The 60,948-nt window shown below is 46.9% G+C and overlaps 2 protein-coding genes and 1 long non-coding RNA gene across 8 annotated transcripts in view; 2 read left to right on the top strand and 1 right to left on the bottom strand.

Annotated features, from left to right (window-relative positions):
* Nucleotides 1-4,841: 4,841 nt before the first annotated feature.
* On the bottom strand, nt 4,842-23,908 carry PATZ1 (POZ/BTB and AT hook containing zinc finger 1). 6 transcript variants are annotated; one of them, XM_086682035.1, is made up of 5 exons: nt 21,691-23,907; nt 20,230-20,293; nt 13,734-13,905; nt 7,816-7,953; nt 4,842-6,341 (listed from the first exon to the last, which is right to left on the bottom strand). In XM_086682035.1, exons 1-5 carry the CDS (start codon nt 22,959-22,961, stop codon nt 5,923-5,925), a joined length of 2,064 nt encoding a protein of 687 aa, XP_086538161.1. In that variant the 5' UTR covers nt 22,962-23,907; the 3' UTR covers nt 4,842-5,922. The 6 variants fall into 6 exon arrangements, with proteins under 6 accessions (XP_086538161.1, XP_086538162.1, XP_086538164.1 ...); XM_086682036.1 differs by having other exon boundaries at nt 4,842-6,338; XM_086682039.1 differs by having other exon boundaries at nt 6,168-6,341; nt 7,816-7,888.
* On the top strand, nt 5,912-15,467 carry LOC147575400 (uncharacterized). The gene is made up of 2 exons (XR_015242353.1): nt 5,912-6,050; nt 15,078-15,467. It is a non-coding gene; the product is annotated as an uncharacterized LOC147575400 (long non-coding RNA).
* A 32,747-nt stretch (nt 23,909-56,655) lies between the features above and the next one.
* The window catches only part of DRG1 (developmentally regulated GTP binding protein 1), a 24,070-nt gene continuing 19,777 nt past the window's right edge, over nt 56,656-60,948 (top strand). Inside the window, exons 1-3 of the mRNA XM_025933235.2 lie at nt 56,656-56,812; nt 57,667-57,790; nt 59,916-60,091. Coding sequence (XP_025789020.1) covers nt 56,771-56,812; nt 57,667-57,790; nt 59,916-60,091 — 342 coding nt within the window. The 5' untranslated portion in view covers nt 56,656-56,770. The remainder of the gene's footprint in view (nt 56,813-57,666; nt 57,791-59,915; nt 60,092-60,948) is intronic.

Below are 60,948 nucleotides of genomic sequence, written 5' to 3'. Positions count from 1 at the left end.
CTGCTGCCAGGTACCCAGTGGCTAGGGATGATTATGTAAATTAGAGGAAGTCCCACCAGCCCACTTTCTCCAGGGCCCAGGATAGATTTTAGAGATGCTGCTGATAACATTAGGGTCAGTTTCAGGGTAACTTTAGGGTGAGTGCTGACTATTGTCACTCAAATGTAAGGGAGGGCACGACTGTGGAATTTCCTCTTGCAAGGGGCCCTCAAGAGAACTGGGAAATTCTGAATTCACTGCCCAGGCTGGCAGCCATGACTTCATCCCTGGTGCTTCAGAGTCCAGACCTTTCAGAAAAGCCAGAAAGCAGATAGATAAGCCCCCAGAAGAACTGGGGCAGATGGTAATGGGATTCATTCACCACTCCCTCCAACTCCTTCCTTTTGCCAGCTCCCTGCCCACTCTCTTCCCTTTTTCCTTCCCCTCCTACTTCTACCCCCAAAAGCAGACCTAAAGGAACACAAAAGGACCAGGAAACAGGACAGGTGACCCCGGCAGACAGTTCTTGTTCTGAGCACATTAGGCCCTTCTTTGCATGGGCTCTGAAGTTCTCGGAATGACCTTGGTTTGGCAATGTGGCATTGCACTCTGCATGGATCGATGGATTGATCCGAAGACCAAGAAATCACAAGCTCTGCGGGTCAGATAAGCTTAACTCACACAAACAAGGAGCCCGTGGTGGGCTGGGACCCCAGTCTGGGTGAAATCCAAGATTTGAAACCAGGGGAGGACCTGGAGAAACAGGCTTGGGCAGTGGTCAGCAAACTCTAACCTCAGGGACAAGTCCAGCCTGCCACCTGTTTTTGTGCAGCTCGTGAGTTATGAATGGTTTGTACCTTTTTTAATGGTTGGAGACAAATCAAAAGCAGCAGAATATTTTGTAACATGTAAAGATTGTATGAAATTCAAATTTCAGTGTCCATCAGTGAAGTTCTGTTGGAGCCCAGCCATGACCATCCATTTATGTATTGTCTGTGCCTGGCTGCTCTTACACAATGGCAGAGTTGAGTAGCTGTGACAGAAACCATATGGCCCACAAAGATGAAAATGTTTACCCTCTGGCTCTTTACAGAAAAAGTTTGCCTGTGTTCATTATTTTGAGAGCGTAGCCTGGAGAAGGAGATAGTGCAGGTAAACTAAAAGGGAGCTTTGTGTTTCCTAATGTGCTCATAATGGATCAGTCCATGAAATCCTCGCAGCAGCCTCGTGAACAGGAACTGTTTGCTATCCTTGTTTTCCACATGAGGAAGAGGAGACACACCTGCCAGAAGTCACCCAGTTAGAAAGTGGTGGCGCTGGGCTCTGCACCCAGCTGGCTATCCCCAGAGACCACTGTGAACCAGGGCACCGTGGTGAAGACCCAGGAGGGTGAGATTCAGATGCCCAGAGCCATGGAGGGAGAGCCTCCCAGGTGGAGGGTGTTCCATGGGTGAAGGCCCAGGGCTGGCAATGAATGGTGCACACTGAAAATGTAAGGAGCAGAGTGGGAAGCTCCAGTTGGATGGGACAGCTGGGGTCAAGCCATGACACTTCCGGTGCAGGGTAGTCGTGAAGAAACAGTCTGGGCCTACGTTCAGGTTCTCAGTGTACCTCTTAAAGCTGTGTGTTTGGGGCAAGTTGCTTAACTGTAAAAATAGTGTCTACCTCTTTGGGCAGCTGTAAGGACAGACTGAAGCAATGTGTGTGAGGTGTTTAGAAGGGCACCTGGCACTCAGTAAACACAACATGTGCTGTTATTATTGAGGTTATTGTTGTCAGAAACTGGATGTGTTGAAGGTTGGCATAAACAAAGGCCTGATACATGAAAAATGAAAGCACAAGTGGGGACTTGTGCTTGGGGCATATCAAGTAAAAAATGTGGGATGGGAGCCAGGGAAATACATACGAGGCAAGTTGTAGTGGAGAGTTAGTTTTGGGGATCCCCCCCCCCAAGGCTCTAGAGGGACAAAGGAACAGAGAGAGTCAGGGAAGGGCTTAAAGTTCACTGTCACCCATCAGGAGCCTGGCTTTGTGCCCAGCACCTGGTATACATTATTAATCCTCACTACAACCCTCCCAAGTCAGTCCTGACACCCCCATTTTACAGATAAGGAAGCCAAGGCTTGGAGAATTGCCAGAATTATAAGTGTCTCAGAAAGTATGTCCGGAGACTAGCCATAGCCCCAAATGCAACAGGCCTCCAGGTCCCACTTTTGGCTATCAGTGGACAGATTTCTCAGTAGCCCTATGTACCAGGGGTTCCTTGGTGCCACAGGGCTTCCCTCGCCTATGCCAGCGGCAGAGATGGGTGATCACTGCTGTGGGGAAGTGAGGCCAAGTCTTTGCCCAGGCCATCAGGCAGTGGCTGGACAGGCTTCTGGTGTGGCAGCTCTGCCTGGAGCAAGTGACTTGGGAGTGGGATGCAAGTCACCTGAGAGGGTTACCTAAGCATGAAGAGTGCTTACCCAATAGGGTCTCTGTGCACTCTTTCCAGCACTAACCCTGGCTTCCTCCGTGGCTTTTTCGTGCTGCACTGTGCAAGCCCTTGTCCCAGGGCCCTGGCAGAGTAAGGGCCTGCTCTGTGCTGAGCACGGTAGTGGACATTTACATGTGTGTAAAGGCACTGTTGCTGGAGCTTGGGAATGAAAGTTCTGGAGTCAGAGGTCAGAACTGAGTTTGTATGCTGGCTCTGACACTATGTGACAGGGGTGGGTGGGATGCCTCTACCTCTCTGAGCCTGTTTGCTGGCCTGCAGGAGGGGGATGGTAATGGAACCAACTTTACAGGTTGTGCTGAGAATTAAGCACAGAAAATGTTAGCTCATGATGGTCTCCCTTACTCTTCATGCCTGTTTATCTGATGAGGAAATTGAGACTCAAAGATTTGCCCAGGGTTGACAGCAAGCAGATGGTGGATCTGTACAGCCAAAGCTCAGGTGTTTTTTTGTGTTTTTTTTTTTAATGTTTATTCATTTATTTTTGAGAAAGAGAAAAAGTAGGGGAGGGGCAGAGAGAAAGGGAGAGAATCCCAAGCACGTGGGGCTCGAACTCAAGAACTGTTGAGATCATGACCTGAGCCTAAATCAAGAGTCAGATGCTTGACCGACTGAGCCACCCAGGCACCCCCAAAGCTCAGGCTCTTTACCCTTAACCATGGCAAAGTAATTCCACCTTTACGCACCCATGTTCTGCACAGCTTTCCTCCCTCTGGCCTGAAGGGCACAGGTGTACAGAGGAGATGCAGAGGTTGGGAGGCAGGCAAGGGTACCTCCTCTTGCTGCTCAGGCCTCCAGGTGAGTAGTGCTTTGGAAGAAGCAGCCTGCTTGCTTTGTCGTCCCCCTCCTGCCATGCACAGATACTGCTTCCTAACTGTGGTCCCTCCCTGTCCATGGACATGTAGGGGTTTTGCGGTGGGGGTGGGGGGTCTGGGGGAACAGGGCCAATGATGTCTTTAGCTCAAGGCCAGATTCTCTGCCTTGACACCTGGAGGGTGCCACCAGCTGGCAGATCTTGTGGTCACAAGGCCACATGAACAGGGCCTCAGCATTTCAAAGTTGCCCTTTCCTCTGATACTGACACCAAATGGCCCAAGCCTCCATCCCACACACTCCACAGAACCCAGCAACTTTCCCAAGATTTCATGTAGATGGCTTAGAGGTTTTTTAAAAAATCCAGCTCAGAGCCTTTGCCTTTAAACCAGAGCATCGTAATTAATATTAATGTGGGTCTAAATAATTTTGTGCTTTGTTTATTCTTCCTGGTCTATGTTTATTTTTCTCTCCTTTATCATTTTTTTTCTACTTGTTTGGAGGTTAAATGCTGTTTCTTTTAGTTTAGGGGTTTCCCTCTTTCTCAAGGTTTCTCAAGATGCCCAGGCTGATTTAAATCTGCCATACCCTCTCACTAAAATTCTTGCTCCCATTAATTCTTCACTGTGCTCACTTCTTGCCTCTTGTTTGCTGTTGTCTTTCCCCCTTCTTTTATTTTAAATTAATTTATTTATTTATTTTGTGAGAGAGAACACAAACAAGGGAGGGTCAGAGAGAGAGAGAGAGAGAGAGAGAGAGAGAGAGAGAGAGAGAATTCCAAGCAGGCTCCACACTGTCAGCACAGAGCCTGATGTGGGGCTTGAACCCACAAATTGCGAGATCATGACCTGAGCCAAAACCAAGAGTCCATGCTTAACTGACTGAGCCACCCCGGTGCCCCTCCCCCTTGTCTTGATACATTCACCACAAAGGGTGCAACAACCTTTTACCTAACCCTGTAGGTAACACAGGGTTGGGGGCTGTTTCACGTTGCTGAACTTCTTAGAGCCCTTTGGCCATGAGAACCCTCTCCCTGCCCATGTCCCTTCTTAGGTCCTAGCTAGTCATTATGTTGGGTCCCCTTGAACTCCAGGTCTTCTCTCCCAGAGCTCCACCCCCAGGCCCTCACCATCCTGGACCAACCTACCTACCCTCCCACTGTTACTATCCCTACCTTGCCCAGTTTTTCTCCCTGGACGTCTTGTTACCTGAACTCATGGTTAGCTCTGCTTATTTGTTAACTGTCTCTTTCCCAGTAAGTTCCACAAGGGTGTCCTGCTCACCACCATGCCCCCAGGGTCTGAGGCTGAGCCTGGCACACAGCAGTGCAGACAACAAGGAGTGAGTATCTGTTGAACAAATGGGTGAATGCCGGCAGCAGAGTCCTCAGTGGGAACATCCACCTATCAATCCCAGTGTAGCTGCAGCTGGTGCAATGAGGAGGAAGAGAGGTCTCCTGAGATCCCACCTCTCCCCCAGGTGCCCTCCCTTTGCATCCCAAAGACCCCCACCCGCACCCTTAACTGAAAAACTGGACTCAGGGGAGCAGGCAGAGTAACGTACTAACGTTTTTAATACAGTCTGATCAGATCAATTCACAGCACCAGGTCACCCTGGGCCTGCTCACACGTGACACAGCCGAGGTACACAACAATGTCCCCACCTGCCAGCTCTCCTGCCTTCCTGGCTACCAACAACACTGAAACCCGCTACTTCCCTGACCAGACTGGCATTTTTAAAATTTTGCATAAAACTATTTCTTCCATAGACTTCAAACAATCAACTAGCCAAGTTAATTATGGTACATCTAAACAAAGTTTAATACTAACCCTAACGTGTGACTGCGGTTTACAAAGAGCTCTGTATCACCTGGGATAGCTTTCAGTAGCAATTCACTACAACTGGTCCTAAAAAATAACAATAATAATAATAATTAGAGAATTAAAACCCAACAGCAAGTTGAATGGTTAAAATCACATAAGAACTGGAATTTGGGGTGGGGGTGTCCTCAATAGCCCAGCTTGTCCTAGTAGCGAAATGCTAGCCTCTAGGTAGGGCTCAGAAAGGTCTGAGGCCCTCCAAGTCAAGGGTTAAGCTCAGGGGCTCTCAGAGGGCACTCACCCCATGGTCCATGGGATGCTGTAGGCTTCCAGCTTTCTTGAAAATAGTTGGGCATCAGCACTGTGTAAGTGGGTGGAGACCCTGATGTGGTTTCTCTTAAGGGATATGAGAAGGGGGAGGGGACCCAAATCACTGAGGTCCCTGAATGCCGTCACGTGTGGGTTTGGGATTGGGATCACTAAGAATTGGGCACCAGGAATTCCAGCTTCCACCCATTAGAGAAACCGGGACTGGTGTGGCCTTGGAGGCCTATGTAGTGTTTTCTGCCCTTGTCCCATACCAGGTCTTGCAGATATTTCTGCAGAGTATCAGATGAGAATCTATTTCTAAAGACCACTGAAGGGATGGGTGGTGGAGAGGGAGCGGGTGGGGGGGTGACAGGGTGGGGGGAAGGGGGAGTTAAAAACGAATAAAAATCTCTCAGCTACAGAACCCAAAGACATTACTTCCCTCCGCATTCACAGCATTTCTCAGCGGTCCCCGGTGGCCATTTCCGTGGGGACACAGCATCTGCCTCACTTCCCCTCAGGCCCCATGGGCTGCTGGTCAACCTCAGGATCTACTAAAGATGATGCAAACGCTGACTGAACAATCTGAAACCCAAAGGACTCGAGGAGAGACATGTTCTGCTGGGGAGAAAAAGGTGAGCCGAGGGCAGGGCCCAGGTCCCCCAGGGGGCCCCCAAGCGCCCGGACATGCACCTTCTGGATGTGTTTGTTCAAGTAGGACTTGGAGCGGAAGAAGCTCCCGCATTCAGGGCAGGGGTACTTCTTCTCCCCGTCAGACTCCATTTTGTTTTTGGGGACTGCCATGTCGCAGGAGAAGGAGCCATTGGTGCTCTGTTTCTCAGGCGTCTTCAGGTCACTGGCGTCCGAGAGGTCACCGTAGGAGTCAGAGCTCTCAATCGGATCCTGATGTGAGCATTTCTGGCCTTCTAGGAGAAAACAAAACACACAGGAGAGATGAGGCCAGGCTTTGGAGATGCCCCCTCCTGGAGGGGTCGGGAAAGGCCAGCTCATAGGCCTGTGGAGGGCAGTGGATGGCCAGCCACTGCCCTGGCAGAACCCACGGAGGTTCAGCTGGTCAGTCTGGGAGCCTGGTGTGCCTATGGGCGTGAGACAGCAGGGCCCTGGGGCTGCCAGCCTCCCTCGCCGCGGACTCTTCATGCAGGTGCACGTGTATCGCTCACCACCATCTCAGCCTGCTTCAAGGAAGAGGGTATGGAGAAGGGGCCTCCACTGCTTCCACCCAGAACAACTCAAAGACCCCCAGTTCCTAGGCACTTTGCTGGCTGCCCCTGGGGGTAAGATGGCTGTTCTGATGATGCTGAACAGGTATATCAATGGCCTCACCTCCACACCAGACTAGCTGCACCCTAGCAAGGCAGAACCAAAGCCGTGAGGTCCTCAACCCGGCAGACCCCACTGATGGCTGAGACAGAAGCCAATCCTTTTCCCAATGCTGCAAACACAAGCCCTGCCCTTATTGCCTTCCTTCTGCCAAAACCCATCCAGGGCCCAGCGGCCAAAGCATAGAGATTAAAAAGTAACTTTGAACAACTCGGTCAGCTGACTGTCCCCACACAGGGCTCAGGACAAGCTGGGCCTCAAGACAATCCTCATTGCTCTGCCTTGCCCTGCCCACACTGCAGTCCACCAATCAGAAGCTTCCTGCCTGAGTTCAGAGAGCCATGCCGGGAAGGGAGGTCTGTGATGGGAGCGTGGAGCATGCCATCTCTGCCATCTCTGCCGTCTGCCAAGCCCCTGGCATCATCCCCAAGGCAACAACTAGAAATACCACAGAACAACCTGAATCAACACGTGAAGGTGGGCCCTAGGGAGCTCTCTGCAGACCAACTCCAAGTCAGAGGCAGTCACATATCTCATTTATCGCCATGCATTTCACAAACGCAGCCAGAGGCCCGCCAGAAAGGGCCGCTCACAGCAACCAATCACCCCTATCAAGGAGGAAGCCAGCCCTTGGCTCCCCCTTGCCCACAGGGTCAAAGAAAAAGAAAGCATTCAGCCGCAGCTCCACACCATCCTTAAAGGGCCACAGGCAATGGACAGGCCCAGAGTGACTCATCATGCAGGACTTGCTTCCAGCCTTGGGCCCGGGGCATCCCTGCAGGGCTCCAGACAGTGGGGGCTGGCCAGGAGCAAGGGAGGAAGGCTGGGGAAGAGGAGGCGGGGGCTGGATCTTGGCAGTGCCCTAAAAGCCTCACTCACTGCCCTGGAGTGAGATACCCACTTGTGACTTTTGTCCTGGAGGCCACTGCCACTCAGATCTCAGAGCCTCCTTGAGGCGGCCAGCAAGCCGGCAGCCTTCCCGCCTCCCCACGCCCGGCCCAGCGCCCCCACAACACAGTCTGCGCAGAGAAGCAAAGTGCAGAGCAAGGGGTCGCTTGCCTTTGTTGCCATAGGTCCTGGCGCAGTGGAACGCTGCTCCCCCATTCGGGATGGGCTCCTGGTGCCTGGAGACCTGGGGAAGGGGAACACCGTGGTGGGTTTTAACATGGACCTTTAAGTAGGAGGCAGAGGAGAAACCTAAACAAGACAAAAGGAGATGAGATCCCGCGGCCAGCACAGAGGTACCTCTCTGCTTCCCCCACGCCTCTCCTCTGGCCGCTTTGGCTAGCATTCCCAGGTCAGCTGCACCTAGAAGGGGCCCCCTTGTTGGTTCAAAAACGGTTGCAACCACAGGAGCCACCTGGCTCAGGATGGGTGGCACTGTCCTCGAATCGGCTTCTCTGCAGAGCCCACTCTGCAAGGCTGAGGTGTAGGACCCAGGCTGGCTGCCTGGAGGGATGGCCTGAGATCCTGCTCCTGCCAGGGCCAGAGGCCAAATGCCCCTCGGCTTGCTTGGTGCCTCAGTAATGAGCGGTTGGAGAAGATGTCCCACAGCCCCAGGTCAGCTGCAGAGACCCTGGCTATTAATGTAGTCAGAAAAGCAATGAGGCTCAATGGCAGCCACAGGACTCCAGCCAGCAGAACGCCTGCTTAACACTTGTAAAGGCAAACTGCACAACAAACCAGATGGAGGCAAGATGAAATCCCAAAGGAATGCCTCCAGGAGTCCCCTTCCTTCTATCTAGCAGGACATGTTCTATTTTGCTAACTTTCTCACTTTCCAAATAACTGGATTTAGTAATTCTTCAGACCTTCTGAGGAACAACAAAAATAGCAAGTTACATTAAAGAGGCTCAGTCAGCTCTTATTCACGGTCATCTTTTTGGTTTGGGTTTGGAGCATCCATCAGGTTCACTGAAGGAAGAAAAAGAGATAATCTTTGCCTTCATTTTGGAGGAGGGGCAATCCAGCCATCTTGAAAACTGCAGCAGCCCAACCCAGATGTTCTGGTCAGTTCGAGCCATACGATAGCTCACGCTGGGAAGCGTAGATCTTGGGCCAACTTCCACACCAGCCACAAGTCTGAGGACATGAAACCAGGTGGGCCAGTCAAAGGAAACTGACTTGGGTTTTGCAGGAAGTTGTGTCATCAAACTCCACAGTGGTCAAGGATCAGGATGCGCTTTCAGCAGGAACCGAAGCATTTTAGCATAAGGTCCACCTGGTGTCTAGTGCCCTTTAATCTACTCCAGATCTGGTTGACACATTCTCAAGTGCTTTTATTCCCCTTTAAAATTACAGTTATAGGATAACAGTGGGATCCACTCTGAACATGTCAGAGGCTGCAGGGTGCTGTGTGATGTCTGCACAAGTCTGATTTGGCATGGCCTTTCAAATGCTGCTGGAACAGTTTATTAGGTTCACTTTTAGCAAGTGATAATGGTGTGCCAGGGCCCAGCACATTGCATGCTTTATTCTATAGAATTCCACCAGTCACCCTATGAGCTGGGAATTATGGGTATACCTATTTCATAGATGAAAAAACAAGAGGGTTGGTAAGGTTAAGTGACTTGTGGTCACATGTACAGCTACTAGATGGCAGAGCCTGGACTCCAACCCCAGGACCATGTGCTACCGTGTGGTCCTTAACCACTGAGCAGACTCTTTAGTAGGCCCTGGCCGCAGAAACATCCCTTGGATTTCGGTGGTAGGTTTCATTTATCACCATTTTCCCTTACGTATTTCCGCCATATTGGTGGGTTAGAATGGAAGCAGCCAGTAGACAGGAGCTGACCTGTGAAAATCTTTAACACACACTCCCCTGACAGTAGCAGTTGGTGGTTTCGGAGGAAAGGGGCACTGAGTGACTTTTCCTTTCTTTCCTGATACAGCTACTCTATAGACCCCTGGTCCAGTTTCTGGAGTCCTGCCCTGCCTAGTAGAGCCAAGTTATCCTGTGCTGTGACCAAGTAGTCTGCCTGGGGCCAACCACGGGGGACAGACTGGCTTAAGAGGGTCCCATATAAACATTCTTATGAGGGAGGCTGCAGTCAGGAATGAGTAGACAAGGCTAACAGGAAAGAGGACCTTAGCCCTGCCCCCTGGGATTGGTACTGTGGCCCCTGGCAACCAGCATAAGATACCAGGCCTTTCCAAGAACATCACAACTCCATTTTAGAAGGGATTTGTTTTGTTTTTGATTTTTAATTCCCGTGGAGCCTCGGAAGTGGTGTGAAGCCCTCTCCATGGTATAGCAGAGCAGGTCCACTGAGATTAAAGGGGACGGGAAAGGAGGAAAGGAGCACCGGGAATTATTATATTTACTCCTTGTGGAAAGAACTACACCAGGGGAACACAGCAAATGCTCAATGAAAATCTGCTGTGTTTTCCTGAAAAACAGTCTGAGAAACACATGGCTAGGTCCTCTTAACTTTACCCCAGCTGCAGACTGTACTATCTATAGCAAAACCACATGGCAGGGTAGTAGGAGTGGATCCACAGCTGCCATTTAAAGCCCAGAATTTAAACACAGAGCAACTCAGCAGCCAAGTGTTGGGATAAAACGGAAGCTGAGTTTCGGAGAACACATCTTTGAAGCCAGAAACGTTTAGTGGGAATTCTGAACTCACCTGCCCATTCACCACTGATTAACCAAGAACCAGAGAGGCAGTTTGATCCAGGCACCAGAATGATGTCAAGACAGTGAGCACACATGTGACTTCACTACAACCAACAAGCTAGCCTCCCCCGCACTCCAGAGATGAAGAGTTCACAGCCAAAGACTGCTGCTCCTCCACGGCATTTTCTTGCTTGGTGCGCTGCAATTTGCACTCCAGAAGCAATCTCCTTTCACAAATTCCACTTACACAGAGGGGTCAGGGACTGCTTTCTTCTTGTCCAAACCCTGCTGGGACCATGCCCAACAGAGCTGTGCTGGAGGGAGGCACTAAGTAGGTGTGTATCAGCTCAGTCCAGGGGAATGGCAGGCTGGCTGTGTCCATTACTGGCACCGGTGACAACTTGCGTGCTCACCTCTGACTGGGGAGAAGGCTTCCTCCCCTTTAAGCAATGATGTTGGAGTTCAAATGCTGTCTCTGTCAAAGGCAAGTTTCCAATAAGCTATCCCTCTTTCTCATACCAGTACGTGTGCATATATACAAAGACCTTGCTACAGAAACTTTTTAAAAAGAAGAAAATCATGGTGTATCTACCAGGTCCTTCTCTCCTTCCCACTATTCAGCTCAACTCATTTCCTCAATTTGAAAATGAAGAAACAAGCTTTTTCTAGCATCAAAACTCCTTCCACTGCAAATAATCTTCCTCTACAGATGGTATGACCCACATCCTGGTATGTCTCTAGGACAAAGACGATGTCATCTATTTCAAATGCGGGGCTAGAGCAGCCAGGTTGCCTGCCTCCCTTCTTATTCTTCATGGGCAAGAGTCATTTGTGTGGCAAAGACTGGCGGATCTATAGGTAGTTGACTGCCTGAGATTGAAGGGTGTCAGAGGGTACCTGATCCAACCTCGACCATCTGACCATCTGGCTGACATCAGCCTTTGCTTGAACCCTTGTGGACATAAGCACATTCATTTATTTGTGCTCCTCTTCCTATATCACAGCCTTGGTGGTGGGCAGGGAGAAGAATGACCCAGAGTTTTCTGCATTCTGATTCCAGGTCTCGATGTCTTTGGTATCCTTATCCTCTTCCTTTTTCTTTTTATTTCCTCAGGAGTCGTCTCCTTCTATTTCTGCCAATGAATGAGTCCTGAGATAGAATCCCGCTCCTTCACTTCTTATAAAGACCAAAATTGTTTTCTCTTCCTCCTGTATGCGTAGGAGGGTGGGACCAGAGTCCTCTTCGTCTTGTTGGAGGGATGGGGCTTCCCATTCTGACTCTGAGACCCAGAGCTGTTTAGCCTATGATCCAGATCTAGTCTTGGCTTTTCTGAGCAAAGGTGAGCTCTGGTTTGACTCTTCCAGCTCCCCCAGTCCAGTCACGTGGTCTGTGGCTGCTGCCCAAGTCCTGATGTACGCCAGTTGTTGGCTCTGCCACATCAGCTGTCTCCTAACTGGGTCGACTTTCCCTGCTGTTCCCTGCTGCTCTCAGCTCTTCTTTCCTCCTGAGCTGGGCCCCCAGGGGCCGTGGCCCTGGGTCTCCCGTTCAGTTCTTGCCCGACTCGGCAATCTGAGCTAGGCTCTGAGTTTCATCGTTAACATCCTTCTCTGCTCTCACTGTTTTCCAGCCTCTGGTCTCTGACCTCAGTTCTCAGATGGAGAACCTCAGGCTCGAAAACTTGACCAAACGCCTGCTGATGGCATGTTGCAGGTTTAGTTATTTGTAAGGAGCCGGTCGGGGGACAGGGGGAATTCTGTCAGAAAGCCAGGTTAGGATGAAGCAAGATAAGAAACCAGCTTTTTCTAGAGCTGGGGCAGCCACAGTTAAGATGGTCAGCCACAGCCTGATAACTCCCTGCACGCACAACCCCATTGCCCACCCCCCAGGGGAAGCTCCTGCCAGAAAGGGTTCAACTGACGTGTCAGAAAGTAGGACAGACGCTTAAGCAACTTTTATTTCCACCTCTCCACTTTCACAGCAGATTTCCTGGTGGTACAAACATCTATATCCAGTGGCCTTCAAGGCAAACCCCAGGTGTGCAATCCCAGGGAGGGACCCAGCTCCAGGGCACCAAGAACACCCAGCTACTCAGCAGTCTCCCTCCACCAACGACCTCAGGGCATATGGAGACAGCAGAAGCACCCGAAGATTCCAGCCAAGGACTGCAGGGGTGCCTGGTCCAAACCAGAGTGTCAGTGAGCTGTGTCTTTCCTAACACTGTTACAAAGCGCAAGGATGGGACCTCCCAAGGATGCAGGTCCTTGTGGGGAGTTCAGAGATCTTTCACCTACCTTGTCTCCTGGGATCATCACAACAACCCTACGAGGTAGGCAAGGCAGGATGTTCTTAACCCCATTTAAGTGATGAAAAAACAGGCTCAGAAAGGGGAAGGGAGAGCTCAAAGTCACAGAGTAGGGCAAGGTAGGAGGGGCGTGGACTAAACCCTCAGTCCAACTCCAGTTCAGTACTCAATCCACTAAGCCATACCCAAGACTTCCAGAGGCATTGGGACAAGAGAGTCCCAGGAGAAAGGACTTCCCAGCAAGGTCCCCACCTGGCCAAAGCAAGCACACCGTGCAGAAGCATCTTCATGCCCACCACAGACGGCTGCCCCAACCTTCGGCACAGATACGGCGCAAGCCTCCTCCACTGACACTGTGCTTGCATGACACAAACCTTAGCCCTCCAACCACCAACAAGCCCTGGCGGAAGCTCAGGGGCAGGCCAGACTTCATCCAACACAACACTGGGGCCACAGAACCAGACTCCACCTAGGCCCACCTCGGCCTCAAGCACACTGTCCTGCTCAGAGCACCGTCTACATTCCTGTCTCATCCAGGCCACAGTCACCTGGGTTTGGGCTCTTTCCTGACCATTTGTGTTAGAAACTTTCTGCCCCTTGTCCATCTCCAGACTCAACCTCCTTCCTTGGTTGCTGAATTTCACATGCCAGTGAAATCAGCCAGCCAAAGCTCTCAAGCAGGACCCTCTTTTTCCCCCACTTCTTGGGGCTTAATGACTCTCCCACCAACCTCAGTAGTTCAGTGGTGTCTACGAAATGTATCCATCCTGCCATATGCCCAGCACATGTGTTATGAGCCCAGACTTGGAAACAGTACTCTCTCCTTCCGTTCCCACTCGCTGATCTCCTGGGAACTCCTATCCCAAGCACCCCAAGTCTGGGAAGGAAGAGGTGGCAAATAGCCGCCTGGGCAACGAAGGTGTTTATCGTTCAGTGGGAAGGGAGGGCCAGCCGTGCAAGGAGTGGAGTCTGAGGCAAGGTGATCAGGACACCCCTGGCCTCCCACACAAGCTCAGGCCCATCCCCTGGAAATGAGGAAACAGCAGGGAGATTACCTCGATTACAAATACTGCAGAAGTTGCTGGGCCCCTCACTGTGCTTCTTCAGGTGGTCTGCCATGTACGCTGCCCGCAAGTACTTCCCACACACCTGACAAGGCACCTTGTCTTCATGACAAGCCAGGTGGGAGCGCAGACGGTCTCGAGTGGCAAAAGAAGCATTGCAGGTCTGAGGGCAGAAAGGAAAACGAGATGAGGTGAAAACTAGCATCACATTCCTGACTTCCCACCAAGCACACCAGGAAACAAAAACGGTTTCTGGCCAACACATAGACTCCCTGTAATAAAGAGAGCTTTACATGTGGCTCATGCTTTCTCCCCAGAATGGCAAGTAAGCTGCTCTTATTTTCCATGATGCCTCCTCATGAGACACCTGAGTTGGAATTATTGGTTCCAGATGGCTACCACAACATGTCCAGAGCCTGGCACATTAAGTTCCACACTCCTTTACAGAATAAAGAAAGATGAGGCATTTGTTCATTCTTAAACATGAAGAACTGACTTTAGTTGCACTGACTATAAGTGAATTTACGGCAGTAAACTGGCATGTGAACAGACCAGTCTTCCTGTTCTCCATCCTGAGTTTTCTCTACTTGCTTTATGCAAAGAATTCAATTTATCCACTTTATTCAAACGTGACATTAGTCTTGGCCATGGGGAAATGGAAAGGAAAGGCAGGACGAAGCACAGAGATTACTCCTTATAATACTCTTGTGGGCTTGTATTGAGAAAGCAGCCCATAAAGTGATAGTCGATTCTGCTAATGTGAGAATTGAGCAGAGAGAAGGAAGGCTGCATGATTCAGAAGCATTTGTGGGACATGAAGCTGGGGAAAAGCTGGTAATGACAAGAATGATACCACCCCACATTGATAGAGCATGCATTCTGTGCCAGGCAGGCACCACGATTAGCCTTTCCAAGACACTGATCTCCTGCAATCCAGCCTTACAGCAGCCCTCCAAAGCAGGCCATGTTATCACCCTCCAGGGGAGGATAGCCATAGAAAGCTGTGGTGTGAGCACCAACTCCTAGCAAGACCCTGAGCGGATGACCCAGAAGCTGACGGTCAGCACCAGCATCCTGGGAGGCAGCCCCAGGTCCCCAGGCATTTCCTGTACCCGAGGGTCTGACTCAGTCTCAGTCCCTGACCTCTCCCCACCAAGAGCCCTTCCTCATATGGGGCTCACCCAGTTACCCCAGCCTTGGAGGTCACAGAATGTCAGGGAAGTCCTTGGGAGAGTTACAGTCTGGTGACTTTCAAGCTGTTTTGGTTCCATGGAGATGTTTTAGAGGTTCATGTCAAGTCTGACTCCTTTTCTATGTGTGTGTTTACTATTTTAGAACCCCAAGAGAAAGCAACATTCACCTTTAAGTGCATTACAGAGTGACCATTAACCCACTGAAGACCCGCCACCCCATTAACTCTCTAGAGTGGAGCTGCTCCTGCCGTCTCTGTTTAACAGAAGCATAGCCTGAGATCCCGAGACCTCAAGGTAAATGTCTGAACCCCATCACCTCAGGTACAAACGTTTATCTCCTTACTGTGTAATCAAAGGAAGACACCAATGTATTCGATGTCGTGGAGGCTAAAGACACCTCTGTTCCTACTCCAGTCCCAAACGTCTGTGCACATCAGGACAGGCCTTACCATTCTCGGTCATTAGCTTTTAAGTAAATGTTAACACATTTGAACAGAACACCTTATGCTAACGAGATACCACCTGTAACTGTTTTATGCCTTGAGTTTATTCATTTGACAAATGAGGAAGCTGAGTGTGGACAGCGATTTGCCTGAAGTACAGGACTCTACTACTAGAGGAAACAGCAGTCAAAGCACTGCCACTGCCAGCCCAGTCCCCTACCCGTCCTTTCTTCCCAGCTTCCCTGAGGTATCCCTCCCTTCCCCACTTTACAGCTGGCCAGACAGAGGCCCTGAGGGGATATAGGACTGCTGGAATAGGAACTGGCCCCTGAGCCTGTGCCCCTCCCATTTCCAGACTTGGCACCCATAGCTTCTGGAGAGTGAAAGGTACTGATATTTTCTAACGCAGTGTGCGGGGTGGCCAGGACTCCCCTGAAAGGGAGAGGTGACAGAATTTGTGCAGACAAACTCGAGCACTCAGGTGACTCAGGAAGCATGATGGGTGCTTGGTCTCAAGGCCCCAAGTGGGCCCCACCTCAGGGACCTCATGATCCAATCATAGGTGACAGTGGGGAGAAAATTCCATCTTCCTCCCAGCCCACCGGCCTATAAACCAGAGCAGCGGCTGCCAAAAACACCCCCAGGAGAGAGGGGTGCACCTGCCTTTTTATCTGGGGATAGAGCCAGCTTTGCCAACCAGTGACTTGAGGACCGGCTCCCCAACAACGAGAGGCAGTGTGGTTTACGCCTTAGAACTCAAAGGAACCAAAGATGGACCAGGTGTAAGAAAGTGCGGTGAAAGACACATTCAGAATTCCATCTTCCGCGGTCCCTGGGAAAAGCGCCACTAGAGAGATGTGAAAGCGATGCCTTGTTTCTCTTGCCAACCTCCTTTCGGGGTCTGTCCTTTAAAGCATTGCTTGTCACACTGTGCTACCTAAAGATAATGGACAGCCAAACCTCAATTATCCACAAGTAGATTATCCATTTGAGGGATTAGCTAGGCAAAATTAAAATCCCAGACCAGGCAGATTTTCCCCGCCCCCCTCCTCCATTGATTATCTCTCAAGGAATGAAAGCTAACTTTGGCCTGAGCAAACATAATTAGGAATAGAAATCTGCTGCTGGGGGGGGGGGGGGGAAGCACAAACACAACAAAAACTTTCACTGTATTACAAAGCCAAGCTGAAGTGATTGTTGGCTTCTCTGTGCCAGAATTGACCCTTCATGGCTCAAGTCTCCAAGGTTCGGGGGGAATTGTCAAAGTGTACAAGCCTGAGTCTAGGCCTGCCCGAAGTTCAGACAACACACAACATAAAGAGTCTGGGCACAGGACACAAAAGAGTGGCCAAAGGGGAGACAGATCCCAAAGAAAGGGACACCTAGAATCTCTATACTGGGGCCACTCAGGAGAAAGACATTTCCCATCCTAGAGACAGGGAGAAGACAGAGGGTCCCTGATGGGACAAGAGCGAGCCAGCATAGCATGCTCTGATCACCACTGATGTTTGGAATGGCCGCACCTTGCCCACGGCCCTGTGCACAGGCAGCCTGTTGTTAGGAGCACACCTGCCGGGTCCTGGCCCAGCCACCCTGAGCTTGGGCCACCTCTGGTCATCACCACTCAACAGAATCCTAGTCATGCTCCCTTCACTCCCCCGACAGTTTCTCCCCATCCCAGAATTCCTAAAGCTTTTCTTCCCAGGGGTTGAGCAGCTCAGGAATGGGGCCCAAATGGTATCAGGGACACTTAGTGCACATCCAACCTTTGGTGGCCTTTGAAGTCTGGCAGCCTGGGGGTAGGGATGGAGGCATGGTCTTAAGCAGTCTTTTTTATAGCCCTGGAAAAGTCTAAGGGCAATAAACGGAGGCCTAGTGCCATTGTCCTCACTGGCCCCCTTCTTGGGGGTGCCAGCTCCCTTGTTCCCACTTCAATTCATTCCTTCTCTAATGAGCTATCCTCCAGCCCAAACCACCCCAACTTGCCCCTGAGAAGTGGGGCCACTGGAAGCAATGGGAGAGGTTTTGAGTTGCTCTGGTCTCTCGGCTTCAGGCCCAACTCCACATGGAGATAATGCCACAGCCCCGCTGCACCATTAAGCCAGCAATGCCTGAGGCATCTGAGCCAGTTAAGAGAGATTTGTGTGTCACTGCCAAGCCTGAGGCTTCATGCCCCAACATTCAAATGGCCTTTTCATGCAAGCTGTGGCATCAGTTTCTGTAACTGGCCCGTTTTGTCATCTATGGCATCAGGAGAGGTGGAGAGGTATACCCCGCGCCCAGCTCTTGCCCAGGGAACCAACTCCCAGAGAGCCCATCTCTTCACCTCTGACGCTTTCAGAATACACACGATGCAAAACAGATGCCCCTGCTGTTAAACCAAGTCCGGGCACAGCAGCTGGCCGGCCCAGAGCATGAAAGCCACCATGTCTTCACCTGCTGGGTCACCATGAGGGGCATTCTGGCTAAGGGGCTGGAGGTGGGGCCAGCGGGTCTGTAAGAGTGTGTGTTGGAGGGGCAGGGCAGGAGCGGGCTTGTACGTACACCAAGGGACAATGATGTCAGTGTTATGACAGAGACCAAGGACAAAACACACAAAGCCTCAAATGTTAGAATGAAAACTTTTATCATCACTCCTGTTATCCCCGCGGAGGCTGCGGGGGCTAAAGGGCACACCACTGGGATCTGAGGGGGGAGGTGTCTACATCTGCTTTCTCAGCCCCCAAAGCCATATACTGGGGTGACCCAATATAAAGCTACTGGTTAGTCTAGTTCCTGAGCAGACCTGCTAGTAAACCTCAAAAACACAAAAGTCTAACTCACTAGCCAGAAATGAAAGCAGGACCTGTGTGAGTGGGAAGGGAAGAGGGCAGCATGAGTTGACCCACTTGGAATTGGTCCATTCTCCTCTGGAGGGGGATTCACCCCTAGAGTAGGGGAGAGGGGCAGCCAAGCCCCATTCTAGAAACCCCACACCTTAGGGGAGGCCATTGTAGGGGAGGGGAAACACCTAAACCAGTGACTTAGTTATTGGGAAAGCACCAGACTCTAAAATCACCCCAGCAAGGACAGGCAGGCACTCAGCAGTGCCATCTGTTAAAGGGGGAGAAAAAGGCAAGAGAACCCAGAAAGAAACCTGGAGGCTATGAGGGGGATCCAGGGGTCCCTGAGCTGGGAAAGACTCCAAGTCACACAAGGAGGAGCTGGGCATCATGGGCAGGAATCACTGTGCTGGGTTCTCTGAAAAGCAGGGGTCTCAGAGCAACCGCCATTCCCGTTCCCCTCCAGAGAAAACCCTCTCTGGGGAGGCCGAGGCTAGCCTACAGGCCACTGAGTAAAGGCCCGGCTGCCCTCTGAGGCAGTCCAGCCCTGCCTCAGATATCCTGGCGGGGCTGGGCAGAAGAGAGCGCTGCTGGAGTGTGCTGGGCCCAGGTTTTCAAGGGCTGGGAATGATTTTTTTAGAGAAAGGGAAAAGGCGGTGTCAGGAACCGAATGGGACGACCTCCACAAAGCAGGCTGGGCAAAGTCCCATGATGGCAGGTCGCTAGGAAGAGATTCCAGGGGCGGCAGGCCGCTGCTGCTCCCAACCCACACCTGGAAAAAGGGCAGAGAGTGCAGGTTACCCCCCCAGGCCACCGGGCACGCCCCCACTGCCCTCTGGGCTCCTCCTACTCTGCCAGGCTGCTCAGCACACTACCTGGGAGAGTCAGAATGTGCTCCGTGATTAGAGAATCAGAGACAGAGAGAAGGCAGCGAGGCACAGACGGATCCCAGCATGCCCACCCTGCGTCCTTGTCCTTGGGGGAGGCTACCTGGCTGGCTGTGAACACCGACCACACCTGGCCCCTGGGGGCTCACTGCCCTACCTACAGTACGTCCATTCCTCCCTGCAGGTCCCCCTGAACCCTTCCCTCCCTCCTTGCCACCAACAGGATAAGAGAAACAGGTTATCCTACCAGAGGCTGTAAAACAAGCACCCACCACTCTGTCTCCCCCTCAGATGGCAGGAACTTGGCACGGGAGGGGAGATAGCCAAGAAGACACAGGCATTTTCCATCCACACAGGATTGCTCAGTGGTCAGGAGAGGAAATTCCATTTTCTGGTCACCCAGGGCCCCCAGATATTGTTGAAGCAGACAAACCAAGGGTAAGAATCTTGCCCAGCCTTCCCTACCCACTGCTACACAAAGAGCTCACAAGGAGGAAACCACCCTCCTCTCTAAGTCCTCAGAAGCCCTAGCTGATGGCACATGTGGTTCAGAATGAGTTAAACAGGTGCCAGCACTCAGAGAATGAGACCATCCACTCTCATCCTCCTTCGCTGTCATTCTTACTGCCACCCCTTGTGCCCTAAGCTCAGGGGATCCAGAAGGTCAGGGTGCCTGGCAGACAAGGGGTAAGAGCTGTTAGCTGAACCACCAGGAGCTCCTTACAAACCCTGCCCTCGCCATGGTAGCCCCTGCAAACTGCTGGGAACCAGAAGCAGGCCCAATGGGGAGCCAGTGTCCCCAGGATGACACTTGCACAATGTGACCCACCATTCAAGGAGCTGGCAAATGCCAGGAAAGGAAAGCCAAGCAAAAGAGCGAAGACAGAAGCAGGGTGGGAACCAGGACCCAGCAACCAGGAAGGAGGGGACATTAGCAGTTGGTGGGGGGGGGGGGAGAGGGGGCCAGGGGGAAGAACAAAGGATGAAAGCAGATGGAGGGTGGGGAGGGACAGAGGGGGAGGTGTGCAAAGCGGTGGTGGTCAGTCAGCCGGCCCAGCATACACATCAGCTGGCTTGTGGCTGGGCTGTGAGAAACAGCAGCATTCTCTTTCAGCCCATCTCTGCCCTGGCCCGACCCCTACCTGACACTTGTGAGGCCGCTCAGAAGTGTGCACCTGCTTGATATGTCCATTCAAGTGATCAGGCCTGGAAAAGAGAACCAAGACGAGACTTTAAAACAAGACCTCAAAAGACAGGGCTACAAACTTGGCCAGACCCCCCCCCCCGCCCCCTGCACACACCCCGTTGGAGAGGACTCTCTCTTCCCCATCCTAGCGTGACAAAGACAAAGTCACCACCCAGCTCCACAGGCCCAGGGCCTCTCTGCCCCGGTTTTCTCTAAAGGGGGAAGGGAAGTGAGTGTCTCTGACCTTGCCTACCCCCCCACACCCCCCCACCACCAGAAGCTCAAATGATTTCGAAGACCCGAGGAGGTGGCTTTAGAATGGGACAAGGCTGCCTTACTGAGGCCTTTCTGGGAGGGGGTATGTGAGATTCATTGTCCAGACTAAAGCCCCTTAGAAACTCAGTATTCCCCTCCCCCAGCCTCTCCCACCAGGACAGCCAATGAATGCCACCCGGATGGAATTCAGTCCCCAGAGGCCAAGGGATAGAGCCTTAAGTCCCCAGCTGGGCTGGTAAACCAGATGCCCGCTGGAGCAGGTGGGCAGGGGCTGCCTGACCGGTAAGACTGGTTTCTGGTTGGGGCCCCTCCAAGGGAGTTCTCCTTCTGTAGGTTCACACAGACACAAGTCCTAAGTATCCAGGCAAGTTAAAACCGGCCTTTTATTCTGAATATTCTCTTAAGATGAAAAACAAAATAGCCCTCTGCTCCCAGACAAGTCCTTAGTTTCCTATCAGGCTCACTAAAAAGTGAATCTAAAAGGACATCTTGACCCCCTCCTCTCTGTCCTGAAAACATAAAGATGATCTGTGGGTTCAGTTAGGCTCTGGAGCTACCAGATCAGAGGGGATCAAAGATTTTGGTGCTAGGAGACTCTGGGTGCAGAACTCTGTGCCCCATGATCCCAGGAGGCTGAGAAGGGCAAAGCTTGAGTGTGCCCATCCAGGATCGCCAGTGCTCTGTTGGGGGAGGGATTTGGTGGCAGGGAGCATAAGAGTCCCAGATGCACTTGTTTCAGCCCCTCCCTGGGCAGCCATTCAAGCAGGGAAAGTCGGTGGAGGAAAAGCCTCCCGCCCCCAGAGGGGGCCCCACGCCTGGTGCCGGAAACACAAAGGGAGCCCGGGGAGAAGAATGGTGAGGCCCAGTGGCTGTGGCCAGAGGAATCCAGCCCCTTCCCACAAGGCCCAAAAGAAGACAGACAGTAGGGCATGCCTAGTGCCAGAGAACTTCCCTGAGGGAAGAGAAAGCAGCTCCCGACCACAAAACTAGGGCCATTAAAATACTCTCTGCTGTCTCCAAACCTGATGTGGCCCTAGAGGGTCAAGTGACTCCCACCAATCCCACACCCCCTGATCTTAGCAAGAAACTGTCCCATGAGCCAGAAACAGGGCAGGTCATGAGGAGGGACGCTATTCCTCACCTGGAGAAGCCTTTCCCACAGCTCTGGCAGATGTAGGGCTTGCCCACCGACCCATCGTGGGACCGCACGTGGTAGGACATACGATCTTTTCTCTTGAACCGCAGCCCACACACTGGACAGGAATAGGGCTTCTCCCCCGAGTGAGAAAGCTTGTGCCGATTGAGATGGTACACGTCTCGGAAGATCTTGCCGCAGATCTCACATGCCACCTGCTTCCTGGTCCGGCTCCTCTTTCGGGGGCCATCGGGGTCCTCAGAGATGGGTAGCCCATTCTCACCCAGCCTCGGAGGAGGAAGGTCGATATAGCCCAGCTGGAGGCTGGTGACACCATGCTGGGCCTCATGCTGCCGGAGCCGGTTAGCATCAGTGAACACCTTCCCACACAGGCCACATGGAAGGATGCCTGCCTCCCTCAGGCCCCCTGGGGACCCAAACATTGAGTCCAGCAAGTTGGCCTTCCTTGGGCGGCCCCGGCCTCGCTTGCCAGTCAGGGGAGGGGCACTGGATGCCACATTGGGGAATGGGGAAGTCAGCAGTTGGGGGGACAGGGGTCCAGCCACCATGGGCAAGCGGTCCACCCCAGGTAACACAGGCAGAGAGGCTTGGCTGGCAATGGCTGCACCAGCAGCCCGGGCTGCCTCCTCCTCGGGCTGCATGCTACCTGCGATGCCATTGCTGTTGGCTGCCAAGGCTGCCCCATTGGTCATGTCCAAAGGGAAGCCCAAGTCCGAGGTCCCAGGGGGCCGAAAGAGCATGATGTCTGCCCGGGCAGGGGGCACCAGGATCTGCACATTAGACTGTTTGATGACTTCCTGGCAGATCTCAATGACCGACCTCATCAGTAGGAACTTGGCAGCCGTCATGAGCTCGGGGAAGCTCTCCAGGCGAACCACGATGCGGGAAGTGTAGGCGAAGTCCAGGATGTCCCCAAACACCTTGGAGCTGATGGTGTGCATCTCCAGCTCCCGGCTGCCCCCAGCCCCGCCGCCTGGAGCCGCCGCTGCGCCCCCCACGTCAGCGGGACCCCCGTCTGCAGCTCCGCCGTCGCCCAACTGGGCGCTGAACACCGACTCAAAGTACTCGCTGCAAGCAGCCAGCACGGCGCGGTGCGCTGGGAAGCTCTCGTCGCCCACCCGCAGGAGCACGTCGCAGAAGCGCCCGCCGTTTTTGCGCTGCTGGTTGAGGTTGTGTAGCATCTCCGTGCTGTGCCTGCTCACCTGGTAGGTGTAGCAGCCCGATGGGCCGCAGGAAGCGTCGTTCACCCGCTCCATGGCCGCCGCCCCCTCCCCACAAACCCGGCCGCGGCACTTGCCCGCCCCCCTCCCTTCCCCTAGGCAGTAAGAAACGGGGCGCAGTCGACGTATCTACACTCCCCACACGTGCCGGCCCCGGGCTCTGTAGTCTCGCAGGTGCCCCGAGCGCACACGCCCCCTGCCCGGATCGTACTGTCTAGACGGCAGGCCGCACCACCTCCCACATAGCTGCCCCCACCGATTGCGCGCTCCTCTCTCCTCTCCGCCCGCCCGCCTCCCTTCTTGGTCTACCTCCGGGGGGGTACGCGAGCAAAGAGGTGCGCCCCTCCTGCAAACGCGCCTGCCACCTCCCCTCCCGCCCGCCAGGCGGCGCCGGCGCGCAGCCAAAATGGGCGCGCGCGCGCGGGGAGGAGGCGGAGGGGTCTGCCGCGCAGGCGTGCGCGCGCGCGCCGCGGCTTTTCCCGGGCCCGCTGGGGGCGCGCGCTGCGTCCCCTGCAAAGCGCGAGCCGGGGCGGGGGCGCCGGAGCGGAGGAAACAAAAGGCGAAGGCGGCGGCGGCGGGGCGCGCACAGGGGCGGCAGCGCGGGCTTGGTCCCGGAGCCTGGCGGGCGGTAGCAACGGAGAACGCTGGAGCGAGCAGGCGGCGGCGGCGTCAGGATGGGCCCTTCCCCGGGCCGGGCGAAGGCGGCGGCGGAGCGGCGGCGCTGCGGCCCCGGCCTCCGTGTGTTCGGAGCGGAGGAAAGATGGCAGCGGCTGCACTTCCTCTTGCACTTTCACCCCTGGGGGGAGGAGAAGGAGGGGGCGATACCAACAACACCCCCCCTCTCGCTTGCAGGGAGGAAAAAAAAAGAAACGGCGAGCTCGGCGTGGGGGGCCCCCGGCGCCCCCGGCCCTGCACGTGCGCACCCGGATCTCTGGCCCGGGCCGCCCTGCGCTGCAAACTTTCCACTTTCTTTGTGCCGAGCGCCCCCCCCCCTCACCCAGCCGAGGATGCACGTCCCCCCTTCCCTATTTATACACCCCCCCCCCCGCAGCTCCGCTCCCCCCGCTTCCTGCCCCCCCTCCCCATTCCCCAGCTCCGCCAATGCTGGCGCAGACTGAGCCCCCGTCCGGCCCCCGCCTCCCCACCCCGCCCGCGGGGCCGGGGGCTGCAGTCTCAGCCCCCCCGGACCAATGCAAACGAAGCGCCAAGCCAGCAAACCAGCTCCCACTGTCCCTCCCTCCCCGCCGAGAGTGGCGGCGAGCGGACGGGAGGGAGGGGGTGAGGGACCGAGGGGTGCAGATCGGGGCCCCCCAGCCTGTGGTGTGCACCCGTAAATGGAGCGGGCGTCGGTTACCCTTCGGAGCCCCACTTTGATGAGCGAAACCCCAGAAGTCGCCGGCGACCGCCTCCCTGCTCCCGACCCCAGAGAGGGCCCGGGGTCCTGGCTGGGGGCAGGCCGAACCTCCGGAGCTGCTTCTGCACCCCGCTCACTGACCGAACCCAAGGGGCTGCGTGCCTGGGAGAGCTGGGGAGATGAGGCCATCGTCCAGCCTTTCCCCCAAACACCACACGCCGAGCTTTGTGCCCCTGGGAGCGGGAAGTCACTAGCTCAGGGAAGCGACAACATAGAGTCAAGGGCGGTGGACAGGAGCAGGGGGCTCCGCGCACCCCGGCACCCCCCAGGGAACTGGGGTTACTGGAGGGTCCGGGGAGCGCCGTAAAGCCTCCTTGGGCCGATAGCATCCCCAGTGCCCGCAGCCCAGAGAGTCGACGAGCGCTCAAGCCACGGGCCCCGCCGGCAAGACAGGGCGCTTTGTCCCCGGCGGGCCCGGGGATGCTGCCGTGCGCGGGTTGGATACGGAGGTTCGCCTGCCCGGGAAGCGCTGGCGACCGCCGCCGGGCAGCGGTGCTTGGAGTTCGGAGCTGCAGGCACCGCGTGTGCGGGAGGGAAGTTCCCACAGTTGCAAAGAGGGAGCAAAGTATGTGTTCCAAACTTTCCACGGTTCCAAACTGAGCGCTTCCATTAAGAGAAGCGGTGTGAGGGGAAAAGCATTCTGGGTATTAGCATGCAAATGAACGGTCCCGGCTTCCAACTCCGCTCGGGATTCCCACCGCCGCGCGCCTGGATTTCGCTGAGCCACGCGCGCCCTGGGGGGCTTCCAGGCGAGGCGCCTTGGGGAGACCAGAGTTCGAATTCGAGACCTCGGCTTTCAGGTTGTGTGTTCTGGTGTCACTTGGCTGCTCTGAAGCCTCAGAGTCAGTTTCCTAGTATGTATAACCGGGACAGCAGCACCTGTCTCATGAAGTGATGAGGATTCAAAAGGTCACGTCTACACAGCACGCAATTCTGTGGTGGGTCTCTCTTCTCCCTCACCTCTGCCCTTCCTAGGGCGTAGTAGGTGCTAAACGCCTGTTGGAGAGAATACATGAAGCTTGGAGGCTTGAGGAAAGTTCCCTGTCCCAGGAGTTAGGCAATCTAAGTTCTAAACCCAAACTGGTTGTGTCCCCTCAGGCTAGTGTTTTATCCTCTCTGAGCCATAGCTCAGAGTTCTTGGGCGGACCCCAGGATCCACAATATTTGTGTTCAAAAGTGTGTGCAGGGAGCAGCCACAAAGAGGAAAGAGATCTGGTTATTGAGTGCTTACGGTATACACACGTCATCTCTCTAAGGTACATGTAGATAGATACATTCTCCAGCGGAAGAAACAGGGAAATGAGTGACTCACCCAAGGTCACACAGATCCAACCAGTTAACCTGAGTGTGCCCTTTCCATACCAGTGCCTCATGGTCTGGCTATGATCATGAACTGGCTCTCCAGTGCCTTGCTTAGAAGACCATTCTGTGACTGGCTTCATCCCAGAGGGTTTGCCCAGTGAAGATGGATTCACAGAGTGCGCTCAGGATGGACCCTCATCCACAGTGCAGTGAGGGTAACAGAAGATGCATCAGCCCCATTTGCAGATAGGAAGCCTGAGGTTCAGGGAGCTTGAGTGACTGGCCCAGGATCCCACCATGGAGAAATGGCCAGAGACAGATCAGATCTCAGTTCTGGCTCCAGCTGCATGTCACCTAGGCAGTAGAATTGTTAGGGGAGCACAGAGACTGTGATGATCTCTCAAATTAATCTCTAACTCGACCTTCGTTTTTGCCTATCTCTTTTAGGCTCCCTCCCAGGATTCCATTCTGTACTTCAGGCTACAAGGTGTGCTTAGAGGACATACTTTTTTTTTTTTTTTTTTTTGTAATTGAGGAGAAATTTACATAACAAAATCTACCCATTTTAAAGTGTGTAATTCAGTAGCACACATGATATTCAGTGTCCTACAATAATACCTCTATGAAGTTCCAAAACATTTTCATCACTCCAAGAGAAAATTCTGTACCCATTAGGCAGTCACTCCGCACTTCCAGCCCCTTTCAACCAGCAAGCTGCATTATGTCTCTATGGATTTACCTGTTGTAGGTATTTAATATAAATGGAATCACACAATGTTTGATCTTTTGAACTGGGCTTTTTTTCACTTAGCATAATGTTTTTGAGGTTCACCCATGCTGTAGCATAAATCAGTACTTCATAATTTTTTATGGCTAAATTCCATTGTAGGGATATACTATCTTTATCCATTCATCCATTTATGGTCTTTTGGCGATTGTGAATAGTATTGCTATGAACATTCATGTACAAATAATTGTTTTAGTTCCAATTTTCAATTCTCTTGGATATATACCTACCAATGGAAGTGCTGGGACATAAGATAATTCTACGTTTAACTTTTTGAGAAACCAAACTGTGTTCCACTGCTGTGGTACCGTTTTACATTCTTACCACACACATATGTTTATAAGTAATTTTACAGTTGGTCAAGCTTCCCATTTTATAAATGAACATGTTGAGGCTCAGACAGGTTAATCTCTCCAAGGTCACACAGCAGGGTCCAGACTAGAACCAAACTTTCCTGAGTCTCTAACCTTTCACCCACCAAGAGCCTCCCACCCTCTCAAAGGCCCAAACTACCATCCTGAGCATTCATTGATATATTTGACAAACTGTCCAGTGAAGAACTAAGTTAACCATATTTATGAAGCTCTTTCTCTTCTCTCAACATTTGTTGAAAGAGCCCACCACCATGTTCCCAATTTCCAGGCTGCACCTTGAAAAGATGCAGACCTTGCAATCCCTGCATCTGCCTCCTGCTGCTGGCCTGGCGGCCTCTCTTCTGTTGCCATGGAAACCACGCACCTCGGGTTTGGCAGTGCACCAGCTGGACAGGGAACTGAGAGCATCCTTGTCTCCCAGGCTAAGTGGAGCTGTCAAGGTTATTCGCTCACTAAGTCTGTATTTATTGAGCACCTACTAAGCACTAGGTTTTGGGGTTCTTTGTTTTAGACACTAGGGATATAGTTGTGGACAAGCTAGACCATGGATGGTGCTACCAAGGAGCTCACAGCCTCGGGGAGGAGACAGACAGAACACAAAGAAATAAAAAAGGCTTTTTCTGGCTCCTTTCCCCAGTTCTTCAAATTCTCCCATTTTTTCAAGCCCTGCTCAAATCCCATTTCCCCTGGGGCATCCTCCTCACAAGCTCAGATCCAAGTGATAGCTTCTCTCAGCTCTCACAGCGCTTTTTTTTTTTCTGATTGCAAGTGATATGTGCATTGCAGAAAATGTAGAAAAGACATGAAAACACAAAGAAAAATAAAGATCTGAAATCTTATCACCAAGAGGTAAGCATTTCCTTCTGGTCTTTTCCCCTTTCTACATGTGTATAATATTTTTCAGGTTTATTTGTTGTTGTTGTTGTTGTTTTTTAACAGAACTGGGTCCTATTTTAGTTATTGCTTTATAATCTTGTCTCATAATAATATATTTTCTTCCCAGCACATTTTGAAGTTCCCCAAGGGCATGGACAGGGCATTGATAATAATAGAGAACATTTGTTGAACGCAAACTGTGCCAGCCACGGTACTGAGTGCATTACTTAGTGTACCCTCTGTAATTCTCAAAACACCCTTATGAGGTGTCTGCTCTGGGATTCTCATTTTACAAATGAAGAAACTCAGGACTTGGCCAGGTAAAGAAAGGAAAGTGATGGCCAAAAGCATGCATGAGACAGAGTGGTCCCTGGACCTTGATTTGCTCCTAGGGACTTCCTCATGAACCCCAGCTGCCAGTCTTTGTTGAATGATCGGCCATTAGCCAGGGACCCAATAGGAGGAGTTGATAGAATAAAGCACAGGAGAGAGGCACCCTTGTTTCTGCAGGACAACAAGAAGCCTCCCCACCTGCCTTTACTTCTTTTTTTAAGTTTTTAAATTTTTTTAGTAATCTCTACACCCAATGCAGGGCTCGAACTCACAACCCCAAGATCAAGAGTCCCCCGCTCTTCCAACTGAACCAGTCAGACACCCGCCACTGCCTACTCATCCTTATTGGGCTTGCTTAGAAGGCCTGTGAGGCCAACCCACCTCCTTCGATGACTCTCTTATGCTGCGCTGTGTTTGGCTCTCTAATAACAATAAGCGACAAGATTATTCATGGAGTAATCACCTCCTGCGGGAGCAGAGCTGAGTTCATGAACAGACATGAGTTCAATTCCAGCTCTGCTTCTTGCTAACAGTGTAGCTCTGGGTGAACTGGGCCAGTATACTTAGCTCCCCCAGTCATTCTCTGAGACTAGAATGATTGCCCACTTTTTAGAGGTAACTGCAAAGTTAGGTGGTTCATCCAAGTCTGCACCGGTGAGGATGGGGTCCAAATTGAGTACAGCACCCCCTGACTCTGACAGCCAGGCTCTTTCCACTGAACCCTGGGCCTCTTTTCTTTCTCTTGACGATTGGGTTCCCTTTGTGACTGGAAAGAGTGTGCAAATCATCTGCCTGTTCTGTTCTTCCTGCTCTTTTAGCTTCACTAAGAATCATGCAAGAGGCACAGGCTCAGAAGCTCCTGCCTCCTGCCCCCACCAGGGTTATCTGGGGCCCTCTTGCTGTGGTCTTTGGGGGTGACAGTGCTCCTGTGGGCCATGGTTTATCATCTGCAGTCATTTCCTGCCTCTGGGTCACCAACAGGACCTTAACTCTTTTTCAGTTAATCAGGAACAAGAAAGGAAAAAAATCCTCATAAGCAATTGTTCTACATTTTCTGTACTCAAATTTATGAAGCCTCTCTTTTTTGTTCCTAATTAACTAAAGGACAGTGAAGGTGCTGTTGGTGACATGGGGGAAGGAAAACATGGCAGGTGGTAACCTGTGACAAACACGCCAATGGCAGAAAACTCTCTCTCTATGTATATATGTATATATATATATATATATATATATATATATATATATATATGACAAAGAGTTAATCTCTTTAATGTAGATAGAGTTCTTAAAGATGGATGGGCACCTGGGTGGCTCAGTCGGTTAAGCGGCCGACTTCGGCTCAGGTCATGATCTTGCGGTCCGTGAGTTAAAGCCCCGCGTCGGTCTCTGTGCTGACAGCTTGGAGCCTGCTTCCGATTCTGTGTCTCCCTCTCTCTGACCCTCCCCCATTCATGCTCTGTCTCTCTCTGTCTCAAAAATAAATAAACGTTAAAAAAAAATTTTTTTTTAAAAGATGGATTTAAAAAAAAAACTCAAGGTATTTTTTACTGTTTTTTAGACATTTTGTAAATTTGAAATTTTTGAAAATAAATTAATTATAAAAATTGTGAATGAACTTAAATGCCACAGTGAATTTAAATGTACACTTTAAAATGGTTACAATGGTGGGGCCGCTTGGGTGGCTCTATCAGTTAGGCATTTTGACTCTTGATTTTTTTTTTTTTAAATTTTTTTTTTTTCAACGTTTATTTATTTTTGGGACAGAGAGAGACAGAGCATGAACGGGGGAGGGGCAGAGAGAGAGGGAAACACAGAATCGGAAACAGGCTCCAGGCTCTGAGCCATCAGCCCAGAGCCTGACGCAGGGCTCGAACTCACGGGCCGTGAGATCGTGACCTGGCTGGAGTCAGACGCTTAACCGACTGCGCCACCCAGGCGTCCCTTGACTATTGATTTCAACTCGGGTCATGATCTCACAGTTCGAGAGTTCTAGCCCTGCCTCGGGCTCTGCACTGACAGTGCTAGGGATTCTCAATCTCTGCCCTTCCCCTGCTCTCCCTCTCAAAATAAATAAATAAACCTTATTGAAAATAATAAAAAAAATAAATAAAATAGTTACAATGGTGAATTTTATATATGCATATTACCTCAATTTAAATATTCTTTAAAACAAATTTTTTTTAATGTTTATTTATTTTTGAGAAAAAGGGAGCACGAGCAGGGGAGGACCGGGAGAGAGGGAGACACAGAATCTGAAGCAGGCTCCAGGCTCTGAGCTGTCCGCACAGAGCCCAATGTGGGGCTCAAACTCACAAACCATGAGATCATAACCTGAGCCGAAGCTGGAAGCTTAACTGACTGAAACACCTAGGTGCCCCTCAATTTGAAATTTCTTTAAAAAAAAAATGCCCTGCTCAATCGGTTAAGCATCCAACTCTTGGTTTTGGCTCAGGTCATGATCTCACAGTCTGTGAGTTCAAGTCCCATATCAGGCTTGGGATTCTCTCTCTCTCTCTCTCTCTCTCTCTCTCTGCCCCTAGCCTGCTCATGTTCTGTCTCTCAAAATAAATAAATAAACTTAAAACAAAATAAAAGAATGCCCTAAAGGAAAAAAAAATGTGCAAAGGACACAAGTAGACAACTCCCCAAAGAGGAAATACAAATGGCCTATAAAAACTAAATATTAAGGACACCTGCATGGCTGAGTCCATTAAGCATCTGATTCTTGATCTCAGCTCAGGTCTTGATCTTAGGGTTGCGAGCTCAAGCCCTGCAGTGGGCTCCACGCGGGGCATGGAGCCTACTTAAAAAACAAAACAAAACTAAATACTATTTCCAACATACCAATTGGCCTCTGCAGCTTCCTCAAAGAGGCTGTCTCTCAGTTAAATCCTGTTACGTTTCCAACAGCGCCCTGAGCTTCCCCAACACTGACACCACTACTCTTTAAGGTAATAATTACCCCCTAAATTGGGTTCTCTCCCACTAGACTGAGTCTCCAAGGGCAAGGACTCTTACTATTTTGACCCCACAGCATCTCCATTGCTCAGTGGAGTCCATGGGTCTCATAAATTTTTGTTGGATCAATACATGGAAAATCATTTTTGGCTATCAAATTCTCAAATATTTTGCGACCTGCCACCATGGCTGGCAAGGGCCTAGAAGGATCCAGTGTTCTCATATCACACTGCTGGGAGGCTACACTGGGACAACTTTCTAGAAAGTGGTCTGGCGACACATTTTAAAAGCCTAGGAAATACACTTTCCCTTTGACCCAGCAATTTCACTTGTAGGAATCTGATGAAATAAGCAGAGCTGTGCGTCATGATGTAGGTTCAAGGGTGTTCACTGGAGCACGGTTTTCGATAATGAAAACTGGATACCATTTAATGTCAACAGTAGGGGTCAGTTGCATGAACAAAAGTGATGGGGCTTGGACTGAGTTAGCTGAAGACTCGGGGTGATGTGTGATCCAACCAGCAGCCCCTTTTCGGCACTTTGTGTCAGCACAACCAGACTGTGAGAAGGCAGAATGGTCCCTTGGGTCCACTCTGACTCAGGAATTTGGAGTGTCAGTCCAAGCTGGTTAATGGTCAGTCACCTCAATCCTGGGTTGGGGACAAGGATACATAGGTGGCGATACAAGCAAAACTTTGTGATTCTTGGTTCACATTTACAAAAACATTGCCAAGCTCTTTGAGGTTCCTTCCTAGGGTGACTCCCCAGCCCCCATCTGTGCAGACCTGACCTTTCAAGATTCACACAGAGAACCTGAAAAGTCAAGGTGATGGAGTAAACGCACATCTTCAGGCCTTCAGGTCTCATTTGGTTCTGACTTATAGCAACTGAGGTACAGAAAATAGGAAGAGCATCAGCTTCTTTTTTTTTTTTAATTTTTAAATGTTTATTCATTTTTGAGAAAAAGAATGTGAGTGGGGGAGGGGCAGAGAGAGAAGGGGACAGAGGATCTGAAGCGGGCTCTGCGCTGACAGCAGCCAGCCCAATGCAGGGCTCTAACTCACAAAGCAGTAAGATCATGACCTGAGCTGAAGTCGGATATGCAACTGACTGAGCCACCCAGGCGCGCTGGAAGAGTATCAGCTTCTTGTCAGACAGAGGTCTGAACCCACTTCCAGCTGTGGGATTTGGGGTAAATTTACTTTACTTCCCAGAAGCTAGGGCATTCTTATGGGAAATTAGTGAGAATATTATTATGCAGACTGCAAATGCAGAAGCAAATGGTAGCTATTTTGTTGTTATTGTTTTCAATTTAATGTTAAATGCTGTGATGAGGGAAGCACAGGATGAAAACTCATATCAAGGATGATGCAACCCAGTCTGGGGGAGCAGGGCAAGCTTCCTAAAGGATGCCGCCAACACATCCTGAATGGTAAAGGAGAAAGGCCCAGGGTATTTCTTTTCTGGCAGCTAGACCATTCTGAGAAAGAATGTACAATATTCCAATGCCAGGTGATTCCCAAACCTGGCTGGAGTAGAGGTGAGGAGGTGGAGGGTTTGGAGTAGCAGGTTATAGCAGGAACTGCTATTCCATTCTATGTGGGGCCCTGGTATACAGTAGTCTTTTGACCTTCACTTCAGGCATGAGGATTCCTGCTTTTCTGGTCCATGGCTTATTCTCCAAAAGAAACAGAACTAGGAGTTGTACCCTGGAAAATAGTTGGAGTTTCCAGTCTTTGTGACCCCAGCTAAGTCCCTTCCTTTCTCTAGGATTCAGTTTCCTCACCTATAAAACAAGGTGGTCGACTCAGCTGAAGGGTCTCAAACTCACATTCCTCTGGGGTCCAAGTAACTTGGTGAAGTGTGTGGGGTCCACTGGGGACTTCAGGGCTGAGGAAGACACCACAGAAAGGGATGACCAGAGTCCAGCCAACAGTGGGAATGTGTTGTCAGTTCTTCCCAGTGTTGTCAGGACCCAGTGTTGTCAGGTCTTCCCATTTTTCATGAGAATCTAGAAACTTGAAAATCTCTCATTTTTAACAAGAGATTGGGTAACAGGTCCAACCTTTTTGGCAAACATTCAGTAAAGTGGCCAAATGAAACAGGCCAGTGGGCCAGAGTGGGCTTCCAGCCCCCATTTATCATTCCTGGGATGGCTCTTCTCAGAGGAGTCCTCTGACTCAGTTTGCCATTTTATGTGCCTGAAAATTGCTCCCGGAACTCCCCAATGGGCCTTTCTCTGCCATAGTATGTAATCTATGACCTTGGACAGTGAGATCAAGTGCTTTGAGCCTGCAGGCTGTACCCCCACCATAGAAGCCCTCTGAGATGGGGCCTGGGCCTTCAGATAAGTCTCTGGTAGCCTCCCAGAAACTTATATCTTTCTTAGAAATCCCTAGAAACCTTGGCAGAGTCCCCCACCCTTGGAAGACTCATATAATCTACCCAAAGTGGCAGGCAAATTGTATCTCAGAACTTGGATTCACAGGAAGTAAGCCTGGACTGAGCCTTAGGTATCATCAAGTTCAATTCCATCACTTTATGGACCCAGAGTGGGAAGCAATCTGCCCCAAATCCAGGAGGTCCAGATCCCTGCAGAACGGATGGTGGTTACTAGTGAGCACTTAGAGGAGTCAGGTAGGCCCAGATTCAAATCCTGGCTTTGTCACTTGCCAGCTCCTGGTGTTAGCCCTTTTTCAAGATAAATAAGTTTGTTCCATAATCCACTTCTGTTTCTTGCCTCTACAGAGGCACTTTGCTTGAAATCCTACAGGAATTCCCCTTTTCCTACAGTGTTTTCTTCTAAAAAAAAAATCCTTCTTGTTTTTCAACAGTCAGCTCAGATTTCAACTGCTCTCTAAAGATATTCATCCATCTATTAGTTTGAATAGGTTATACATTCACAAACACACTCAAAATTCAAATGCAGCAAAGTCCTTCTTGATCTCTATCCTTTATCCCAGTAACTTTGACCTCTCCCACCATTAAGCCACTGCAGTATCCAGGATGGGGTCTTGCAGTGAAGGGGAAATGGTTGTGAAAATTAAGATTCAGCTCTGGGATGAAATCCTATGCAGCTGTTAAAAATGAGGTGAAAGAATTGTGAAAAATATTTATAAATTGTTCCTGAGTTGAAAGAGTAGGATTCTAATTTTATCAGGCAAAAAGAAGATAGAGAAAAAAAAGACCTTACCTATGGCATTTAGTCACGGGCAGAATTACAGGTGAATTTGTTTTCTACTTCCCTTTTCATGTTATTCTTTATTCAAAGTTTTCTACACAACTGGGGTACCTGGGTGGCTCAGTCGGTTAAGCAGCTGACTGACCCTTGATCGCAGCTCAGGTCTTGATCTCAGGGTCATGAGTTCAAGCCCCACATTGGGCTCTGCACTGGGTATGAAGCCTACTTAAGAAAAGAGGGGCACCTCGGTGGCTCAGTTAGTTGAGCGTCCGACTCTTAATTGCACCTCAGGTCACAAGCTCACAATTTGTGAGATTGAGCCCTGTATTCAGCTCTGTGTAACAGCATGGAAACAGCTTGGGACTCTCTCTCTTCCTCTCTCTCTGCCCCTCCCATCCCAAATAAATAAATATCCTTAAAAAAAAAGAATTTTCTTTTTAACAATGTATGCACTTTGTAGTCATTATAAAATACCAGTTCTTTACATCATTGACTCTCTTATACTCTTTGATCACCGAACAATTCCAGTGATCAGTAAAGTAAGGACTATTATTCCCATTTTATAGATGCACAGACTAAGGTTCGGGGGAACCTAGGGCTTGCCCAAAGCCTAGAGCTAAGATGCAGAGCCAAGACTGAAACCCAGATCCTCCCAAGTCCTATTCTTTGCTTTCTTAAGGGAAATCCCCCAGTCACTTCCTGCATTCTCTTAGCTGTGCACATGTGGCATCTAAAGATTGTGCAGGGGACAGAGAGGCCAGTGAAAACAGTCATAAAGAGACATCCTGTACTAAGGCTGGGGGAGTTTTGTTCAATGTTGATTTCCACATACATATGGGCATATGTCCATACCTTCACTGTGTTGTTTTAGTCAAAGCTCCTTTAGAATCAAACAGCAAAGATCTAGTAAAACTAGCTTAAGTAGGGGCACCTGGGTGGCTCAGTCGGTTAAGCGTCTAACTGGCTCAGGTCATGATCTTGCGGTTTGTGGGTTCAAGCCTCCAGTTGTGCTCTGTGCTGACAGCGCAGAGCCTGGAGCCTGCTTCGGATTCGGTGTCGCCCTCTCTCTCTCTCTCTGCCCCTCCCCAACTCACACTGTCTCTCTCTCTCTTTAAAATAACTAAACATTAGAGGCACCTAGATGGGTCAGTCAGTTAAGTGTCCAACTTCGGCTCAGGTCATGATCTCGCCTGTTGTGAGTTCTAGCCCTGCATCGGGCTCTGTGCTGACAGCTCAGAGCCTGGAGCCTGTGTCAGATTCTGTGTCTCCATCTCTCTCTCTGTCCCTCCCCTACTCGTGTTCTGTGTCTCTCTTTCTCAAAAATAAATAAACATCAAAAAAAAAACCCACTAAACATTAAAAAATTAAAAATAAATAAAAATTAAATAAACTAGCTTAAGTGAACAGAATATGAATTTACTGGAAGGGCACTGCCACATCTTGCCAAACCCAAAAGTAATGGGCCCTCAGAGGCCTGCAATGAGACATTTCAGGAAGGAGTCAGGAGTCCTGAGAATCAGAGCTCTTTTGGGTACAGGTAATAAGGTCAGCTCAAACTCGGTAAAAGAGGACTTTATTCGAAAGACACCAGGTATCTCCTAGGACAAAACAGAAATGCCAGAACTTCCAGGAGAGAGAAGAGCACTTTGGGAACCAAGGAAGTCCTTTCTCTCCATTATTTGTCTCCAACATGTGCACCAGTTTCTCTGCTTCTCTGGTCTCTGTGGGGAATCCAATGTGCCTTGTTCCCCAGCATCCCAGTGTCATGTGTGTCATTCTAGCACACAAAAGACTGGACCTCTCACTAAATTCCTAGGGGAAAGACTAAGTGACCATACTTGGATCTGTTGCCACATGGGTCCAGTCAGCTCTGGTCACAGGCAGGATGGTACAAACAAAGCGGCCAGGAGCTGGCTCTTGTTTCTCCTTTTCCTGGAGCATCCTCACCCTCAAAGATTGGTTTCTCAAAAATTTTCTAAGTTTTGTTATGTTCCTCATCCCAGCCACACTAGACACAGGACTAGAACTGCTGAGCCCAATGCTGAATCCCTTGGGGAGAGAATTGGATGAGTCCCACTCAGATCTCAGTCCCTCAGGCTGACCGTGGTGCCAGTCTTTCTCCCCTAGGAGAAGGGGAGAGGTCTTGTCTTACCCCATAGCTGCCCTGACCCACACAGGGGGAGAAGGAAGTTCTCAGAAAATGTGGATTGTTATGAACTGGTCAGATACCTCACAAGATGAAGTTTCTTCCCAATGCAATTACATCATGTTGCACTGCTAAGCTTGAAAGCATCTTCATAAATGAGGCTCTCGCTTCATTATCTTCCATTGAAGCCCCAGAAAAACTAGGGCATCTTTTCATTTCAAAAACACCAGGGTTAGAAACCTTTGTGCACACCGACTAATTCAATTTGGCCAACATATTGAGCACCTACCTTGAGCTAGGCACTGTGCCAGGCCCTGACCATCCAAAGATAATGGAATATCATCTCTGCTCAGTAGATCCCTCCCCCTGCCCCCATTATTGTGTTTATATCAGTCAAGCTCATTTAGAAATCTGTTATTTCCGACCCAGCTGCTTTGGAACTTCCATCTGACTGCATTAGGAGGCACTAAATTGCATGAATTCATCTGAGAGTCAAGATCACAGGAACTAATAATGTACTTGATCTCCTTACTCTGAATCATCATTCTTTAAAACAAAAATATTATGAAGGCCATGGACAGTGGTGAAATTAATATCCGGTTGGGATTTCCCAAGCAGCCATGGAGGCCTGTCATTATGGAGTGGGATCTGGGCCAGACGCACTTGTGATGCTCTCTCTCCAATGTATGCCTTGGCTTGTTGTGGTATTAATGGTTCTGCTGAGGGCATGAGGGGAACACACTCAACATGAGAGGCATACCTATCTGGGTGTAAGTCCTGATTCCTCCATGTACTAGCTGGGATGGCTCACGTCCTCTCTCTGAGCCTCAGTTACCTCCTCTCTGGAAAAGGGCAGATTAGCTGCCGATTCTTCTGGGAGGAGTAGGAATTCCAGTGAGAAGCAAAAGGAAATTTTCTTTAAAAAAAATTTTTTTTTACTGTTTATTTATTTTTGAGAGAGAGAGAGAGAGATAAAGCGCAAGCAGAAGAGGGGCAGAGAGAGAGAGAGGGAGACTCAGAATCTGAAGCAGGCTCCAGGCTCTGAGCTGTCAGCACAGAGCCCAAACCGGGGCTCCAACTCAGAATCGGCAAGATCATGACCTGAGCCCAAGTTGGATGCTTACCTAACTGAGCCATCCAGGCACCCCAAGGAAAATTTCATATATTACTTCATTAGATATTGTCTGAATGAACTATAGAGAGCTTGTGTTTCTGTTAAGATATTCAAAACAAATTTTAAAAATTCAGAGTAAAATAGACAAAGGTAAGTTAAAAAAAAAGTTGCATATCAGCTTTTTTCATTTTCTCATTAATCCAGCAGCATCCCATGTAGCAAGCAGAGAGATGCTCCCTACATATCAACTTTAACATGCCTAGGCACATATTACTGTTAATGTCACATTGTACTCAAGCCAAATAAATGGTGCTGCTGTCTCAGCTGGGGTTTTTCTTTTACCGTGAGCACCTCATTCAAAGGCAGAGATCCTCAGATTTCTGGGATCTTGGCTGCCCCCGGGCTGGCTGAATAATCGGTAGGATCCCATGCAAAATGAAGATGCAGGGCCCCTTTTACAACAAGCAGAGAAGGGGCGCCTGGGTAGCTCAGTCAGTTAAGTGTCCAACTCTTGATTTCGGCTCAGGTCACGATCTTATGGTTTGTGGGTTTGAGCCACGCATCGGCTCCACACTGACAGTGCAGAGCCTGCTTAAAATTCTCCCTCTCTCCCTCTCTCTCTCTGCTCCTCTCTTGCTCGTGCTGTCTCTCTCAAGATAAATAAATAAACTTAAAAAAAAAAACAAGCAGAAAAAAGTGCTGTTGAAAGTAATAACATGTTGGGGCGATTGGGTAGCTCAGTCAGTTAAGCATCTGACTTCGGCTCAGGTCATGATCTTGGGGTCCGTGAATTCGAGCCCCGTGTTGGGCTCTGTGCTGACAGCTCAGAGCCTGGAGCCAGCTTTCAGATTCTGTGTGTCCCTCTTCTGCTTGCACTCTGTCTCCCTCTCTCAAAAATAAGTAAACATTTAAAAAAATTAAAAAAAAAGTGATAACATGTAAAGCTTTTGCTTTCTTCTTGACTTGTTTTTTATTTGCTATATATTTGCTATTAATGTCTTTCCAAGGAAAGAAAAAATAAAATTTTAAGTTATTAGCATCAATATTACCATTTGGGTTTCTATTGTGCGATGCCAGTTTCCAATGCAAAAAATAGAATTTAACTCATGTGTGTGTGGAATCACCAAATTTACACAATAATATTTTATGTCTTGTACACGCATTTGTGTTTTGTTCTTGCTATGACACTGGAAATGCTGCACAAAACAGACTCAACTGTTTTTCTTTCACTTCCTGATACATGTACATTCCATCAACACTCTCTCTCAGCTCACCAATGAGTAAAGAAAGACCGAAAGGGAAAGGAACTAAGGGTTGTCCTATCTTTTCCTTTTTTTCTGGCATTTTCTGCATAAGTAGTCAACTAATACAGAGAAGGCACATGAGTAAGAAAGACTACAATAGGTTCATTTGTCATTCGTGTTTCTAAGAACGTTAGTGACTTCTAACTTTTTTTTTTTTTAATGTTATATTTACTTTGATGGGGGGATGGTGAGGGGCAGAGAGAGGGGAGAGAATCTCAAGCAGGCTCCACGCTGTGCCGAGCCCAATGCAGGGCTTGACCCCAGGAACCATGAGATCATGACCTGAGCTGAAATCAAGAGTAGGATGCTCAACCGACTGAGCCACCCAGGACTGTGTTCTCTGTGTTCAAGCAAGTTCTGATTCAAATGGAAAACGTGTCTTCCCAGGACTGTGCCCCCACTTACTCACTCTTAGAATACCCCATTTACCCTGTATTTGCTTTGAGTCTCCCTGAACTCCCATGCTCCATGGGTTCACTGGAATTCTGTGCTCATGGGGCATCAAGAATGCTATGACCTTTCTTGGGGTGCCTGAGTGGCTCAGTTGGTTAAGTGTCCGATTTCAACTCAGGTCATGATCTCATAGTCCAGGAGTTTGAGCCCCATGTCAGGCTCTGTGCTGACAGCTCAGAGCCTGAAGCCTGCTTCAGACTCTGTCTCCCTTTCTCTCTGCCCCTCCCCTGCTCACACTCTCTCTCTGTCTCTCAAAAATAAATAAACATTTAAAAAAATTTTTAAAAGAATGCTATGACCATTCTTGACATATAAGTATATATAATTATATAAGCACACCCATATTGTACTTGTTTCATTTGGTCTGTTGTCCCATAGGACTTCAGTTACAAAATGCCATTTCAGAGGTAAGACTATTAAGAATTTCAAGACGGTGACAGCAGGGCATTACATTCCAAGCTCAAGGCCCTTCTTGTTTTTTTTTAAATGTTTATTTTTTAATATTTTAATTTTTTAATATTTATGTTGAGATAGAGACAGAGAGTAAGACCAAGGAAAGGGCAGAGAGAGAGGGAGAGAGAATCCCAAGCAGGCTCCACACTGTCAACACGGAGCATGATGCAGGGTTTGAACTCACAAACTGTAAGATCATGACCTGAGCCGAAATCAAGAGTCAGATGCTTAACCAACTGAGCCATCCAGGTGTCCCTCTTTCCTTTTCTTAAGTGACCTCTACATCCAATGTGGGGCTTGAATTCACGACCTTGAGATCAAGAGTTGCATGCTGAGCCAGCCAGGTGCCCTTGTTTATTTTTTCTTTTTTAAATTGAAGTATAATTAATATACACTGTTATATTAGTTTCAGGTGTACAATATAATGGTTTAACAAGTCGATGCATCACTCAGTGCTCATCAGGATAAGTGTACTTTTGATACTCTTTATCTATATCACCCCTCACCCCGTGCCTCCTCTCTGGTATCCACAAATTTGTTCTCTGTTTTTAAGAGTCTGTTTTTTTCTGTCTCTTTTTTCTTTGTTTTGTTTCTTAAATGCCACATATGAGTAAAATCATATGGTATTTGTCTTTTTCTGATTGACTTATTTCACTTAAATTATACCCTGTAGGTCTGTCCATGTTGTTGCAAATGGCAAGATCTCATTCTTTTTGTGGCTAAGTAATATTCCATTTTCCATTACATACACACACACACACACACACACACACACACACACACACACCCCACATCTTCTTTATCCATTCATCTATGGATGGAATGGACACTTGAGTTGCTTCCATATCTCAGCTACTGTAATTAACGCTGCAATAAATGTAAGGGTACATATATCTTTTCCAACTAGTGTGTTAGTTTTCTTTGGGTAAATACCCAGTAGTGAAATTACTGGATCATATGATAATTCTATTTTTAATTTTTTGAGGAACCTCTATACTGTTTCCCACACTGGTTATATCAATTTGTATTCCTACCAATAGTATACAAGGGTTCCTTTTTCTCTACATCCTTGCCAACACTTGTTGATTCTTTCTTTCTTTCTTTTAAATGTTTTATTTATTTTTGAGAGAGAGAGAGAGAGAGAGAGAGCAAGCTGGGGAGAGGTAGAGAGAGAGAGGGAGACACAGAATCTGAAGCTGGCTCCAGGCTCTGAGGTGTCAGAACAGAGCCTGACATGGGGCTTGAACTCTGAATGGCAAGATCATGACCTGAGCCAAAGTCAGACACTTAACCAACTGAGACACCCAGGCGCCCCATCATTTGTTGATTCTTGTGTTTTTTATTTTAGCCATTCTGACAGAGGTAAGGTGACATCTCATTGTGGTTTTGATTTGCATTTTCCTGATGATAAATGATATTGAGCATCTTTTCAAGTGTTTGTTCACTGAGACCATTTTATTTTGTTATGTTTTGTTTTATTTTATTTTATTTAAGATTTTTTATTTTTAAGTAATCTCTACACCCAACGTCATGCTCGAACTCACAAACTTGATATCAAGAGTCTCACACTCCACTGACTGAGCCAGTCAGGAGGACCATGTTAGATTTACAGAAAATCTGAGGAGATAGTACAGAGAATTTCCATATACTATACACCCAATTATTATTACACCCCTATTAATATACCTTTATTATTAACATCTTACATTAGAATGGTACATTCATTTATTACAATTAATGAGCAATATTGATACATTACTATTAACAAAGGTCCATAGTTTATTAAGATTTCCTTGGGTTTTTACCTAATATTCTAGATCCCATCCAGGATACCATGTTACATTTAATTGTCTTGCCTCCTTCGTTTCCTCTTGGCTGTGACAGTTTCTCAGACTTTCCATGGTTTTTTTTTCTTTATGTTTATTTTTGAGAGAGAGAGAGTGTGTGAACTGGGAAGGGACAAAGAGAGAGGGAGATACAGAATCCCAAGCAGCCTCCAGGCTCTTAACCTCAGCACAGATCCCGACGAGCCAAGAGATCATGACCTGAGCTGAAGTTGGACGCTTAACAGACTGAACCACCCAGGGGCCCCTCAGACTTTCCATGTTTTTGATAACTTGACAGTTTTGAGGAGTACTTGTCAGGTATTTTATAGAATATCCCTCTATTGGGATTTGTCTGATGTTCTCCTCATAATCACACTGAGGTTATGGATTTGGAGGAGGAAGACTGCAGAGGTAAAGTATCATGTTCATCCTGTCCTACCAAGGGCACATATTATGTACATGATTTAACACTGTTGATATTGACCTGAATCACCTGGCTACAATAGTGTTTGTCAGAGTTCTTTGCCAAGTTACTCCCCCCGACCTCCACCTCCATACATACTGTACTCTTTATTTTTTTTTTTAATTTTTTTTAACGTTTATTTTATTTTTGAGACAGAGAGAGACAGAGCATGAACGGGGAGGGTCAGAGAGAGGGAGACACAGAATCTGAAACAGGCTCCAGGCTCCGAGCTGTCAGCACAGAGCCCGACGCGGGGCTTGAACTCACGGACCGTGAGATCATGACCTGAGCCGAAGTCGGCCGCTTAACCGACTGAGCCACCCAGGCGCCCCCATACTGTACTCTTTAGAAAAGTCACTATGTAGAGCCCACACTTATGTTCCCTTTCCTTGTTGATGGAGTGTCTGTATAAATCATTTGGAATTCTACACAGATTTGTCTCTTCTTCCGATTGATGTATTTATTCAATCAATTATATCAGTATGGACTTGTGGACATATCTTACTTATGCTTTGGGTTATAATCCAATACTTCTATATTTATCTTGTTGCTCAAAGTGTTCCAGCTTTAGCCATTGGAAACTTGTATCTACAGGATTTTAGGTGAGGTTTTGTGTTGTATTTTTACAAAAATTAGGTAAACTGTACATATTAGTCTTAAATTGATTTTATATACTATATACAATGTCCATAACTCTTAGTAAAAATAATAAAGGTCTTACACATTCTTTTTTAGTAGTTATGTAACATATCATATTGTTCATATACATAATGGATTCTACTGTTGCCTTACTGATGGACATTGTTTTAGGATTTTTTCTTTTCTTTTGTAGTCACAAACAATACAGCCATAAACATTCTTGTACTTATTCCCAAAGTGGGAACGTGGGGTCAAAGAGCATGTATGTTTTGCATTTTAGTAAATATTATCATTTCATTTCCCAAAAGGATTGTAACCATTCACCTTTCTAATAGCAAGGAATGAAAGTGCCCTTTTTTCCACATTCTTATTAGCAGTGGATATCATTTCTTTTTTTTTTAAGATTTTATTTTTTTAAGTAATCTCTACACCCAATGTGGGGCTCGAAGTCACAACCCTGAGATCAAGAGTTACACACTTCAGGGGTGCCTGGGTGGCTCAGTCGGTTGAACATCTGACTTCAGCTCAGGTCATGATCTCACAGTTTGTCAGTTCAAGCCCTGCATTTGACTCTGTGCTGACAGCATGGAGCACGGAGCCTGGAGCCTGCTTCGGATTCTGTGTCACCCTCTCTCTCTGCCCCTCCCCTGCTCACACGCACACTCGCTCTCTCTCTCTTTCAAAAATAAATAAACATTAAAAATTTTTTTTAAAAAAAGAAAAGAGTTGCATGCTTCAGTGATTGAGCCAGCCAGGTGCCTTGGATGTCATTTCTGTATTTTTATTGATATGATGGCAGCAAAATGCTCTTTCATTGTTTCTTTAACTGGAATTTCCCTGATCAGTAGACAGGGTAAGGATTTTTTTATGTTTATTGGCCATTTGAGTTTCTTCTTGGAATTGCCTGTTCATATCCTTTGCTCACTTCTCCGTCAGATTGTTTAGCTTTTTTTTCACAATTTATAGAGGCTTTTTTGTATAGTAGTAATTGTAAATGTATGTCTTTCATATGTGTGGCAAATATTTTTTTACCAATTGGTCATTTATTTTTTACTTTGTTTTGGTGTTTTCTGCAGTCCAAAAATACATATTTTTTTTGGTAGTTAAATTTGCCAGTCATTTCCGTTAAGGCCTCTGGGTTTGCCTTATTTTAGAAGGTTTCTCTCACCCACGGTTTTATAAATGCTTTCTTATGGTTTCTTCTAATACTTTAAATTGTGGTCATTTAAAAAAGATTTAAGGGGCGCCTGGGTGGCTCAGTCAGTTAAGCATCTGACTTCGGCTCAGGTCATGAGCTCACAGTTTGTGAGTTCAAGCCCCACATTGGGCTTTGTGCTGATAGCTCAGAGCCTGGAGCTTGCTTGCTTCAGATTCTGTGTCTGCCTCGTTCTCTGCCCCTCCCCCATTCATATTCTGTCTCTCTCTCTCTCTCTCTCTCAAAAATACATAAACATTTTTTAAAAAGATTTAGTATTGTAGCATTTCATGTGAAATATAAGACTTATAACAATATATAGTTGACCCTTGAACAATGCAACGGTTAGGGATGCCAACCCTATGCCCAGTCAAAAATCCGCGTATAACTTTTGACTCCTCCAGAACTTACATATTCACCTATTGTTGATCAGAAGCCTTACCGATAACATAAACAGTTAATTAACAGATATTTTGTATGTTGTATGTATTATATGCTGTATTCATACAATAAAGTAAGTTAGAGAAAATGTCATTAAATTCTACACCTGAAACTAATATTATACTGTATGTTAACTAACTGGAATTTATTTTATTAAAAAAATTGTTTATTTTTAGTTTTGAGAGCAAGACAGAGTGCAAGGAGAGGAGTGGCAGAGAGAGGGGAAGACACAGAATCTAAAGCAGGCTCCAGGCTCTGAGCTATCAGCACAGAGCCCAATATGGGCCTCGAACTCATGAACTATAAGATCATGACCTGAGCCAAAAGACACTTAACTGACTGAGCCACCCAGGTGCCCCACTAACTGGAATTTAAATAAAAACTTGAAAAAAAAGAAAAAGAAAAAGTGTAAGAATATACATTTACAGTGCTGTACTGTATTTAGTGGAAAAAAATGATGTTTGAGTGGACCTGCTCCATTCAAACCCATGTTGCTCAAGGGTCAACTATAATTCCATTTACACCCCCAATATTATCCTTTGTCCCATTGTAGTCTGATATTTCATGTGTATATACAAACCTTGTAATACGATATTACTGTTTTTGCTTTAAACAATTGTCTTTTATTTTTTTGTTTTGTTTTTTGGGGTTTTTTTGTGGAGAGAGAAAGAGAAAGAGCTCTTGAGCATGGGAGAGTGGCAGAAGGAGAGGAAGAGATAGAATCTTAAGCAGGCCCCACACCCAGTACAGAGCCTGACTCAGGGCTCCATCTCATGACTGAGATCATGACCTGAGCCAAAATCAAGAGTCAGAGGCTTAACCAATTGAGCTACCCAGGCGCACCTAACCAGTTGTCTTTTTTTTTTTTTTTTAATGTTTATTCAGTTTTGAGAGAGAGAGAGAGAGAGACAGAGACAGAGCAAGTGAGGGAGGGGCAGAGAGAAAGGGAGACACAGAAGCCGAAGCAGGTTCCAGGCTCTGAGCTGTCAGCACAGAGCCCGATTCGGAGCCCGAACTCACAAACTGCTAGATGGTGACCTGAGCCCAAATCAGACACTTAACCAACTGAGCCAGCCAGGCGCCCTTAAGCAGTTGTCTTTTAAAGAAATAAGAAAACAGGGGTGCCTGGCTGGCTCAGTTGGTAAAGTATGTGACTCTTGATCTCAGGTTGTGAGTTTGAGCCCCAAGTTGGGTGTAGAGATTACTTAAAAAAATAAGAAAATGTAAAAAACAAATTTTCCGGGGCGCCTGGTGGCGCAGTCGGTTAAGCGTCCGACTTCGGCCAGGTCACGATCTCGCGGTCTGTGAGTTCGAGCCCCGTGTCAGGCTCTGGGCTGATGGCTCGGAGCCTGTTTCCGATTCTGTGTCTCCCTCTCTCTCTGCCCCTCCCCCGTTCATGCTCTGTCTCTCTCTGTCCCAAAAATAAATAAACGTTGAAAAAAAAAATAAAAAATAAAAAAAACACAAATTTTCCAGGTTCACTGAGATATATAGTTAACCTATAATTTAGAAGAAAAAATTAAAAATATTTATCTACGTATTTATTATTTACAGTGCTCTTTCAAAAATTTTTTTGAAATGTTTATTTTTGAGAAAGAGAGACAGAGTGTGATCAGGGGAGGAGCAGAGAGAGAGACACACAGAATCTGAAGCAGGCTCCAGGCTATCCGTGTAGAGCCTGACATGGGGCTTGAACTCAAGAACTATAAGATCATAACCTGAGCTGAAGTCAAGTGCTCAACCAACTGAGCCACCCAGGTGCCCCTTAAGATTTTGTTTTTAAGTGATCTATCTACCCAGAGTGGGACTCGACTTGAAAGCACAACCCCAAGATCAAGAGTCACATGCTCTACCCGCTGAGCCAGCCAGGCACCCCCTAGTTCAGCAGTTTAAAGATATTGCTCTGATATCTTCTGGCATTTGCTACTGCTGAGAAGGGCGTTGTCACATTTATTCTTTTCTACCTATATGTAAATGTGTCTTTTCCCTTCTGGCTACTGCTTAGATTTTCTCTTTATCAGTGTTTTCAGTGCTTTGAATATTATGTTTTCAGGAGTGTGTTTGTATTTATCTTCCTTGAGGTTCCCTGAGCTTCTTAGATCTGTAGGATGATGTTTTCTGCCAAATTTGGGAAATTTGGGCCCTTCTTTCTTCACAAGGTTTTTCTATCCTTTTATCTCTTTTTTACACTTAAAACATTTTTACATTTTTTACATATTATACATTTTTAATATGTTTTACATTTAAAAATTTTTTACATTTTAATATTTTTTACATTTTAAATATTTCTTATTACAGATATGTTACAGTTTGTAATCACCCTATGGGACACTGAGACTCTTTTCATTTTTTTCTCAACTTTTTTCCCTTTGTTTTTCAATTTATTTTTTTTTTAACATATTTATTATTATTTTTATTTTTTATTTTTTTTTCAACGTTTATTTATTTTTGGGACAGAGAGAGACAGAGCATGAACGGGGGAGGGGCAGAGAGAGAGGGAGACACAGAATCGGAAACAGGCTCCAGGCTCCGAGCCATCAGCCCAGAGCCCGACGCGGGGCTCGAACTCACGGACCGTGAGATCGTGACCTGGCTGAAGTCGGACGCTTAACCGACTGCGCCACCCAGGCGCCCCTGTTTTTCAATTTAGATCATTGTTATTGATCCTTCAAGCTTTACTCTGCACTTTTTAATCTTTTCATTTAATGATTTTTCATTTAATGATTGTACTTACCTATTCTATAGATCCCATTTTTTGTATCTTCCATTTCTCTGCTGGGTGGTTTCCTCATGTTTATAATAGTTGTGTTAAATCCTTTTACTAATTCCAACATCTGGGTCCTCTTGGGGTCTTTTTCCATTGACTTTCTGTAGATTGTGTGTCTTGTTTTCCTTCATCCTTGCAAAGGTAATAATTTTTTATTGTATAGTAGACATGAATGACACATTGTAGGGCATCTGAATTTTGTTGCATGCTTTTTAGTGGTTTGAGTTTTGTTCTGGTAGGTGGTTAAATTACTGGTGGAGCCTGTTGTACCTATCAGGTTTGGTTTTAAGTTTTCTTTGGGAGAGTCTCTTGGTATTGTCTTTGGTTCTAGGGCATGGCCCTTACTCTAGGACATAGTCCTTAGTCCCATCGCACGGCCTTTTGGAGTCTTAACTGAATGCCCAAGATGTTCAGCAGGACTACTCTGGTTAGGTTTGAACTCTAACATGTTCCAACACTGAGCAAACTGTGGTATCTCTGATCAGCTCCCAGCCTGAGCAGTTGTGCTCTGCTAATCCTCCCAGAGGCTCACTCTGTACACACATAGCCCACAGCCCAGCCTTCTTTGGTCAAAGACTCAAGAAGTCTGTGTAGACTTCTGCCTCCTCCTACTCCCTGTTGCATTATTCTCTGCTCTTCTGTACCCTGACCTGCAAGTTCCTGCTGCTTCAGCATCTCTGAATACTGATTTCTGCCTCTTAAGCTTGGGAAGACCACTCCTTTGCTTGGGATTCACTGCAGTTGGGTAATTATCCCCAGGCAGAAAGCCAGGACAAACGTGGGACTCATCTAGTCTATTTCGCTTTTTCTCCAGAATCATAGTCTATGTTGCGTGTTTTCCAATGCCTGAAAACAATCATCTCCAGTTTTAGACTTGTTTAGTATTAGAGGATTAGCTCATCATCACTGGAGTGGAAGTCCTACTTAAAAAAAAAATTTTTTTTTTAATGTTTATTTATTTTTGAGAAAGAGAGAGACAGAGTGTGAGCAGGGGAGGGGCAGAGAGGGAAGGAGACACAGAATCGGAAGCAGGCTCCAGGCTCCAAGCTGTCAGCACAGAGCCTGATACAGGGCTTGAACTCATGAACTGTGAGATTGTGCCCTGAGATGAAGTTGGATGCTTAACCAACTGAGCCACCCAGGCGTCCTACTTTCTTTTTGTAACATCTTTCTTGTCTTTTTGTAAACATCTTTTTAGAGGTATCATTGGCATACAATACATTGTATACATTTACTTATTTAAGTTTTATTTATTTATTTTGAGGCCAGGGGGAGGGACAGAATGAGGGAGAGAATCCCAAGCAGGCTCTGTAGTGTCAGCTCAGAGCCCAGTGTGGAGCTCAAAGCCACGAACTGTGAGAGCATGACTTGAGGCAAAATCAAGAGTCAGATTAACTGACTGAGCTACCCAGGTGCCCCTACGTTGTACATGTTTAAAGTGTATAATTGGGGCGCCTGAGTGGCGCAGTCGGTTAAGCGTCCGACTTCAGCCAGGTCACGATATCGCGGTCGGTGAGTTCGAGCCCCGCGTCGGGCTCTGGGCTGATGGCTCAGAGCCTGGAGCCTGTTTCTGATTCTGTGTCTCCCTCTCTCTCTGCGCCTCCCCCGTTCATGCTCTGTCTCTCTCTGTCTCAAAAAAATAAATAAAACGTTAAAAAAAATTTAAAAAAATAAAAAAAATAAAAAAAAATAAAGTGTATAATTGATGCATTTTGATTTATGCATATACCCATGCAACCATCACCATAATGAAGAAATGAAGATAATGAACACATCTACTACCCCCAAGTTTCCTCTTGTTCTTTAAAACTGAAGACAGTTCAGTTGTAAAACCATCTGTACTTGGTGCCTTCTAAGATGATTGATACTTATCTTTCCCATCTCTTTTATAGTTATTAATTTATTTAGGCCTTCTTTCTCTTCTTAGAGGAATTACAGGTTTTTGTTTTTTGGGGGTTTTTTTTGGCCAGGATATATTCCCCTAGATTTTCTAATTATCTGGCATAGAGCTACACATAATATCCACTTTTAATTGCTATTATTGCTGGTTATATTTCCTTTCTCATTCACGATTACTGTTTATTATTGTTTTTTATATACTTTACCCTCTATTCAGGCTTGCCAAGATATTTTTTCTCTCCTATTTTATTGGTCCTTTCAAATTCTTTAAACTATTTTTGACAAATTGTTATTATGTTTAGTTATTTTTTAAAGTTTATTTATTTTGAGAGAGAGCAGGGGGAGGGGGCGGAGAGATAGGACAGAGAACATCCCAAGCAGGCTCTGCACTGTCAGTAGGAGGCCCACGTGGGGCTCATATCTCACAAACCATGAGATCATGACCTGAGTCAAACTCAAGAGTCAGAGGCTTAACCTACTGAACCACCCAGGGGCCCCTATTTTGTTAATTTTAGATTTTAACTTTTTTGGAATTTTCTTTCCATTTTATTTGGGTTTACACAGTTCTTATACTAACTTTAAATTTTGAATATTTAATTCATTCATCTTTTTTTGAATAATAAAAACCTTTAAGACTCTAAAACTCACAGGGCACCTGGGTGGCTCAGTCAGTTAAGTGTCTGACTTCAACTCAGGTCACGATCTTGTGGTTGCGGGTTTGAGCCCCATGTTGGGCCCTGTGCTGACAGCTTAGAGCCTGAAGCCTGCTTCAGATTCTGTGTCTCCCTCTCTCTTTGCCCCTCCCCTGCTCACACTCTGTTTCTCTCTTGCTCTCAAAAATAAATAAAACGTTAAAAAAAAAAGACTCTACAATTCCCTGTGAGTACATCTTTAGCAGTATTCCTATGTCTGGTATGAAGTGTTTTATTCATAAGATTATAGACAACTTGAAATTTCACTTTTTGATTTTACTTCTTTAGGAAAGTATTTCTTAATTTCCAAGTCGTTACATTTTCCTCCTATATTTGTTGCTGATATTTAGTTTTCCTGGATTATGTTCAGAGAATGCAGCCTATGTAATCTCTACTATTTGGAGTCTTTGAAAGATTTTTAAAAATATTCTTGTATTGGGGGACCTGGCTGGCTCAGTCACTGGAGCCTGAAGCTCTTGATCTGGGGGTCATGAGTTCAAGTCCCATTTTAGAGATAGAGATTACTTAAAAATAAAATCTTAAAATATGTATTCTTGCATTTTTTTACTACAATGGTTTTTAGCACATTCACAAGGTTATGCAGCTATCATTACATTACATCATCACCTCAAAAATAAACTTCATACCCCTTAGCAGTTATTCCCCTCAGCCCTTACCCCCTAAAGTCCTAGGCAGCCACTAATCTACTTTCTGTCTCTATAGATTTGCTTATTCTGAACATTTCATACGAGTGGAATTATATAATATGTGGTATTTTTGGTTGGCTTTTTCCATTCAACATAATATTTTTAAGTTTCAAGCATTTTGTAGCATGGATCAGTAATTCGTTCATTTTTTCATTGTTGCATAATATTCTATTCATGGATATAACTACAGTTTATCCATTCATCAGTTGATACACATTTGGCTTATTTCTACTTTTTACCTATTATGAATAATGCCATTTGCTTTTTGTTTGCATTTATCTCACATATATATTTTAACATATTTTAAAATGTTTATTTATTTATTTTGGGGGGGGCAGGCAGAGAGAGAGAGAGAGAGGGAGAGAGAGAATTCCAAGCAGACCCTACCCTGATGGTGCAGAGTTCGATATGGAGCTTGATACCATGACTGAGCCATCCAGGCGCCCCTATCTGGCATATATTTGACCATGTATAAATCTGTTTTCATTCATTCTTTTCTTTTAAGTAATCCACCCAACATGGAGCTCTGACTCATGTCCCTGAGATCAAGAGTCGCTTGCTCTATGGACCGAGCCAGTCAGGCACCCCCATTTTTTTTTTTTTTAATTTTTTTTTTTTTTCAACGTTTATTTATTTTTGGGACAGAGAGAGACAGAGCATGAACGGGGGAGGGGCAGAGAGAGAGAGGGAGACACAGAATCAGAAACAGGCTCCAGGTTCTGAGCCATCAGCCCAGAGCCCGACGCGGGGCTCGAACTCACGGACCGCGAGATCGTGACCTGGCTGAAGTCGGACGCTTAACCGACTGCGCCACCCAGGCGCCCCGAGGCACCCCCATTTGTTGAATTAATCAATCAATCAATTAATTAAAGTAGGCTTCACATCCAGTGCAGAGCCCAATGAGCTTGAACTCATGACCTTGAGATCAAGACCTGAGCTGAAATCAAGAGTAGGCCACTTAACCAACTGAGTCACCCGGGTGCCCCCATTCATTTATTTATAACCTTTCGTTGTCACATTGTTTAGGCTGGTCTAAAAAAAAAATCCAATTTAACAATATCTGTTTGAAAGGGGGAATTCAGCCTGTTTATTGTATAATAACAGATACATCGGATGTTATTCCTTTTGTTCTATTTTATGCTTACTATTTATTCTACTTTATGATTCCCTTTGTCCTTTTCCTTACTTTTATGCCTTAATCACATTTCCTTATCTCCCTGTTATGTTAGTAATCTATACACCCAAAGTGGGGCTCAAATTCACAACCCCAAGATCAAGAGTCACATGTTCTTCTGACCAAGTCAGCCAGGCACCCCACTCTCCCTGTTATTTTAGAAGCTCTACTATGCTATTTACTTCTACCATGGTTACCTTCCCATAGCTGTATTTTTTTTATTAACATACTACAATTAAATAATGACTAAGTCTTTAGGGCACATTTATTTCTCTGTTCTTTCCCATTCTCAATGCCTCCATTTTGCTACACTAGATTGACATTTCTAGTCCAGGTTTTTTTGTTTGTTTTTTATATTCTACCATTTTAATTAGATTAATTAGATTTATCTTTAATTCATTTCTTTGTTGTTTTTTATTATTTTTTTAATTTTTAAATTTTTTTTGTTTTTTAATTTTTAAAAAATTTTTAATGTTTATTCATTATTGAGAGACAGAAAGACAGAGCATGAGCATGGGAGGGGAAGAGAGAGAGGGAGACACAGAATCCAAAGCAGGCTCTGGGCTCTGAGCTGTCAGCACAGAGCCCGACACGGGGCTTGAACTCACAAACTGCAAGATCATGACCCGAGCCGAAGTCGGACATTTAACCGACTGAGCCACCCAGGTGCCCCATTTCTTTGTTTTTTAAAGAGGAGGGAAGAGAATCTATTTTTTTTTAATTTATTTATTTATTTTGAGGGAGAAAGAGACAGCACGAGTCAGGGTGGGGCAGAGAAAGAGACAGAGAGAGATTCCCAAGCAGGCTCCATGCTGCCAGCACAGAGCCCAATGCGGGGCTTGAACCCATGAAACCGGAAGATCATGACCTGTGCCAAAACCAAGAGTAGGATGCTTAACTGACTGAGCCACCCAGGCCCCCCCTACTAATTTTTTAATGTTTAGTTTTGAAAGAGAGAGCATGAACAGGGGTTGGGGAAGAGAAAGAGGATCTCTCAGAGGCAGAGGATCTGAAGCAGGCTCTGCAGGACTCGAACTCACTAACTCACTGAGTGAGATAATGACCCTAGCCAAAGTCATTGAAAAATTGAGCCACCCACGTGACTTTTCGTTTCTTCTGTTTTGAACAAGTTTTTCTTTTTTTTTTTAATTTTTTTAACGTTTATTTATTTTTGAGACTGAGAGAGACAGAGCATGAACGGGGGAGGGGCAGAGAGAGAGGGAGACACAGAATTGGAAGCAGGCTCCAGGCTCTGAGCCATCAGCCCAGAGCTCGACGCGGGGCTCGAACTCACGGACCGCAAGATCGTGACCTGAGCTGAAGTCGGACACCTAACCGACTGAGCCACCCAGGTGCCCCTTGAACAAGTTTTTTAAACACTTTACAACTTTCTCAGAAGGTGGCTAAAGAAGGAAAGTGAATTATCTTTTTTGACAAAGTAGTATTTTGCTTTTTACCAAAAAAAAAAAAAAAAAAAAAAAGAAAGAAAAAAAAAGAAGAAGAAGACTGCCTATGTGACCACAATGCCATCTCAGTTGGGTGAGCAGGATGTGTGTTGATGTTCAAGGATAATTTTCTGTTTGGGGAAGTCAGCATATACACTTACCCAGCCCAACAGTACTCATGGAGAATACAGATGTGTGCTGTGCCTCCCTTTGCCCTGTACTTGTTCATCTGTCTGGAATGTTTCCTTTCTTCCACATCTGTTTCTATCTTCCCAGGCTCCTCTCTTTCAGAGCCCTTTTCTGACCCAAACCAGATGTGGGCACCTCCTTTGAAGCCCACAAGGTTCCTTGTTTATATCTCTTCTGATACTTACCTCATTCACTGGGCCTTGTATTACTGAGGTTTGAGTATTTTCATACCTTCACCTCTCCCCTCTTCTCTTTCTAGGAGAAAAAATACAAGGTATCTTGTCTTTGTATCCCCAGTGTACATAGTCCCTGGCACATAATACATGCTGAACTGAAATGACCAGAATGTATTATATGGGTCAAGGAATCGCCCACTTGGCAAGAAAAGAAAGAAAGAAAGAAAGAAAGAAAGAAAGAAAGAAAGAAAGAAAGAAAGAAAGAGAAAGAAAGAAAAAAAGAAAAAAAAACAGACTTTGATTTAGTGAGAAGTCTTTTGTATTTTTATTATTTGCATCTAAGAGACAAAATGTTTGTAGAGAAGAATTGTCTTCATCATGCCTTAAATGAGCACATTTTCCAGAAACCCCCTTCTAGAAGCAAAACATTTATCATTCATTAATGATATGAATAACTATCCTTCATCAAGGGCTTCCTACTCTCTATTGCTACAGTATCCTGGGAATTTTGATCTGTTTAGAAAGTAGGCTTAAAAAAGTGGTAACATGGATTTTTCATGTGTCATTATCCTGTTACTTCTCATTCCATCAACTAGAACCAGGTGTTTAGCTTGTAATCACTATGGTGTCTGTAATGTTATAAATGCTCGTTTAGGGGAAAAAGGCATTTAAATATCTGTTCTGCTTCTTAATTTTTTTTTCTCTGTCTCTTTGTTCTTATTCTCATTTGTTTAATAAATATGTTTCAAGAGCTTGGTATAGCTGCCTCCATGCTAGTTCTGGAGATATACACTGCTTCTCCCTGTGGTCATGGGTTGGTGGGGAATCAGACAAGCAAACAAGCAGAGTGATTGCGCTTTGATGGGGTGGAGCCCTGTGACTGGAGAACCTGGAAGCAGACTCCTTACTAAGCCTTGAGTACCAAGGAAAGTTTCTCAAAGAGTTCAGAAGACTATGAGGTTGAGGAAGAGTTAGCTAGAAATGGGTGGTGGAAGAAGGAAAGGGTGGGAGAATAGGATACTGAGCAGGAAAAAAAAAATGCCAGCAAACCCCTGCACATTTGAAGAAGTGCAATTATTTCAGAATGGTTGGAGTGTCCTGGCAAGAGATGAAGCTTTTTTGTCTTTCTTCTGTTTCATTATTTTTATTTATTTATTTATTTATTTATTTATTTATTTATTTATTTATTTATTTATTTTTAAAGAAATAGTTGGGGCGCCTGGGTGGCTCAGTCGGTTAAGCATCCGACTTTGGCTCAGGTCATGATCTCACAGTTCGTGGTTCAAGCCCTGAGTTGGGCTCTGGGCTGACAGCTCAGAGCCTGGAGCCTGCTTCAGATTCTGTGTCTCCCCCTCTCTCTGCCCCTCCCCTGCTCATGCTCTGTCTCTCTCTGTCTCAAAAATAAATAAAACCATTAAAAACATTTTTTTTCAATAATAATAATAAAAAAGAAATACAATGCCAAGGCACTGGTGGTTTAGCCATCTGGCAAAACAGGTCCTCTACTGCAGTTAGTACCAAGCTGACCTGAGTTAGCTATGGCTCTTAGGAGCTGAGCTTAAAGGCCTGGCCTTGGCCTCCTAACCTAGATACTTCTTAAGTGCAGAGACAGTGTCTGATTCACTTTGCTCTGTCCCCAGTTCTGGTACAGTGCCAGGCAGCAGTCAGACCTCAGTAAATATTAGTGGAATGAGTAAGACGGCCACCCAGAACCCTGGGGAAGATGAATATTACCTTTTGGCACACTTTTGACAGCTTGGGGCCCCCCAGGTGAGTCCTGGGGTGTCCTTGAGCAATGAGATTGTTAACTTAGTTGCAGGAGAACCTACTCACAGAGCAGCGATGCCCTTGATACTGTCAGCCAATTAATTCCTTAAGTACTTTGAGTTAGGAAAGACCTGCTGATTTGATTTTATCTGTCTTTTAAGACTGACCATCATATCCCATTCCAGCTGGACTTCCTCTCCTCTTCTTCCCTCCTCCATTACCAATGGTAGAAGATCTAATTACCTCATCACCCCTTAATTTATTTATGAAAAGGCTGAGGTTAAAAAAAAAAGAACAACGAAACTACTAGGTCCTTTGGGGATCTAATGTAAAAGCTTTCCTTTCCCCATCCCCTCCCTTATGCCTAATAAAACCTCCTTTTCTGTCTCTGGCAAGTTGGACTTGTTCTTACTTACAAATTTATATAAATAAACTTCCCTCCCAGGGCTGAGTGGAGGCCAGCCTTGTGGGTTAAGCCTAGCCCAGGGACTCCCAGCGGATCAACCAATCTATCAACAAGAATTCATTGATCCCACAGGAAGCTGCTTTCAAAACCAGCACATAGCTCCTGGATGTCCTGGCTTCCTCTGCACAAGACATTCAGGGAAGAGAATTGTCTTTTGCAATTTTTAATTTTATTATTACACAAGTAATACATGCATAACATTCATCTTTTTAAAAAATTCAAAAGATGTAGATGTAGAATAACAAGTTAAAGTCTTTCTTCCTCTCTCCTTGTATCCCATTCCACTGTTAGGAGCTCTAGACTGTATCCTTTTATTCAGACCTTTAAACAAGGCACTTTCATACACGTATACCTATATAAACACCTCATTAAAAAAATAACATAAATGGGATCACAACGTAGGTGGTTATTTATTCATTTTTAAACAGTATGTCCCGTACATCTTTCCAGTCAGACCTCACAGATCTATGTTTTAATGGCTCAAATAGTGTTTTACGTTATTTATCCATTTCCCTACTGATAGGCCTTTAACATAGTTTCATAGTTTTCAGTATTACAAGCTATGTTACAAACACTGGTACTGACATTTATCCATTCAACCATGCACTTATTGCAGGTTCACCATGTGCCACACACTGCACTCGGGGTAGGGACAGACAAAACAGACACCTAAATATAGTTTTGAATGACTGAAAGGGGGCATTTTCTTTTTCCAAGAGGGCGAGACAGGCCGAAGATCAGTCTCTATTCAACCTAGGAGGCCGAGGGGTTCGCCGGCGACTGTCCCCAGCTGTGAAAAGGGGCCTCCGGACCCGTAGGTGCTGGTGAGGAAGAGAAGTAGATGGTTTGAGTGAGCTTTTCACTCACACCAGGCGTTGACGCCCAAGGTCGGAGGGCTGCGGCTCTGTCCGGCAGTAACCAGAAGCCACTATCACACGCCATGCGCGGGGGGCCGGGCGCGGAAGAGTACGTGGGCGCAGGTCCGGTGGGGCGGGGCCGAGCGGCGCGCGACCCTCCGCGCGCTCGGGGAGGTACAGACCAGGTCGGCCTCTCTGGCCCCCGCTCCCGCGGGCTCTATGACACCGCGCTGGCTCGCGGGACGGGGCGGGGTTGATTGAAGGGGAGGAGATTACTCCAAGCTGTACATCTCGCGGTGAACCTTGCGCGAAGTCTCTCGCGAGAAGTAGGAAGTACCGCGCTTGCGCGCTGCAGTAACGCCTGGTGGCCTTAGCAGGTCCGCAGGCGGCTGTGTGAGGGGAGGTAGGCTGTGTGCAGGCCACTACGCCCCCCGGTGACTCGCCGCCATGAGCAGCACCTTAGCCAAGATCGCGGAGATCGAAGCCGAGGTAATGGGCACAGCTGCCGCTTCACTCTCCCTCGGAGCGTTCCTTTTTCGGCAGTGTTGCCCTTGCCTGTACTCCCTTCAGCCGCGTCAGGACCGGGCCTGCGTTCTCCGACTCCTCTCAGCCCGGCCCCGTGTCCCCCCACTCCCCTCAGCCTCCGCCGGAGCCCCCCGACTCCCCTTAGCTCGGACCTTGCACCTTGGTCGGTACCCCGTTCCAGTGTTCGGCTCCTGTCCGAACATCGTTCCTCTCAGTCTTCCTTTTCTGTGGTCAACACCGAATCCTCTTCCTCTCTGTGGTCCAGCCCTGACCAGCTCACGTACTTCGTTCAGTATCTTTCTTCAGCGTTCAAAACCCTTCTCCCTTTCCCCCAATCTCTACTTGATGGCTGAATTTCCCAGAGTATTGCTCCCGGGAATGGATCTGGGATAACATCTGTGGTAGCTGTTGATTCCACACGAATTACTATGTGATTGTATTGTCTGAAGTGCTCAGAGCTCTTTAAAATCGGGAAAGTGGTGACCCTGTATCAGACGGTGCATATCAGGTACAAGCATTGGAAAAGGAATCCACAGCTCAGTTTTAGTCTGATCTGTGAATGCTAATTGTAATGACCTTGGTCATGTCTTCTTTTTGGGCCTCAGTTGTTTGCTCTGTAGTGAGAATGGGCTGGGTGATGAAGAGAATGGATTTTTACACAGACCCCCCCCCCCCCCCTTTTTTTAAGTCTGACTAAAATGGGTATACTGACAGTAGGATCTGGAAAAAAATCATTCAGATTTGAGGGAGCATTCATTCTGGATATTTTAACCTGTGGGAACTGCTTCTGATTTATGACTGTGATTCCTCCCTTACAGATGGCTCGGACTCAAAAGAACAAGGCCACAGCACACCACCTAGGGCTGCTTAAGGCTCGCCTTGCTAAGCTTCGTAGAGAACTCATTACCCCCAAAGGTGGTGGTGGTGGTGGGCCAGGAGAAGGTTTGTGTTTTTCTTCAGCATTGGTTTGTTTTGTTTTGTTTTGTTTTGGTGTATTTTCTATCAAAATAATATAGCTGTATGGTTTAAAAATAATTAAAAAATTTCTATCAAAGTCGGTGCTCCTGGTTGGCTCAGTTAGTAGAGAATGTGACTCTTGATCTTGGGGTTGTGACTTTGAGCCCCACATTGGGTGTAGAGATTACTTAAAAATAAAACCTTAGGGGTGCCTGGGTGGCTCAGTCAGTTGAACATCCGACTCTTGATTTCAGCTCAGGTCATGATCTCACGGTTTGTGGGTTCAAGCCCCACATCGGGCTCTGCGCCAACACTGCGGAGTCTGCTTGGGATTCTTTCTCTCCTCTCTTTCTGCCCCTCCCCTGCTTGCTCACTCTCCCTCTCAGAACAAGCAAACAAATAAGTAATTAATTAAAACAAAAATCTTTAAAAAAGTCTATCAAGGTAGATTTGTATTTTCTAATTCTAAATTCTTGAGCTGTGCTTATTTCAGTCTGCTGATTTCAAAGGCAAATGAGTATTTTCTAGGTAATGAACTAGGGTCCTATATATATCTTTTTTTTATTAAAAAAAATTTTGGGGGCGCCTGGGTGGCGCAGTCGGTTAAGCATCCGACTTCAGCCAGGTCACGATCTCGCCGTCTGTGAGTTCGAGCCCTGCATCAGGCTCTGGGCTGATGGCTCAGAGCCTGGAGCCTGTTTCCGATTCTGTGTCTCCCTCTCTCTCTGCCCCTCCCCCGTTCATGCTCTGTCTCTCTCTGTCCCAAAAATAAATAAACGTTGAAAAAAAAAATTTTTTTATGTTTATTTCTGAGACAGAGACAGAGCATGAGTGGGGGAGGGGCAGAGAAAGAGGGAGACACAGAATCAGAAGCAGGCTCTGAGTTGTCAGCACAGAGCCCGACACGAGGCTTGAACTCACAAACCATGAGATCATGACCTGACCTGAAGTCGATTGCTCAACCGACTGAGCTACCCAGGCACCCCTATGTATCTTTTTTTTAAGTTTATTTATTTATGTTTGTAATCTCTACACCCAATGGGGCCCGAACTCACGACCCCAACATCAAGAATTGTATGCTTTTCTCAGAATGTAGGCATAACCTATGTCCCAGGAGTTCTACTTCTGGGGGCAAGCCTATCAAAAATGCATACATATAGTCATCAAAAGAAATGTACAGACTTGTTCTTAATCCCAAGCAGAAAACTCCCAGATGACCATCAACAGCAGAATAGTTAAGTACATTGTGATATATTGTATTTATAAAATGGAATGCTGCACCAAAATGAGAAATCAAATGGGACTGATCTGTTGTCGTAGAAGTCAGAATGGCAGTTATTCTTTTGTCAGTAATAGCAGGATTGGGGGATGAGGGGGCTTCTGAAGATGGTGGATATGATTTCTTGTGGTGGATGCTGATTACTTAGCTGGTTTGCCTTGTGATAATCAGACACTTTTCTATGTGTATCTTTATGCTTCAATAAAAGGTTTAAAAAAAAAAAAAAGACAGCCAGACAGGAGCCCTTATGTATATCTTGTATTGATCCCAAAGAGGTTTTCGTTGGCTTACAGGAATATGTACATACATACATCAACAAAATAAAAAATAAGGATATTGGTGCAAAGGGAAATGTAAGTAGGAATAATAAGTTGAAGCCAAGAGAGATAAGGTTGGGACCAAAAATAATGTCATAAAGTCTGTACACTTCCTAGAGGAGGGCGATAAATTTGCCTTTGAACTTGTTTGCAGCCATTACCAAAAAAAAAAAAAAAAAGAAAAGCAAACCTAGTTAATCATACAGTTCTTAGAGTTTGTAAGACAAAAAAGAAACCCATTTTTTAGATCAATTATTATATAACCTTCAAGCCTAAAATACTATGGGTGCTAGAAATGTATATAACAGTGAAGAATAACGTTTCTAAGTAAATATTCCATGTTAATTGCTCTAGGGAAAATTTTGTGTGCTTAAGTTCTGGAAAGGTAAACTGTAGAAAGCTGGAGAAATATGTCCTAGATGGATAGACTACTAGAATGTGAAAGGAATTACCTGAATCTCAACATTTTAAGAGATAACTTTCCTCTTCTTTTTGGTATTTATTGATGTTTTAGGTTTTGATGTGGCCAAGACAGGTGATGCTCGAATTGGTTTTGTGGGTTTTCCATCAGTGGGGAAGTCAACACTACTTAGCAACCTGGCGGGAGTATATTCTGAGGTGGCAGCTTATGAGTTCACTACTCTGACCACTGTGCCTGGTGTCATCAGATACAAAGGTGCCAAGATCCAGGTGAGTCAGGCCTGCAGGCCACAGAAGGGAAGAAATCCAGTCTTTCGTTAATTTAAAAAGCACTTACGGGAAGCTGTGCGTATGCCAGGCCTAACCTTTGAACTACTAGGCCCTTTCTGTCTAGCAAGCATGATAGAGTAGTACATACAGACAGTAATACAGTGGGATAGTACCTGTCAAAACACATAGAAAGAAGGGACTGCTTTTTCACCTGAGTATATTGGGGGAATGTCTGGTAGAACTAAAAAAGCTTCGTGTAGAAAATGACAATGGAGGAGTGTCTGGGTGGCTCAGTCGGTTGAGCGTCTGACTCTTGATTTTGGCTTAGGTCATGGTCTCATGGTTCGTAGGATTGAACCCCATGTTGGGCTCTGTGCCTTGGACTGACTGTCTCTCTCTCTCACAAAATAAATAAACGTTAAAAAAAAAAAAGAAAATGACAGTGGAGGTGGGTCTTGAAGTTCAAGTAGAATTTTATCAGCCAGAGAAGGTGAAGGGCAATTTCAGGCAGCCATAATGGTAAATAGCTTGCTGTGGTGCAAGCTTAGGTGTGGACAGGAGTGGTAGAAACTGAATCTGGAAAAGTAGGTTGGAGCTTAATTATGAAGGCCTTTGTGTGCCCACTAAGGAAGTTGAATTTTATCTTCTATGTAGCTAGGAACCATCAGAAACTTTAAAAAAAAAGAAATAACGTGATAAAATCCTTTTTGGAAGATAATTCTTATCCGTGAGGCCTGATGAAGTTAGTGTCCTGAGTTTTTCTTAGATAGATGATAGATTTAGGGCTCCCAAATGAAGAGTTCCTTTGGGTATGAAAGAAGGTGTACGTAAATGTAAGATATAATGGAACATATTCT

Source organism: Puma concolor, chromosome D3 (assembly GCF_028749965.1).
Source record: "Puma concolor isolate L17-30 chromosome D3, mPumCon1.1.hap2, whole genome shotgun sequence".
NCBI lineage: Eukaryota > Metazoa > Chordata > Mammalia > Carnivora > Felidae > Puma > Puma concolor.
The sequence above is the reverse complement of the archived record's forward strand: the minus strand, read 5'-3'. Positions and strand labels throughout refer to the sequence as shown.

Bases quoted from the DNA above. Each gene is read 5' to 3' on its own strand.
- PATZ1 (XM_086682035.1), bottom strand. From the start codon at position 22,961: ATGGAGCGGGTGAACGACGCTTCCTGCGGCCCATCGGGCTGCTACACC. The intron at 20,294-21,690 runs GTGAGGAATAGC...TCTCTTTTCCAG, and splicing joins TGTGGGAAAGGCTTCTCCAG to GCCTGATCACTTGAATGGAC. The intron at 7,954-13,733 runs GTAATCTCCCTG...TGTCTTGTTTAG, and splicing joins CTGCAGTATTTGTAATCGAG to GTTTCTCCTCTGCCTCCTAC.